This window comes from Hoplias malabaricus, chromosome 10, assembly GCF_029633855.1.
Source record: "Hoplias malabaricus isolate fHopMal1 chromosome 10, fHopMal1.hap1, whole genome shotgun sequence".
In the NCBI taxonomy this organism is placed as follows: Eukaryota; Metazoa; Chordata; class Actinopteri; order Characiformes; family Erythrinidae; genus Hoplias; species Hoplias malabaricus.
The window spans coordinates 30,895,784-30,956,731 of NC_089809.1; the positions used below are offsets into that span (position 1 = coordinate 30,895,784).

At 38.7% G+C, this 60,948-nt stretch overlaps 1 protein-coding gene across 1 annotated transcript; it reads right to left on the reverse strand.

Annotated features, from left to right (window-relative positions):
* Positions 1-24,853: 24,853 nt before the first annotated feature.
* emc2 (ER membrane protein complex subunit 2) lies at positions 24,854-59,963 on the reverse strand. Its single transcript, XM_066683394.1, has 11 exons — positions 59,819-59,963; positions 57,479-57,592; positions 52,925-52,989; positions 51,343-51,428; positions 49,345-49,402; positions 38,902-38,987; positions 38,679-38,738; positions 33,711-33,792; positions 33,469-33,579; positions 31,417-31,521; positions 24,854-25,467 (listed from the first exon to the last, which is right to left on the reverse strand). The coding sequence occupies exons 1-11, from the start codon at positions 59,856-59,858 to the stop codon at positions 25,381-25,383; spliced, it is 894 nt and encodes a 297-aa protein (XP_066539491.1). The 5' UTR covers positions 59,859-59,963; the 3' UTR covers positions 24,854-25,380.
* Between the last annotated feature and the right edge of the window lie 985 nt (positions 59,964-60,948).

The window sequence follows — 60,948 nt, forward strand, 5'->3', positions numbered from 1 at the left end:
ACAGACATTCCTTTTCTGAGGAAATGAGGGAATTATGTGCATCCATTATCCAACAGATGCTATTGGAATCTATATAATGTGTAGGAATACCTCAGTCAGATATCTGTAATTCAGCCATCGATCATTTGAGAGAACTGCTGATCAATGGCTTGCTTAATAAGGTGATTAATAAGTGAGTATTGCTGTATGGAAGTGTGTTCATGCTTTTGTTTGCCATGTAGACAGTATCAATGGATCATATGACGGTCTGAAATATGTTTCATCCTTCAAAAGATGCATTGATCGGAGCAATACGATCAGGAGTAGATATAATCTCTCAAACATGACATATCAGAGACAATTTGATCCGCACACATCCGCACAGCCCCTGATGTGCCGCTATGTAAAGTTCTATCTTTCAGTCACATGGTATTTCACATGAGTAGGCATATTTATAAAGCCTCTTCAGTTCTTCAAGAAGTCATCAAGGCCAGCTGACCCCATCCCTCCTTGGCTTCAGGCTGATGCCAGTAGCTCTGTAGGAAAAAGATTTCATGGCAAAAAAAAAAACCCTGTTGAAAATAAACAAATTAATGGTTGGCTTTTTGGTAGGACTCCTAAGGCCAGCAGCAGAGTAACCCTCTCTGTGAAAGAGACTATGTGGTATGATTTGAAGCGATATCTACTGGCTTGTAAAAAATGTTGGCTAAAGTAGCCTGAAGACAATGTGGAATCATTTGACAATCGTGGAGGTCCAGAAGGAGATGGCAAAGATGAGGCATTTTTAAATATTTCCTGCTAAACTGTGCACAAAATACTGGGAAGAGATTACTGTAACAGCCTACAGTGACTTACACTGAACAATCACTGGTTTGGGAACACCTACCTTGTATCTACACTCATTGTCCATTTTATCAGCTCCACTGACCATACACGGTCACTTTGTAGTTCTACAATTACAGACTGTAGTCCATCTGTTTCTCTACATACTTTTATATCCCCATGCTTCACTATGCTCTTCAATGGTCAGCACCACCACAGAGCAGGTATGATGTGTGGTGGATCATTGTTAGCTCTGCAGCGACACTGACGTGGTAGTGGTGTGTTAGTGTGTGTTGTGCTGGAATGAGTGGATCAGACACAGCAGGGCTTCTGGAGTTTTTAAACTCCTCAGTGTCACTGCTGGGATCCACCAACAAGAAATATCCAGGCTACAGCATCCTGTGTCCATTGATAAAGGACGGATAAAGATCAGATGAGCTACTGTCTCTGACTTTACATCTACAAGGGGGAACAACGAGGTGGGTGTGTCTAACAGAGTATACAGTGATTGGACACTGTTTAAAACAGCAGCCCTGTAATGTCTGATCCACTCATACCAGCACAACACACACTAACAATCAACACACCACAATCTCAGTGTTGCTGTCATGCTGAGAATGATCCACCAACCAAACCTGCTCTGTAGTGGCCCAGTGGAGGCCTGACCATTGAGTAGTAGAGAGAAATGGGGGTATGAAAGTATGCAGAGAAACAAATGGACTACAGTCTGTAATCGTAGACCTACAAAGTGATCCTGTGTGGTCGGTGGAGCAGATCAAATGGACAGTGAATGTAGATACAAGGTAGGTGTTACTAATCCAGTGATTGTTCCCGGTGTGTTCTGAATTAACTGTTGACCATATGACAACTCACTACTCACAAACTGGTCACCATCTGACTGCCTTCTTTAAGTAATCCTTCCCTATGGATTTCCATTTAAAACATTCTCTTACGACAAACAGTGATGAAGATCAGAAAAACAGAGAATCCCTCCAACAGAGTGAAAGCACAGAATGGTTTTGAAAAGGCAGCAAGAGTTTTTTTTTTTTTGGTGGGACAAAGACAGATGGAGAAAAAGTAACAATAAAGGAGATGGAGAGGAGGAATGAGTGTGATGGGTGTAAAGCACGCACATATATTCCCAGGCTGATAATCGCAGGCTTGTTTCCGTGCATAAGGCCATGTTTCCTGGGCTTCACGCTCATTCTACTCACTTCCCATCAGTGTGCAGACTTCAGAGCACTGCCAGCCCTAATGACCACATTCAGTAACTCTGCACCTCTCACACAGTGCCAGCAACTGCCCCTGAGACCACTGTCTGCTCTCCACATATCCCTCACCTACAGCATTTAACATCCACAGGCTACAGTCAGAGAGGCCTCAACATACAGGTCAGGCAGATTGATAAAAATATGCTTCTGTGGAAAAAACAGACACTGCTGGTTGAATGTCTGAGTCCGTATAGATGAAACCGGGTGCTCTATCTGTGTACACTACATTTGCAGTAGTTAATTATTTGCTGCATGACATCTGTTTTATAAGCAGATATTAACATGACCTAACCACAAAATTCCTACTTAAGTGAAGAGGGAGCTTTCACTTTCAGGGTGAAAAACGAGGCAAATTAACACCCCCCCCCCTCTCTCTCAGCTCTCACTGAAGCAGCAGGTGTCAGCAGATACATTTAATTACATTCAATCTTTCAACACTGTGTCATGAGGACTGACTGAGTACTAATTACACAAACTGTGTGTCTAAACTTTATGGCTTTCACAATAGCAAGACATCTGTTGACTTCTATGTTCTGTGGAAGAATGTTCTTAAGATGGGACTTGTGTGACACTCAAGTAATATTTTGGGGAGAATCAAAAACAATATCCAGGTACTTTGACTCTTCTTGCCGTTTGTGTTTCTGAATATTGGAACATTAATTTGGCAGTGGAAACTGATGTCAAGCAAGAACCAGAGAAAGAAAAAATACCCAAAAAAAGCATATTGATAAACAGCCTATGCCTTAGGCTGGCTTACCGGGCCGGCCTAGAAGAAGCATTTTCCCTTACTGACTGACTGACTCCTATTGTTGAAACGTGCATGCTCGAGTGTGAAGCTTATTTCACCTTCTGCTGTTAGTTCAACCATAACTCACAGAGAGAACTTAAGGTGGCGCTAGTACACCATATGTTGTTATATCAGCCATAATTCACATAGTGCTTTCCCACCAATGAGGAATCAGAACGGTTCGAGTACGTGAACTAAATTTGGAACGGTTCAGCACTTTTCCACCGACATAAACTGGTTTGCGAACCAGAAAAATGTATTCCCAAATGGAATCAAAAAAGCGTAGCTTGTTCAGCGAGAACCATGGCTTCATCCATGGGTGTGCTAATGTTCAGTAACTCAAGAAAGAGCTCAAATACAGCGTTATCACCCAGTGGATCTGGGCGAGTCATTTTCAAAGTTTCATATAAATAAATAATAGGAAATAAAACAGGAACACACTCCATTTGTGTGTGTTTCTGGGGATGTGTTTGGTGCGATACCATGCGAATTTTTTTTCTTGTTTAACCAGACACTGTTATCCATTTCAGTTTAAAATGGAAGGTAAATGTTTTATTAAAGAAATATGAACAAGTTCTTCAGTTTATCTAACAGTAGTTTTTTCATGCCTGAAAACACTGCAGTTCATGTATCTATATTTATGATATTTGTAGACGCTCTGATCCTGAGCTTCTTACGATTCTAATCATGTTACAGAGGTATGTCACTGTGTTAGGAGTCTTGCACAAGGATATTGGTATAGCATGGAATGATCAAGTGGACAAGGACTTCAATCCTGGTCTGATGTTGATGACAGGGGTATTACTCATCTCAGTGCACCATCTGTTACATTTGTCAGGCAGTACATTCATTAATATGAAAGTATGTACTATTGATTACATGCAATTATTTTTCCTGATTTTTTTTCATTTTGAATTCTCTGACCTGAGACTGCTACTGAGACTGCTTGCAAGAAAAACATGTGATTAAGAATTTCTGTCTATAAGCGCAAGTAAAATGATCTGATATTCACACAACGCATAGTTCATGTCTTATATTTTCACAGGACTGATGCAGTTCTGCAGGAAAGTTTGCTTTCATGTCTGTAGGGTGTTGTAAGCGGCTAACGGTGTATGTCTCTCCCCTGTTGTTCTTAGTGGCCTGGAACTCACTTACATCAAATAAGTTACTGCTGTGCTCAACAGGCCTGATGTTAACCTCCAAGTCCTACACTCAGTCATCTCGTCTCCATCACATCACTTCAAAGACATACCTTTAAATATAAAAAAACAGTATATATATAACTGGCTATTTATTTATTTATTTATTTATTCCAAAGTTATTTTAACTGAAGTTGCCATGTTGAACCAATTTATCCTTCATCTGCCTGACAACAAATGTAAAAAATTTAGTCACACAATTTGGAACCTTCACAATGCACAGAGTTCCAGTTTCTGCACCACTGTTAACACTCTTAAACATAATGTAACCAAACATGAAAAAACATATTTATAACCATTTTGTGATTTCACAATATTCCGTAAAATAAAAAAGTATGTGAGACCCCAAAAAGATCTGAACTAAACTATATAACTGTAGTGTAAAGAAAGATATAGTGGTAAACCGAATTACAGTTTTTCCAAGACGTTTAAGCACCCTAATTTTTCAAGATCATTTCTGCCATTCCAGAGATACCTCAAAGCTGCAGTGATAGGAAACACACTAAAAATACAGAGGCTAGAAATACAATGAAAGAAGCAAAAACATACAGAAAAGAATAAAAGAGGAAAATACTGAAGGCTACAAAACAAGGGCATTTCTAGACAACATGTTGTACAGGGGCACAAACAGAATTTAGGAGTGCACTGCTGCACTCCTCTGCTTGCCAATCAGTTGTCAATCAGGGACACAAATATACAGGGGTTAGACAATGAAAATGAAACACCTGTCATTTTAGGGGGGTGGGGGGGGTTAATGGCTAAATTGGCTCTCGCCCCTCGCTACCGTTGTATGCTTAGCTGAACCCATGTGTGCTTTTAGGTGCTTTACACCTTTATTTGCTACACATGGGAAAACATGGGAATTTCTTTTTTAATTCATCCGAGAACTTACATTTACGTTTCGGCATAGCTGCTCGAGATGAGGGTAGGTACATGAGCTGACCAATTAACCAACTGACCAATTAAATGTTTACAGAGAAGGTTATCGACCAATAACGGTAGCTCTACAGTCAGACCGTCCAATCAGAAGATTCTAGGCTACTTCACCACGCCCCCTTCTCACTCAAGCGAACCAATCGGAGTAGGGGAGGGCGGGACTGGTTTGTGAACGAAACGCTTCTCGCAGTTCTATGTAAGCTCAAAAAACAAAACAAAATCAGGGACGTTTCTGAAATTCCGCGCGGACATTTTTTAAGTCTAAAATATAGGACATGTCCGGGTAAAAGAGGACGTCTTGTCACCCTAGTAAAACAAACGCTGCGCGACTGTAATTAATTCGTCAGAAATCAACGGTCAGATGTCTCTGTGTAAATGTCTCGTTATAGGGACAGTCGAGATGACCCTGAGAGCAAGGAGACGGCGGACCACTGTTGACCTACTGAGGGCAAAGTGGGAGGTCCACTAGTGTTCTGTACAGCGTTTTCTGGGCGGACCAGTGGCGATTAAACAGAATTTTAGACAAAATGCCACATTTTAGCACTTTTCTATTCACAGTCCAATTTACAATTTTTTCCTTCATTAGGTCCTTTATAAGATATATTCCTATATAATATACTTTATATAGTAAATAATTTTAATCCAGCACAGTGTCATCATTTCATATCAGTCATACTGATTATTATATCTCTCATAGTTGTTGGTAATATTTGTATTAGTTTGTTTTCCAGAATAAAAGTCTCTCTGAATTTAAAATCTGTTTGAGGAGATTATAAATGAGTTATATCCTGTACAGGACAGTAATCTGAGTGGTCCGATGGTGAACCAGCAGTGGTCTACAGTCAGTGGTGTGCCAGCATTTTTATGCCAGTGGACCGATATATGCTCGCTGTCTGGAAATGTCCAGTTTTGAAAAACAGAGCAGAAAGTGAATGGCTTGTGGGTCACATAAATGCTTCCACGCATAAAAAAGAGACCAGCAAAACACAGCAAAGGTGGGGGGTGCTTGGCTGAAATTTGTGTTTAAGCCGTAATGTAAATATAAAGTACCAATTCTGCTCTCAGCTCCGACCCCTTGAACATGTGAACACTCGTGTTCCATTTGCTCATCAACAAAATCATCAATGCACTCTTCAAGGGTTTATGGCAAGGTCATATAATTAGCATGGGCGGAGGTGAAGTGTCCCCTCCAATATCAAGGGATTATTGAATTGTCCCCATCAATAATTTAATTCCCTCAAAAAATCTGTCAAATTCTCATTAACCTTGAGGTACAGAGAAGGTTAAACCACGTTCTCTACTCGAGTCCTGCCTCCTCGTTACTAGCTGTGTTCCAAACCTAGACGTGTCCTCAGTAGAACTGTCCTATGAAGACTCCTTCTTAGTTATATATCACACAAGCGGAACGTGACGTCAACGGAAATGTCTTACCTTGAAGAACTAACATGACTAAGTTAAAATTAGTTGTATTTGCTTATTAATATAATCCTGCAAGACAATACTATTTTAAAAAGAATTAAAATTTATACTTCAACCTATAAACACTCAAATTTAATCTTTAAACCTTTACATTACACGTGGGATAAATAATAACAAATACTACTACTAAACATGTGCTTTCTATGGTACTGTAGTTTGCCAGTATGCTTTTTGATATTTAATTTAATATGGTATAGAGACAAATAGTTTTCTTAATTAGTTATTTTACACTAAACAAACTCTGAAGGTCAGTTTTTTTTGCCATGTCTTGTTTATTTTCTCCAATGTGGCGTTAATGAGCAGAGAACTGTGGGTAGCTGAGGGCCACGAATGATACGTCTGTTGCGTCCTTCAAATCGCTCCAAACATAGGCTGCATTTCTCGGCTGTATACGAAGAATCCTTCACATTAGAACAGCCTTCTGTGATGTAGCGGCCGAGAAATGCAGCCGAGCTTGGTCGCAGCCAAGGCTTTTGAATGCAGTTCCTGCCAGTGTGATTGGCTGTGCCTTTCCCTACTGTCACGTGTGTCTCTGTAATTTGGTTGTTATCAGCGCCAAAAACTGGAAGGAAAACTTTCCAGTCATAAGTGAGTATTACCGTGCAAGACAATAGTGCCATCGTGGGTGGTCATGAGGGTCATGGGAGTCAAAAGTGAGTGAGGATGGCAGCAAAAAAGAAGAAGGTGTACATAAGGAGCTATTTTTCAAAGAAACGCACAGGTCATTTAAGGTCAAGTTTGCTAAATGAGTCCATCATAATAATAGCAGGCTAAAATCATCTGTAGCTATGAATAACATGGTTTGCCAATTGTCAGTTCTTACATTGTCGTTTTATCATGGAGCAAAGGAAAAAAAGAAAAAATAAGCCAATGGGATGTGGGGTAGATTCATAGGACCCCACCAATATCAAGAGCAAATTTACACCATTGCAGATAAGTAAAACTTTAGCCACGTACAAACAAGTCGTTTTTCTCCTCAAAAAATGGAAACCCTTAATTTTTTCCCCATTTGATAAAGCTAGGGTGCTATTCAAACACCAGATTTTTCCAGCATGCAAACTGACTGAGGAGCTAGCATCTTTGCATAACTGTTTAAAATGTAAACAAAATTATTCTATTAGTTCAGTATCAAAGACTATAGCATACAACATATCAGATGATATATGTAGTACTGACACTTCCTCCAGTCTTTCCATAGAACCATAAAGACTTTAGGAATGCATTATTTGTGGTTTGCAGGATTAATTTTTTCATAATTTCCAGATGTAATTTCATGGCAACATTAAAGCTTCTGGTTTCCTTAAACCCAGGGACACTCCTCAGTTGTCTTTATTAAGCTGTCACATCAGTTTGAAGCCCTGGAGGGCAAATTACAATCATGTTGATTTCACAATATGGAATGTGACTCTCATATGTTTAGGATCTGTTTGCAGAGATATGGCTTCATTTGGCAGCCATACATATTTGATGAAGCTCTTGGACTATAAATATGACCTTCACATACATTCATCATCAGAACTTGCTGGACATTTGATTGACTATTGCTCCACCTACATAGACCCAATCCTTGAGTGCAGACAGGAAAGCCTACAGCCAGCCAACATAGCATAATGTCAGAGTTTATGAAGCAGCATAGATGATGTGAAACAGACTGGCTAATAGACTGTACAGAGCTCTCGTCAGCTCCATCTGTGGACATGAATCTGTGGAATCTCATTCAACCCAGTTTCAAATAAACATGCATTTTCAACTATTTGGGCTGGATCAGAAGGTCTAGAATTGTTGTTTGTAAGGGATTTGACTGGCTGCTTCACACAGGAAATTGCACTGACCTGTGATGGGTGCTTTCAAGATATGTTATTTCCCTTCTAATTAGGCTCTCAGAAAATATGTTGTGGATTACAATATTCTGGTTAAAAGCACAGTGCCAAGTTAAGCTTAGTTTTAGCTGTTACGCTTTTCTCAAAACACAGAGCTGCTGTTTTCTGTTAAGGGCTTGTTATTAAATTACAGTGAGCTTGACTCATATTCAACTAAATGAATAAATAATATACCTGAGATAATACACCTGTCAAAACTAAAGACACTGATGTTTCATACTAGATTACAAGCCAAAACTAATCCAGCTAAATAAGGATGTTTTCTGTAGTTAATTGTACTCCAGGGGTCTTCTTTGTGATTGTCAGCAACGCGATAAAGTTACTTGCCATCAGAGGTGGAAAATTCAGGTCCAGAAAGTAAAAATCCTTTCCAGAATTATGTTTAATCTGTGCTGATACCTCTGAGGCTTGGATGATTAGAGGAGACAGTCATGTTGGAATGAAATCCAGGAGATTCCTACACTGACTTTTTCCGTTGGCCACCTCTGCTTGCCATAGTAGCACCTACTAGTAATATTAAATATTTTTAACTATTTCTGTGGAACATATACATCCTGAAACAGGACTGCACGCATTGCCACAAAGACAGTTTATGTGTAAAATGAAGCAATGTGAAAAATACAAGTGTTTGATCTATCAGAGGTGAAAAATGGCTGTCTCCAAGACGTTCTGGGTTATGGAGCCGAGCTCATTAATCTCATCTGACTGCCTCTCACACTAGCCAGGCTAAGTGGTTGATCTTACCCCAGTACACATGTAACAGGGCTGGGCTTCCTGAAAGTTGTGAGCCCCTGCTCTCTTCCCATTCCCAAAAGTCCAAAAATGCTTTGGCGACCGCATTTCTCCTGAGATCAAAACCAAAGGGTCCATATGGAGCGCACTCCACATACACAAGAGCCCAAGATTCTTTCATTCCTGGAATGTTTTTCAAAAGTACGATTAGGAAAAGTGTTGTCCCTTTTAGTTCACATATGTACATTAGCATGGAGGTAATCGTTCACTGGCTCTCCAGAGCCTCTTTGTTTTTCTTCCAGTAGATTAGGAAATGACTACATTCTGAAGATTTAAGAGGTGGTCACATCTTATCTAAGCATTGTTTCGGGCCCTGGAGTAAGAAAAATAATTTATCTGTAGGAGAAAGGTAAGCAAAGCATAGAATATGTAAGTTGTAATGGACAACATAGCAGTCAAGCAGGCGGATTTAATTTCCCTGCAGACTGAATAAATAAGGAGATATATTAAGATCCTATTGCTGTTTGTAGTCATGTTAGTGCTTAAAGACAAACCTGGATACTCAATTATGCACTCTATCATGGTTCTATAGTCTTTTTATTTCATTTTAAGAGTCAGATTGTAAACAGATTCTTAAGGGAAACAAGCACCATGGTAGTCAAACTTTTGAATATAATGCAGCCCTTTGGCAGATTACATTTATATCTATTACATGTTTTGATGCACCACATCGCATGCCATACTTCTTTTGATATACGTGATATTGCAGCAGCTCTCACTGAAATAATTCGTTTCACCAAATTTAGTCATGGCACTGCAATTTTTCTTGAGTCTGGATTTTAAGGTTCAAGCTGTATTTAAAGACACACTTGGGAATTGTGACTACGTGAGGTGAATAAACTGATCATAATAAATTCCTGAATTCCCACCTCTGGTATGGCATTGTTTGCATTGCTACATAAGCCACAGTAAGTTTCTTGCCAACAGTTACTTGTTGCTGGTATTGGATGTTTTCCCCCCCATTTCAAATCACCATCCTATTTTCTAATATCCTACTGTTGCTATTGATCAATGCAGTGCCATCAGCATCTGTCAGTATTGTTCAAATCATTTTACATAGTGCACAATCCAGAGGTTACTATGCATAAATGCTATGAGGGGAAGTAAAAATAAACTATTCCCTTTGCCAGGATAAAACCCTAACCTTAACCCAATTGTTTTACTGTAAACTTGTGATTAACTTTTTATTTTTCATAAAATGTAAGATCAGCATCTACTCATAAAAGATGTGAATACTATACCCTCTGTACTGTATGGTCAAAATATTTATAGACACCAGCTCATCCAACATTTCCTCTTAAATGAAATATAATTGGATCCTCTTTGCTGCAGTAACAGTGGGACTGCATTCAGCCACAAGAGCATTAGTGAGGTCAGGTACTTACGTTGGATGATTAATTCTTGATCGCAAAAGCCAGTCCAACTCATCCCAAAGTTATCGGATGGAACACCATTACTCAAGAGAGTACAGTAAGACACTGTTTGTGATCTTAATGACAAATCTTAATTATTTTAATGTTTGTTTTTACAGCTGTGCTAAAATACCATGTTCAGAATTATTCAGACATTTTCAGAGTAATCAGTGGCCAGAAATCAAAGCCATTACTCACCACCACAAAGAGGTTTGGTGTAATGTCTAAAAAGCTTTTTGAATGTCTCCACTGGGTTTTGGACCACTTATGTTTTGTGATGACATCCAGGTCTTCCTTGCCATCATTCTGGTCTTTTGTTCCCTCCAGAGATTCTCGAAGAGATTCAGGTTTGCACTCAGGCTGGGTCACTCCAACATGTTGATACTGTTTTCTATTAACCATTTTTTCACCACTTTCACTGAAGGTTAGATCATTGTCTTATTGGAAGCTTTAATGTTGTCCAAGGCCAGGTTTTGCCTGATGATTTCTTCCAGAATCTTAATGTAGTCCTCTTTCTGAAGATGCTCTGTAGTTTGACAAAGTTGCCTGGGCCATTGGCCGGATAACACCCCTAAAGCATTACATTCCCACCATGGTGTTCTTGGGGTTGAATGCTTCTCCTTCCTTTTGCCAAAAAAAAAAGCCACCTCCCTGTGTCCAAATGTTCAACTCATCCAAACACAGATCTGATTAGCAAAAGCTTTCTTCTTCTTCTTGGAAAAACACTCCTTCTTGGTCAGTGTCCATGGAGACTCGCATTGTGTGGTGTCCACTGAGGTGTCTTTCTTGAGACTTTGGTACCAGGATTGCTCAGATTATTCAGAGTGGTAATGGTGGTCATTCTTGGATAATATTTGGCCTCATGCACAACCACACTTGCCAATACAGGGGTCAGTTTTTGTTTCCTACCACACCATTTGAAATTTTTTTCACAGTGCGGAACTCCTTGTACTTTTTTTATTATGCTTTGCACTATGGCCAATGGCACTTGAAAACACTTGCATAAGATCTTATAGCTTTTCTTCATCTTGTGAGCAGTCACAATGGGCAACTGGATGCACTCACTAAGCCTCATGGTTTTAGACATGACTTACTATTGACTAGTCACCAACTAGAGAACTACTGCATCATTTCTTCTTATTATATAGTTGACTAGAACGTTCTAGAAAATGGGAGCGACTACTAGAACCATACAGAACTTTTCATTCATCCATTCTTCAAATTCTAGCACAATGTCTTACCAAACTGGCACTTGTTTATGTCCTTTTCAGCCAGAAAAAAAGTATTGGTCAAATAACAATTCACTATAAATTAAAATTGGTCATGGATATGATGAACTTTGGGTTTTGGGTAAAGTGAATGAGTACAGAAAAGGAATAAACATGTCATAGGCTCTTCTTGATGACTTTTAATGTTAATAATGTGTGGACAAAACTATACATTCCAAAGTATTTGTGGAAAATGTAAGAAAAAAAATAGCAAATAAAGAAATTTTTGACTTCATTTTAAATGGGTAAAGGTCAGCTAGAAATATTCATTGTCAAAGCTTTGGCACTTCCCGAGTTTATTTTTCTGTTTACCCAACATAAAACATATTCATCTGTGGCTTTTTGTCTGGCAGGATCCTTATGAAAACAATTATTGCATAGGAAAGTCCAAAAAATGCCTCAATTGCGAATGTGAAGAAGAGAGAGGGGGGCACTGGGCATGTCTGTTTGAGATGGTATTTAGTCCAGCTGAGGGGGTAATTGTGACAGTAATTTCTGCAGTTGGCCACGTGTTGCTGATGACTGTGGAGGGAGATAGAGACTCAGTGGAACCCATCACTATTACCTTGGCTTTTTGTGGTCGACCCTCTGCAGTTTCTCTCTCCCCACAAACAGATGGTAGCCTCCGCCGCCTGCCAAATATTTAGGGAGAGGAGAAGCCGCAGTGTGTTCTCTGTACCAATATTTTAGCATTAATCTGTTGAGCTCACAGCTCCACGGAAACAACGTCTGGCTCCCTTTTGTACAACCTCAATGCTCCATGCAGCCTGTGGCCAGAAAAAGAGAGAGAGAGAGGGAGAGAGAGAACAGTAAAGAAAGGTAAGTACTCGAAAGTAAAGTTAAAAGTACTGTGCCTTTAAGACCTATGTATATAATGACCTCTGCTCTCTTCTGACTCAGTACCATGGACTGATAAAACTGTTGTAGCCAAATGAACATAAATGTCAGTATGTGGGGTTCTCATAATATCACATGATCAGTGAATTCATAAAGACCATTTTGTCAGTCATTTTGTCACCAAGCTTAGAGCTGTGTGGACTAGACAGTGTTTTAAATCTCAAATAATGTTTTACACACTACATAAGCACTTTCCTAGAAGGTTTCAGATCTGGTGGCTGACATATTACATATAACCTTTATTTTCAAAAATAGGCCTAAGAGGAGACTCCAGAACTGTCCTTGTTCAGTGTTATATAACAGACATGAAATGTGCTACAGTGCAGAGGTGTTACTAATCCACAAAGTCACATCACTTCACCCTGGTGAAATTCTGCCTGAGCTTGCCCTGAAAACATGTGCGTACTACAGCACAGTGACCGGCCTGTCACCCTGAACGCTGAGTGCCCTACAGATGTGCTGGGGAATCTGCCCCAGGGAGAGAAATCATACAGAAATGAGAGGGAGAGAATGAGCTAAGTCTGTTTAGATCGTATCCATGGGGTTTCTTAAACCCTTCCATGTCTCTCAATTATCATTTCTTTAAATTAGCAGTGGCCAATTACCTCTCAGTTTTGTGGACAGACTGAACCTCTTCCACAAGGAAAACTAAACAGCCTACTGGTAAATCAAACCATGCGCATCCACAGTTATCTTCAGCACATATGGAGGCCATCAATAAGGCTGTTGTTAGTTTAAGTGCTGAAAAGAGCACGCGCACACACACAGACAAAACCTTTGGGAAATGAATTTACACCAGAAAACTTTGTTATTCTATGAATAACTTTGTTTTCAAGTGTTCACCTTTCAAAATACTTGAAATATTCTTCAAATACCAACTTGAATACACTTGCTGGTTCTGGATCTTTTTATCCCTGGCAGGAAATTACAGCTATCAGGTTATCAGTTCACTTAAGTGGAACTCCATCCACTAATTCATGTAAAAAAACATGTGAAATAAATACAAAAGAAGAAAAAAAAGGGGTTATTTGTTTTGAAACACAACTGTGGTGAAGATAGAAACCAGACATCCAAAATGTACAAATAATTATGAATACAATGATTACAAACACACTGTCTGACCCTACATGCCCACTAGAACATGAGAAGCTAAACAAATCAAGCTGGGATTTTCTCATTTTTATGCAAATAAGTTACAACAAAACAAAATTAAACGAGTCAGACTGATAATTCCTCTGACTGAACACAGGGACTCAGTTTGAAGTCCCCAGCTAACATCTTTAGCTCCAATTCTCAACAGTATGACCCGAAATAATGGACGAGAGGCTTGTAACTGCTTTAACATCTTCACCTATTCCGTATAAAGGCGTCTTCGCATGCACAGTGACAACTGAAGAAAAGAAGAGTGAAAGCTGGACACACCCACAAGTGACATCATGAGCAGATGTGACCATGCCAATAAGAGGCAAATGGAGGGCACCCTGAGTTACTGGACCCCAGTAGTGAGAATATATTTTCAGAGCTTATTTATGGTAGCTGGAGGGAAGCCATTGGCCAGAATTTATTTTTACAAGCCCCCTTCTAGTTACCAATGAACCCACTAAAACTCATCTTTGTTAATCAGAATTACATATTTAAAGGTTATCTCCAAGAGTATATGCATCTCCAAGGCTTAGATGTAACTCTACACCTTCGCCTACAATCAGTAGGTGTGGATCTATGTATATGCAATTAGTCCCAGCTTCTTTGTCCACCCAAAACTCGGCATCTTGCCTGTAGCTTGCAAGCCCTGCTCTGACTGGTCCTTTAGGCCTGAGAAGTAAAAAAGCCTGGCCTTCCAAATGTTGTCCATGTGAGACTCAGATTCAGAGATGTGTGTGTGTGTGTGTTCATTGGTATTTTTTGGGTAGTATATAACATATAGTCACCCCTGATTACTGTCTCCGCCACTGTAGAGAAATCAATGTGAGACATTGTTAAAATTCAAGGAAGCCCTTAAAAAGGAACCTTGATTAAGAGTAGTAGGATGTGAAGGAGCTGTGTGAGTTATGATGAAGGTTTGATAGGAAAGCATGATAGTATGATGGAGGTCTGATATGTGCGTCTCCTGGTAACAGCTGGATATCACAGGATATCAAACCCTATTTGCGGAAGTGTCTGTATCAAAGCAGGGAATTGTGGAGGAATTCCTGTCACCGCTCCTATAACTGCCATCAGAAACTTCTCTGGCACATGTCTAAAGACTCCTTTGTCCACGAGCTGAAAGACATCATTGTTGTGGAAGAAGGTACGAGGAGAGAAGTGAAGTGGTTAAGAGGAGTATGGGGCTAGCGTGTGAAACTCAACACAATTTCAGATCTCCTCAGCCAAGCTGAACATGCTTCAACCTGAATAAAACTCTACCGTACCCCTGTGAAAAAGAATGGCTGCTAAATTCAACGCGAGAGCCCTGGAGTGAGGAACAAAGGGCAGAAACTTGTTTTTAGCCATGTTGCGGGGTTCTGTATTTTTCCATATTTAACTTTTAGTTCTCTGTGCTTGTGTTTGATTACATTAGCTGTGTCTAAAACTGTGTCCTATCCACTATATAGGGCACTGTTTTGAAGATTCACCATTTTGTAGTAGTGTTTGAAAACATAGTGGACTCAAACAATCCCACAATGCACTGCAAAAGTAGTGTACAACCCATGTACACTAGCAGATATCAGATTACCCAGAATTCCCTGCACTATATATATATATATATATATATATATATATATATATACACACACACACACACACACACAATAATGCGAGGAGTGTCCTCTATGATTGGAGAGACACAGAAAAGGAGGTGGGGCCATTTTAAAGTCTCTGCACTCTGTCAGAACCACTCATTTTATACCTTGTTTTTTAGGCAGACCATAAAAGCCCTGACTTTGTGGGTTGGTAAGCACTCCAAATTGTGCAAATGCACTGAACCATTGATTTATCATAATATCTCCCCTTTAATATAAAAAAACATTCAAGCACAATCCAAACATTATCATATTTGTTGAAGTGCCCACTTTCTGGTTTGTAAATTCTATACATTTCCCACATAAATATATTAGTTACTGAATAGATACACATTTTAAAATCTGTGGGACATTTTATATTTAAAGGGGACATATTATATCTCTTTTTAAACAAATTAAAATAGGTCTATGGGCTGTACAAAACATGTTCATGAACTTCTTTGCACAAAATCACAAATTTGCACAAAGAGATATCACCAGCTTTATTCTCGCCAGTTTCGGTCCCTTTCAGAATGAGCCGTTTAAGGGCTCTGTCAGTTTTATGCAAATAAGCTATCCAACCCTATATGTTTGACACTGAGTCGGATCCATAGCAAGAGGAAGCCACCTGCACACAGAGCACGTCCAGACTTTCCTGGGGATCTAAGCAAAATTGTGAACTCTGAGCCAAAATGTGACCATTTTTTGACAGTTGCACCTGACCCTCCACTAGTTCTCTCCCTCCTTTTTTGGCTTAAGAATAAACAGAAAGCCATATACAGAACAAAATGGGGTGTAAACAAACAATATTTATTAAAAAACAATATATAAATAATCAGTTTTAAAAGAATTAACTTTGTGATGAGCCCTCCAGTATCCAAGTCAGCATTTGTCTGATTTTTTAACAGCTGTAGTCCTTAAGGTGGAATAGAAGAAAAAGTAGTAAACCTTAAATGATGCAGTAGTTTTGTCCAGGCGCCTGTGACTGCTTCACTGCTTAAGGTGTTTAACGAAAACTTCAAATATGCTGGCATTAGTGTGATTGTGTGAATATAGGAGCAGCATTTAAGGTGGAACTGAAACTTCGAAGAACTCAACATTGCATTTTTTAATGTGGAATTAAACAATAGGCAACTTTTAGACTGTACTTGGGTGTTTGGGGAAGTTTAAACGAGTACTATGCAGTAAAAACATCAGTATATGTTCAGCTTCAAAGTTTGGTTCATGACATTATTTTGTTCACAGACTATTATTTATTAGCGATCAACCTAAAGAAGGACAGTCACAGGTTTACTTCACTGCTATTACCACAGCTCAGTCTCGTGGAGTCTTTATTTCCTCTTTTCATTTCCTGAAGGATAGTCTCATCATCTTCTGATGATACACAAACTTTCCCTAACTTGAGACGAGGGGGCCATTGTTAATTTGCGGGGCCATACACACCATGCGTCGTGAGTGTATAGGGCAGTTCAGCTCTGCCTGCACAAACACCTTCACGAATTCCAGGGTGGTTACATGTAAATTTCCCTAGAGTGACATTACAATAAGGGAGCCACGCAAATGGCTTGTAGAAGCATATGATTCCTGACAGAAAACGGAGGGATGTTTTTTTGCACTTAGAGTGTTTATAGGTGCAGGAGAGACCCAAGCATGCAAAAAGTGAGTTTTGCATAATATACTCTTTAAAAGTGTGTACCCTAAAAGAGTACATCAGGAATTTCTTGCAACCCTGCTTTTCCTCCTTGTTCTCCTTATTCTAAACATCCTATGGTTATAAAGTGTCTCTATGTGGTTATCAACGACGTTCACCCAGGAAGTTTAATCAGTGGCAAGGCTAATTTTCCCTCCAGGTCAGGGCTGGTGGGCACTCTGCATGCCTTCAGGCCCAGAAGAGTATATATGAGGGGATTGTGGTCTTGTGGGTTTGGGCTGGAAAAAACAACTGTGTATTGAAGCCTGGAGTATGAGTCTCTCCTTTGCATTTTCCTCTGATCTGACACATGTCGTGAGCTGAGGCAGAGGAAGTGGAGGGGATACTGCACACTGACACGTTATACTGGACACTTTAACGTCAAGTATGGAAACCGGCTGAAAAACAAGTTAATGTGAGTTGTGTTTATTAAGAGTATTTATTATGCTATTTTTTTAACTTTACATTTGTGTTTACTTATGAAGGGGGTGGGGTCTCCCTCATTTCAGTTATAGAAAATATGTGCCCTGAACAGTTTGTGTTCCCAGGCAGGCTCTGGACCCACTATGACCCTGATCAATATGAAGTGGGTAGAAATGTATCAAAGGTTAAAGAATGAACAAACAAATGAATGCTACTAACACAATGCCACCAGACAGCTGTGCATGTTTGGAAGGGAATACTAACTGCTCAAGTCTGTCATGATGCCTAACAGACACACACATTTACTAGAAACTGAGTGATGGAAGAGTGGGAGGGCCATACTTACCAACCCCAAGCCAGTTGACGGTTGCTCCACTTCATTTTAAGAAGAAAAGAAAACATGACACAAAGAGCAGGAATTAGAAATCAATGATTCCTAGAAAGGTTCTCCTCCAGAAATGAGGGGGTTTAACATTATTACTGGTCTTTCTCTCTGCATGAGTCTGAGGTGAAATCCAGATCATTATACACAGACTCAGCTCTTAACCAAACTCAAAACCAAAATGTGCTGTTGAATTTTTATTTCCATTGCATTATAACAATATTACTTTACGACTGCTTTTTTGAGGTTAAACCTCAGTGGGTAATTTGTACTTTTGGCTAGTGTGTTATGTAAGTTGAGTGTTCTACTTTGGTCTAATGCATGTTTAATGACTTTAAACAATGAGATTTCAGCTGGCCATTTTATGTACATACTTTATTTAAAGGCACTGTTTGTAAATATGCTAATACTATTTAATAATACAATCACATTCACTTTGCTCGTTACAAAAAATGTACAGAAATTCATTTTTAAATATGTATTTAGACAAAAGAAAGAGTCAAATACTGAAAATAATATAAATTAAAATACAAACATGACAAATATTATTTATGTACTCAGTAACAATGCATATCTGTCTTTCACAGAGAAGAATATAGCCATCCTATGTCAGATAGGCCTGAAAATAACCATCTTACCCAGTAGTTAATGTGCTTTGGTATTGCATAAATGCTTGGACAGTTCAGTAAATGGGGGGTGAACTTACAAGACAACGTTCTGTTCAGAAACATCTGGGGTGTTTTTCGTGGCTGGCTCAGTGCTTGGAGGACCATTACTTATGAAAACACATTGTTCCAGGAAAATGTGCATTTCACTCTGAACAACAGGAGAGTAGAAAAGACAATGAGATTTTGTTGAACAAATTTAACATAAGTTTTCATGCATGAGGGACAGGAAAAGTAGCAGAACATGTGACTTACTAAGCGTTTAATAACAAACCTAAGCTCTGTAGCATGGGACCCAAGCAAAAACACATGTATTGCCTTCAAATTATGCATTAGCAAAACATTTTGGAGTACCATAAGCCAAACTGTGTGTCAGCTGTGAAAAAAAGAAGATACACAGAACATTTCACATGTCCTCTTTGGAAAAAGAGAAAAACATGAAGATAGTATACTGACCCCCTGAGAAGAATCATTGTTTTGAGACTTGTGGAGCTTCTCCTGAGAGACAGTGAAGACTCAGAGAGACAGGCAAAAAGAAACAGAGAGGCAAACCACAGAGGAGCTGCCACGGTCTTGGAACATTTTGCCTGACAAGACAATTTCATGGCTGATTGCTACACTGCCAAGGAGCTCAGTTCAGACACTGGATGTGATCCTGCTCATCCATGAAGCCACAAATAATTGCACTTTCAATGCTAACGACCAAAGTCTTACTTGTGGTTCATAACTAGAATTCTAGTGAATTTTTTATTTGGTGTAATGCATGTTTATAAAGAGAACTTAGGTCACCATGTACTCTCTTTTTTCAAACGTTTGGAATCCCTGTCTTCCAAACCCTGATAGAAAGCTGGTTTGGTTGCATAAAGCCTGTATTTACACTAAGTGTTTCAGCATTTTATGTTTAACAAAAAAAAATTGAGAATCAACTCTCGCAAGAACATTTCTCGTGGGTGTTACATGAACAAGGGGAGGGCACGGAAGTTAATACTGAAATGACTTTACTCAATGGAGGGAGCTGAGAGAGAAATGACACGAGACAGACACCCACTTCTTGTTGGACTTGCTGCTAACTTTAGCCTAGTTTGTGAACGTCATAGCACTGGACTTCTGGTAATAAGTGCTTTGTGTTGATTGAGCCCAATCTTTGTTGATGACAGTGTTATAATTAGGTTTTTAAAAAATACTGATGAACGAGGGCCAGTGGTAGCACCCATTGATTCTAGTAATTAGTGCTATTCTGTTGGTTGCTGTGTGGTTGAAATGGCTAAAGTACCATGAAACATACACTTTATGCTTGTAACAACATGGTCTAAGGTATATAGTTTGAGTGATATATTCATTTTTATTAGATTACACACATTTCCCAGAAGGGCGGTACAGTGGCGCAGCAGGTAGCGTTGCATTCACACAGCTCCAGGGACCTGGAGGTTGAGAGTCCATGATCCACTCCGGGTGACTGTCTGTGAGGCGTTTGGTGTGTTCTCCGTGTCAGTGTGGGTTTATTCCGAGTGTTCCCGTTTCCTCCCACGGTCCGTGGTAGGTGAATTGGCAACTCAAATGTGTTCATAGGTGTGAGTGAACATGTGTGTTGCCCTGTGAGGAACTGGCGTGTGTTCCTGCCTTGCATCCAGTGATTCCAGGTGGGCTCTGGACCACCGGCGACCCTGAACTGGATAAGCAGTTACAGACAAAGAATGAATGAATAAACATTGCCCCAGGCTGAAGAATGTGTGTTTATCACTAGAAGCCCAGAGAGCTGGTCATGACTGATGTGAATATTCTTTGGCTCAGAAATTGAGAGAGAGAGAGAGAGAGAGAGAGAGACTTAATTTCATAACAATACTGTAAATGTTGTTTACACTCCTTTTGTCTTGTGACAACTAACAAATGTAGCAGGTAAAAGCAAGAGAATTAAACTGTTTGAGTTAGTTTTAACATTTGTTCTCACAAGCAGGACATTTTTTGTGTTGTTGTGTCACTGTAAAGGTGAACAAAGTAATATTAAGATGGTAAGTGAGTCCTAATGAACAGTAGGGTATATGGAGTATGCCCACATTGTGCAGCCAAATGGATTGTTTTGCTATTTTTGGAGAGATGGCACTTTTGGCACCATTTCAATAGAAAGGTCTTCAAGAAGCTCATTTGAAACACTCAACTCTAAGGTTCTATTAGGAACCAAAAGTGGTTACTCTATAGCAGTTGTTCTCAATCCTGGTCCTGAAGTACTGCCATTACATTTTAATGTTCTCCCTGCTCAAATACTCTCAGTCCACCTCAGGAAGAGCTCGGTAATTAGTTCATTAGTTGCCTCAGTGGTTTTTGGAGCAGGGGAGTCACTCAAATATGCACAGCAGTGGTACTCCAGGGCCAGGATGCAGAACCACTGTTATGGCAATACGCTTTATGGCACCTATGTTTAAAAAGCATAAGAGTTAGCAAAAAAAAGGGCAATCTATCATGAGCAGTTCCTGACCTTTTCCTAAAGCAGACAGAGATGGATGCTCCAGATTTCCTCAACCACCCCATTCACCCTGTTCTCTCATTTGGAAATTATTCCACCCCAGCCTTGGAGAGACTCGTCTATTCACACTGGCTCTGTATCCTTCCCATCACAGAGTATTTGTCTATGTATTTGAAGGTGCTGCTTGGACCAAAGTTACGCTCTCTGGACCGGAGTTCACCCTCTCTATGTTAGTGTCTCGTCTTGTTTCTGTAGAAGCTGATGGAGAAGGTGATGAGATACAGACTAGCTATGATTAATGCTGCTGTTGAGTCATCACCTGGGGGAGAATCCACAGGGGCTTAAATGGGTAATATACAGCAGACATCCGATGTTTCCTACCAGCTTAGATTCACCTGTTTTCCATGAATCCACTTTGCTCTTGAGTCAAAGCCATACGCTTTGCCATCGTAGTGAAGAGACTTGGCCAAACATACAATGGTTGGAAAGCTGTGGTGTCAGACCGCGACTTAGACACTCAGCTGGGATCCTGCTACCAGCACGAGACACACATGCCACAAGATAACCCTAGAGTACCGTTTTGTTTGGCCACTAAACACTTGTGCTTATTCATTTAACACTACATCAGTTTACTCAGTCAGACAGAAAACAGCCCAGAGGAAACATAAACGTCCAGATTTATTTCATTCTGTTCTGCAAAGTGAATTATGCAAGGCTCACAAAACATCCAAATGGAGTAATGTCAGTTTTAAACAAATTACAATCAAGCGTGAAACAAGGAAAGTATCAAGAACGTACTATAAATAAGATTCACATTAACCACTTTTGGTCAAAAGTCTTCGCTAGGTCCACACCTACTCTCACTGTTCATTTCACAAGCTCCAGCTATCCTAGAGGCCAGTGGTTCCCAAAATTTTACTGCAATGACCTGTCTTGTCACTGTGCAGCCCCTTGTCCAGAGTTATAATGGGGTAAAATATTATTACATTAACATTTTTGCTTTCTGCAGTTACTCTTTGGTTTAATTGGAGCTGTAGAAATATATTAATCAAGGACACAATGTCGTCTCTTGTGAAGCATGTCCTACGGATGAGTATCTGAGTGAGGGTTATAGTGAGTTACAAGCCAGTCCCATGAAGCGCTTTGCATCTAACAGTTGTTCTAAGACTTAGTCATGGAAAGTTGACTTTTGGAGAAGTGTTCTTCGCCTGAATGAGGTCATTCAAATTATGCAGGAGATGATTGTGTCTGTACTACATGGTAATCTATTACAGAGTTTCTCAGTTAAGAGAAGATAAGAGAATCAAAAGCTGGATGTCTTATTTTGTGTAATTATTTTCAGCGCTCTCCAACACACTCTTTCCATTCACTCAGACCTTTCTTATGACCAGAGTCTTGGTTACTTTCTAGGATTCTTGAAGTATAAAGTTATATAAAACTTGATTAAACCTGCATACTTTTTCAGCACTGAATTCTCAACTGAATTGGTCTTCATTACACCCCATCTCCCTAAAACAAGAGGCAGATGGAGGCGCCTCTGACTTTAAGTAGATTTTCTGTTTAAATAATACGTTATTAATTTTTCAGTTTTTCCAATTTCTTTGCCCCTTTTTCCGTTTATAGACCAGTTCTACTATCTGTTAGTCATTCACTGGAATATTACATTACAGAGTTATCCTCAGCTATATGGGTGGGCATACAAAGCACAATAGTGCATAAAGAAACATCCCCTCCTTGTGGGACCCCTGATATCACATGTACTAAAACGTGTTTGTATTCCTGTTAATTTGCACTTTGTCTAGGTGTACAGCTACGGATAAAGTTTGGGTCAGAAGCCTTGCATAGTCGACATGGGCAAATGCAGCACTAAAGACACATCGGCTATTTACCAAAGCTTTTGTTCTCTGGAGATAAGCATTAATCCACAGTCAGTTCAGTCCTGATGAGTGATTTATGAAAACAGACCCTGTGTATTAACATCATGTCTTTGTAATGGGTCTCTGTACCGCTTCATTATTGAGAGATGGTCACACATTAGTGGACTTTCAAGACCAACTGGACCACTTGCTTTTATTAGTTTAGGTGCAAATACTAGGTGCTGATGATGTTGGATAACTTACTGTAATTTTTCTGTTATTATGAATTTCTCTACAGGGATTCTTACTTATACTTCTTTATGTAATAATGGGTAAAGATATTTCAGTCGCTTTACAACTCTAGCTTGTTCATGGAAGATTCGTCATAAAATGAATACGTGAAAAACCAGATGAAGCTAATTTTCTAGCAGATGACACACTTTGAATGGAAAATCAGGTTCATTTACCATAAACATTTTTTGTTCCAGCTACATTCTTAATTTACTTGTGTCATAATAAGTATTCAACATTTATTCAAGCCCCTGAGAAACAGAAAATTGGGGGAGTCCACCCTGCCACTTCTGGACTACAGATGGCACTATTGCGTTAAATTGGGGCAGCTTTCGATGTCTTGAAATTATCACTCACACTTCAAAGTGATTGACATGTTCTTTTACAAACCACTTACAAGCATTTAATGACCTTTACGAGAGGGGCCATTCCCTTCTTCACTGCCCAGTTGCCAGGGAGACAGAGTCCACATGTAAATGATATTCTCCTTCAAATCAAACATCCTTGATGGTTCTTCAAAAGGCGTGCTCGAGTCCAGCGGTTCCCGTAAAAACAACCGCTGTGTCAGTCTCCACTCAAAAGGTCCCTGGGCTTTCGTTGGCTCTGCTGGTTTTGGAACGCAGAATTAAATGCAGACACATCCACGGAGCAAAGTATTAAAACTGACGAGTACATGGGTTTCCACCTCTTGTGCTCCGAACCCTCGACCCCTTTACAACAACTCTGGCTCGCTGAGCGACAAAAAAAGCAAGGCCATAAAGTCAGCGCTCAACTTTTCCACCGGTCTGCATGTGAAATTATGAGACAATTGCCGCGACTTAATAAACAAAAGAGATGGAAGTAGCAGCTGACCACATGGGTGAGTGAGAAAATGAGTGGCTGGTTTAAGCCCAATGTGCTTCCACAATTACAAACCAAAGCTGCGGAGTAGGAAAACCAAAGCTCCTTCTCACAGCTAATCTCCCCCTCTGTCTGCAGAAAAGGAAAGCTCTTCCAGGTTTGTGTACTGGATGCTTCTGTGGTTTAATTACTGGCAGCGCTCTCCTCTCCTCATAGCATTTCTGTAATTGAGGAGCAGCAGTTCCAGTTGGATGGCCAGTAAGGGAGGCTGACTGTGTATGAGGCCCGGCCTTTTTTTAATGAGAGTTTGTGAGCCTCCTAAGTGTTTCAGCAGATCCCTTTCACGCTGCCTGCGGGCTCGAGCACGGCTGCAGCCCTTTCGCCTTTCCAGAAAGAGTCAGCCGAGGGTGAATTATATGAGCATGGCAACGGTGATTATTATTCTCTTTATTACCATTATCATCGCACAGACACACTCACAGCGTTGTGAGGGTGGTCTGATATGAAGAGTTGGTTGGAGCTGAGAACCCTGTGCCCAGACTCTCTAACCACTGATCTCCTCATTGTGTGGAAAGGAGATGATCTGCCAGACATGGGGAGCAGCTGGTCAATTGGAAATGACTTGCCAAACATCTCTTAAAAAAGGGGGGAAAAAATGGGAGGGAAGGGAGGGGGGGGGTTTTGGTTGTTGGACACATCTCAGATGTCTTACATGGAACCGATTACTGGGGAAATGTGGACACACTTGAAACTCGGGTGTGTTGGTCAAACAGAAATTCTTTAATTAGACGGACATGTGAAAAGAATGGACACTGGTCATATTAAAATCTACACTGTGCACACAGAGCAGTTTCAGGCTAAGACAAATCTGACCCACCTATAAATATCGTTAATATCATTTACAATCTATTCACATTTGTGTCCTTGAGTTTGAATGAGTTTTCTGTTTCTATAAGGCAACCCCAGCATTCCTTATATCTACTTTCAAAACAAGCTCACCTGTGTACGTTGTTTCTATTGTACCGACAGTTCAGCCCTTGTTACCTGAAGTCAGAAGTGCTGAAATCTGGAATAAAGTCAATATGTGGAATGACTAGGGGTCCTTGAAGGCTGTACTGCTAGACTAGAAAAGTCTAGAAAAAAAAAACGTAAAAAACTAAGGAGATAGAGAAGGAGAGTATGGTGGGGGCGGTCGGGGTGGTCCTCTCTGTGGGTGGTGGTGTGCTGCAGTGTGCAGGGAGAGCTGCCATGCTGTTGTGGTGACGGAGGCTAAAGAGGAGAGAGTTGAAGCTTAGGACATGGTGATCTGCATGGACTCCAACATCTCCTCTACCGCCTTCAACGAACATTTGTTCTCCTTCTTCCCACGACCAGCAAGCTGTGAGACACAGAAGAGGGGAGGAGGGGGAGGGGTGGAGATACAGAATAAAAAGGGTTGAGGCAAGGACATTGCCTAATTCATAATGGTTCTCTACAGATCATGGTTTAACACAAACCTTGTGGTTCATTTGATTCAACAGGAAAGGGAGATCTCCTTACAAATAGATTATGTTAAATGACAAGTATTTAAAAACATTCCATATTTCACTGCATATATTGGATCCTAGCTTGAAAGGATGAATAATGTGCAATGAATGCAGTTAACTGGGGCCATAAACTTGCTGTTAAAGAGTTGAATAGTTCCTCAGGTTTAACGCCAGCTATCTGACCCCTGTGGATCCTATTCTGGCGTGGCGTAATTGAGCAGTTGTCTCAGAGGTCATTACGTCTCTCTTCTTTTGCCCCTATGTAGTGGATGGTGAGGAAGAAAGAGCACATCTTAATGAGTCACACACTCATTAGCTTACAGTCTCTTGCCCAAACACGCCACCTCAGTCTCACATACATAATTTCTCCATCCGGTCTGACTCATCCTGAAGACCCCTGAGCACTCCTTTGCTCTATTAGATGACGACAAATATGACCATTTATGCAACGCTACAATGCTTTATATTCCTTCACCCACTGGCAATGTTCTCTGACACCAAAAGGACACCATTAGGGCTGGACCCTAGTTTTCATGTATATCAGAGATTCGATCATTGGATAGGTATAAACAAAGTTTTTACACTGTGATTAAAAACAATGCTGATGCAGTCAGTGTGATAATGAAGAGGAAGAACACCACCATAAAAATAAAGCACAATAAAAAAAGATATGGAGCAGTCCAGTCTGGCCCACTCGCATGGTGGAAGTAAAGCAGCGACTGCTTACCAAAACTTGCATTTGCAGCCAAACATTTCCTTTAAATTCTGGCCATCTGAGAAAAACAACTTACAGCCTAATTGAGTCTGAATGCCATTTAATTTCACTTAAATTTGTGCTATGCTGCTATTATAACAACACTAATTGCGCTTCCTCGCTCAATTCCATTCATGTAGATTTTATTTGTTTCATTCAATTTTCATTTAGTCACCTTTAGTTTCTCCATAATTTGAATGATTTGTATTAGGTATACATTTTTATAAATGTAAGTTAAAGCATTTTATAAAAGTAAGTTGTAATTGTAATTCAAAATACATACATTCTCCCAATCTTATGTCATTTCATGGCAACTGTTGCAGTACATTTAAAAAAACTACATTTAAGTTCATTTTAATTTTTAAAACTTGACATTTTGAAACATTATTAATTAATTAAAAGTTAGGTTATTACATATTAATTGTTAGGTTATTTCATGTAGACTAATACTACAAAATGTTTGGGCAATGTTTGAATTTGGAATTATAATCTCTACAAAAAAATAAACTTATTTATACATCTAATAATTTATTTTAAAACTAGTTTGGTGTTAACAGAATTGTGAGTGTTTTGTATCTTTTAAACATTTTATTTATTCATTCATTTTTATTTCTATTAAATAACCTCTGTAACCCCTAACTTCAAATGTTTGCTTCTGATCAGTTTTGGCCTAAAGAAAAAAAAAATTATTCGGGCCAGACATACACTCCAACATTAGCCTTGTCTGAAAACCAATCAGTTCAATCCCATGTAATGCTACTCCCATGCAGAGAGACAGAGGACTCAGTTCAGTGCTCAGCTCTCTGCAGTTGAGGTGTGTGTGTGTGTGTGTATGTGTCTAAGATAACAGCTGTGAGTACATAGGCACTAGTTGCAGAGGAGCAGAGTCAGGGTGAACTCACTGGATAAACAGCGAGAGAAGCAGACGGAGCATGGCCAAGCACACTGCAGTGCTGTTTCTGGACTGCAGAACACATTTCTCTATGTCCTCACTGATAACTCATTAGCCCCAAAGGAATAGTACTCCTCCCTCCTGCCCCTTAGCGTACACCATGAAAAATGGTAGAGCTTTACTGGGAAACCATGCTGGATAAATAGGACTGATCTGAGGATGTGTGATAAAAAGAACAAATTTCAGCTTTCTCTTGCAAGGTTCTAAAGTAATGCTCAGAAACAAACCCTTTCTCTCTTTCTAATTCAAGTATTTCAACATGCTAGGCATTAAAACTCATTTCACAAAAGCAGAGGCTTCTATCTGTGCTAAGGGATATTTGTAAATACACAGACCTCTGAAGTGGTGTCGTCATTCTGTAATCACTGACATGCATAAAAAAGGAGCTCCAGATCAAAGCAGACTTTTCTATTAGGAAATATAAATGTCTTTGTGTAATTGCATCCTGTGTTAAAAATAAACAGATACATACTGCTTGTACATAGGTTCTTCTTCAGTCTCCTGCAAACCTGAATTGCGGGGTCACTGAGTCACATTTTGGTATCATGTTCAATGGGTGCAATGGGTTTGGATAAATATCTGTACCACACCATACAATCGAGACAATTTCATTAATAAATATTATTTATATGGCAAGTTCCAGTTCTTGAAAACACTGAACATTATTTGTGTTCATATGTAACAATAGCATAGATCTCTTAAATACAGAAGGAAAATATATTTTACATCTAGAGCTGTTGATTGGCTGTAAGTGTGAGTGTGGCCTTTTTTTTTTCCACTAGCATCAGTGTTTTTGTTTTTTCTAGTGTTTCTGTAGTTAATATTTTAAAGAGGTCTTGGCCAGAATCCAGCAGGATAACTTTACTATGACTCATATATGACATTAAGAAATGGGAGCTTTACGTAGTGTGTGACCCAGAAACTACAAAAAAAAAAAAAAAAATTAATAAATGTGGGGACACCAGTAGCTGATATTTTGTGTCACATTCATTACAAAGTAGCCACATATAAGCAGATACTACATTATTCCTTTTCATATACTATACATTTTTTGATTGTCATATAAAGGGTTTATTTTATTACCTATTATAATTATTAATGTTACTGCTGAGATTTTTAAAAATGTCAGTTGCTTTACTTCTAAAACATCATGCAATAACCTTTAGACAGAGTATTGGCATGTAGTTTGGCAATGTTGGCCATATATTACAGAAAAGATGAGACATAATATAATTATTTGCAAGTCAGAGGATTTTCAATAAACTCTTAATTACTGCAGTACCTCTGAGTGAAATGTGTGACCTCTATGAAGGTGGGTAACTTACTGATCTGTCTCTCCTGTCATATAAAAGCATGCTAAGTACCAGTTTGACAGCCTTATAAAAGTAACTCTTGACACTAGCACACCTTTAACACCTCCATCAATCAAACAAATGTCGCTTAATGGTAAGAAATGATTCAACTTGCTTTTTCTTCAAAGTGCACTGAAAACATCAAAGCATAACTGATAACTCTGTGGCCTAGAGCTCTTCAAAGAAGAAAATGGACAATTCACATCTCTTCCCACAAAATTACATGGCAAATACACCTGAGATGCTGTAAGTCCTAGTATGCAATGCATATAGCATAGTATGCCTATGCAAAGTCCTAGTGTTACTTTCAAACTGAAATTGAGCAGCACTTATTTTTTACTGTAGCAAACTAATACATCATTTTAAATCATAAAATCTGCAAACAAAATTCTAAGAATCAAAAACAAATATTGTTGCGGTACCACTTTATAATATGAATAGACATATAAACGTTTATAAATCTGTTTATTAATAACATTGTAAATGCATTAAAATTACTTAATAATCACTTATAACACAGAGATAGAAAGTATTAGTGACATGTTAATTGCCAGATATTGAACCTACATCCACCTACACTGTTAAACCTCAGATTCTGCCAGATACTGGTCTGTTTTCTCCATAGTTCGACTTTAAACCTGTCAACTTTAGCACACACTTGTTAATAAGTTAAACAATTTAACCACAAAGTTTAATCAATTAACCACAGACAGAATGCCTTTTTATACATTAACGATAATGTGGTGACGTATTTCACACTCTCAGGTCTTAGCTTATTCTTTACCTTGATATTTTCTGTATTAAACAAAGAAGTCATCACTGTTGCCCTTTTATATCTGTGTTAGAAATGATTAATAATGATATTTAAGATCTTTACCACCTAATTAATAACCCTGTAGTGAACAGATTTTTAAACCATTTATAAAGATTTGTGTGTGTAGTTATTTTAAAATGAAACTTCTGTTGCTAAAAAATTCAATTCATTATTAAAAATAATAACAATAATAATAATAATAAATAAACCCCCTGAAACCTAGCCATGTCCTCTCTACCACTATGGAGGCGTTTTTGTACATTATTAAATCCATAGGAATGCAGTACATTCACAAAAATCAAGTGGTACTAAAGTAGACTGCTGGTTGCTCTTCGGATATTACATCAGTTACATCAGTAACACTCATTTCCTTCACTTTACATTATAAGAACCTGATTCAAATGACCTTTTAAAATATTCTGCCTAAACAGACCTGTGTCCTCAGTCTGGTCACTGAGAAATTTTGGTTTTTATTAGCCAACGTTTGCATTGGCTAAGAGAGCATTTAAATACCTCTTAGAGCAAATACAATTACAAAAGAAATCCCCCCTAACCACTGGGAAAGCACTGTGAACTAGTACTGACATCCTAAACCAATGCCCTTCTCTTTTAGTGAAGGCTCTTCTCGTTTCCCATCAGATTCAAGAAGAAAGGTCCAAACTGACAATGCCCTGATACAGAGAGTGATTGTGCAAAGCAAGGGTGTAGAACTGAACAAGCAAAATTGATATCTGTTATGTTTAGTGGCGAAATTCTATATGCCAACTGCTGAAACAACTGTGTCCATAGGTCAAGAGCAGATCGTAGGACTGAAAGTTTACATTTGAATGGCGGAAAAGAGAATATGTACATATATTTAAAACAATAACAAAACAATGCTTGACAATGGAGTAAATGGCTACGATTTTATGGCCACACACACACACACACATCACTGCCTGCCTGTAACCAATGTAATTAGTTTTTCATTTACAGAGCAACTAGGCGGTCTCTCTCTTAGCAAAGTGGTAGTGGCGTACTCAGACACCTCAGGAGGCAACCCCAACAACTTGAAATTTCCACCGACTGCAAAAACAAGGGGTTTCTACTCCATGAGAGTGACAGGACTCCTCCAACCACACATATGAACCTAACTGCAAGTGCATGGGCTGAATCAGTGCTTGGCCACATTTGCTGAGCCAGGACCCCTTTATTACAGATTTAACTGTCAATGCTTAAATAAGCAATGTATATTGCCCTGATGGCAGTTAAGATTTCTATTAAATGTACATTTATGCTCTATGTGCTATGGTAACAGCATAAACCATTTTAGTGATACCATCTGAGCAGCACTTCAGTTTTTCCTCTCCTGGTCTCCCCAATCTTCCTCTGCTATTTAACCCCTCTCTCGGCAGCTATGCAGCCATGGTGTGAGTACTGCATTTTTTCCCCTTACTGGGCCCTGACGCCCGTATTTGGCACAAGTTGGTGTGATTCATGCGGAGGAGAATCGATAGTAGTGCTTTAACATGCAAACATAGAAAACAGCTGTGTAACACAACGCTGGGCCCTGTGGGCTTAAGTCAACACATTAGCTGAGCTGGGCCTGGGCAGGCATGCTGCAAGTAGATCCAGCTTGTAGGCAGAGCATGCGCTCACTCGCCTGTCTTCCTCCTGCGCTCGCTCACTCTTTGATTCTGAATCAATCGCGTTATAAACCTAAGGGCTATAACAGTTTATCAATCCCCCCGAGGTGTTTATTTATTTATTTTTTGATTGATCGTTTTCAGATTTCATCATTGAATTTCATGATACAGTAAGAGGGCATTAATAGCTCAAGCTTTTTCATTTTATTACTAACCAGCAGGTGACATTACAAATCTATTTTGTCTCCTGATGAATTTTATTATTATAGCATTGCTATAAGTAAGAGAGCTTTATTGTACTCACCTGGTAAGCTCTGTTGATTTGAGAAGCAGCCCAGGCAGCATACTTCACATTGTCCTTTTTTACCTTGGCACTGACTTTAGGGCTGCTAGCTATGTGACTTGCAGACTACAAAGTGACAAAGAGAAAAGAACACAAGTGAGAAAGAGAAGAAGAGTCTGTTTTGACAGATTAATGTGACACTCGGTTACTTCTGTGAAAGAATGGAAAGTTGGATACATCCCAATCAGTGGAAATATGTTGCTATGCCAAAAAAAGACTACAAAATACAAAGACTATACAAAATAACTGCTGTGTAGTGTGCAGAGTACATTGTGTATGCTATTTTTGAAGATGTGCCATATCCATGGCCTAAGAGAGATTGGAAGGTCTGATGAATAGATGGAAGATGTGATGCATGGTTGGAAGGTCTGATGGATAGAGAGGCACAGAGAGAGAGAGAGAGAGAGAGAGAGAGAGAGATTCCCAAAACCTCCACAAGCTGCTGAGAAAAACGAGAGGACGACAGTGAATTTGAGATGGCACTACACTGTAGTCTTTAAAAGAAGGAAAAAGTGAGCTTTTCTCTATGGGTTGGTTGGGTAAAAGCCCTGGTGCTGCATGTCCCTTAATTTCTTCAACAGTACAGATAAACGGTGATGACAGGGGTGCGAGTGTTTGGGAAGCAGTGTGTGGCTAGTGTGATGTGAATCATGCGCTCCATGCCGCCCAAAGCTCTCTTCTCTATAACCACAAAGCCCATGTCTTTCCCATGTTACTGCCATCAAGCTTGAACAGGAAAGCTCAGAGGAGCCCATTGGGCAGGATATAAAAGCCCTTTTGGTGGACATGCTGAAATTTTAACTACACACAAATCAGCCTCTCCTAGAGTTCTGGAACAAACTTCATTGTATTCTGGATTATTGGTATGATTTTTTATATTTGGTGATATAAATTTCAAAGTGTGACTCCCAAAACAATTTAAATTTGAGATTATTCTTGTAAATAACAGATTGGTGTAATATTCTTGTGTTTTTGGCTGTTGCAATTACAAACAATAGGCTCGACCATGCTACTCTGACAACAATAGTAATGTAAACAAAAATTCCCTATATGGATATCTGAAATGTATTTATATTTAATTAACAAAAAAATTAAAACTAAATAAAATAAATTGCACAGAGCCTCAATAAAATTACATCCAAAATTATAAAAAAATATTTTAAATTCAGCTTTTGAAATACTGCAATGTGAAACAGTTCCATCTTATTAGGAGCTATCAATTTTAATTTTAAAGAAACATGCAAGTGGTCAGTGGTGCATGTTCTGAAACTCTTATCATGAAAATTCATTACAGTAACATCACAGGAGAAAAATGCTGAGCTTTTCTAAGACAAGGCAAAAGAATACTGTGTGGAAGTCAAACGCTAGAGTGGAGGACACCAATCTTCAGCTCCTTCAGGAGATTTGGTGGTAGCTTTTTGTCGGAGGTCTGTTCCTGCTTCTGCTCTTACCATGCCTGTCGCACATGCTAATAGCACATCAAAGCAGTGGGACTGCCAGGGACTGTGTTTGAACTACTGAAACATGCATGTGCGTACATGTGTGTGTAAGAGAACAGAGTGTGTCTGTGTGCGGCTCTCTGTGCACCCTCTGCCTTCCTTCTGCTTCCAGCTGGCTGTTTGTGTTCCTATGTCAGGAGTCACTTACAAATGATGCATTGGTGTTAATGGACAACTTCCTGTTTAAATAAATACGCAGATGAAAGGCTTATTCAACACAGATACGACCCAAAGCTTGGCAGCTGACCCACATGGGACGGTGCAGCAGCCAGTCTTCTCCCATTCTTTTATTGCCAGTGTTTTATTTATCTTTGCAATAAACAAAACGCGCTACAAAAACTGGAGGGTGACATTTCAGAAAAAATGTGGGCTAATGCTTTCTTTGAGATAGTCAGCACTGACCGGCCCCATCTGAAAAAATCATCCTGTTCAGTCCATGCAGAAACATGTAGCTAAAGGAGAATGGGCTAAAAGAAAATTGTTGTTTTTAGCCTTGGGGTGACTATTGACTCACCATGTACAAGCCAAACAAGGCCCTCATGTTTCTGTTGTTCAGCTTCAGGGCCTGTGCAAAATATTTCCTGGCCAGCTCCAGGTTCTCCAGACCCCCTTGAGTGTACTTCACCTGGGGGAAAGTAAGAAAGAGGGGAGTGGCACTCTGAGTAGGCTAATATTATTTGACAGAGACCCGAATGTTAAAAGCCAGGTAAGTACACGTTGAGGGAAGCAGGCAGGAATATAGTGTCACTATGATACCTCTGCATACTGCTCACAGTACAGGTGATTGTGAGGGTTGGTCATCATCAGCTCCTCCAGGCAGAAAGCTGCTTTGGCGTAACTAGAAGAGCAGAACAGAGGGATAAACCTTAACCAAACAAACAAATCACATATAAATATATAAATAAATAAATATTCTACTTCTGTATACTGGTGTAGCATAGTAATTGTTGATTTAAAGTAAATCTTAGTCTTGCTGACAGCAAGAAAATAGCCCGCCTAAGGATTTTCCTTTTATCAGCCTTTATAAGGGCTGATGGAAATGTGTGTGTGAACATCCATATGGTAAAATGATGGATGTAGCTTTGCATCAACAGCGGCAATTCTGGCCTATTTCCTACTCATCTCTTACGCTCTTGGAAGCTGATGATGAGAAAGAGGGGAGAGTGAGATCTGCACCACATTTCTAGACACATAGCATCAATCTGTCTGCCTTTCCCCCCCAGGCTTAATATGTAGTTATAAAGGCAGTCTTGAGGTCATTGTCAAGCGGCAGCATGCTGTGTCACTCAGATGAGATCACTTTGCTCGGTGGGATGCTTAACTGTGGACCTCAGTCTAATCTGCAACCATTCATGGGCTCAATCAGAGAGGACGATGCACATAAAGTAGCCGACATATCTGCAGACATATCATATATGCAGACTTTCCGACAGCTGCCTCCCACCAAATGATCAAAAAATTTTACAAATTAATGCCCTACAAGGGTTATTATGACAAAGCCACAGCACACAAAAATGGTCAGTGAGTGTCCAAAACCTGCAGCCGAGTTTAAGGGTCTGATTACCGCCTGTGGGGCCACAGAGTCCCAAACCACAGTGTTTTCCGCTACTGTTGGAGAGGTCCCCTTCTCACGTCTTCAGCTTCGTTCACACAGTAAGCACTGTACGTGCCTCTGCACAAATCACTTTATTAAGACATGTCACATTCAAAAACGAATGCTGGAAAACTTCCAAATTGGTTGTGGATCATGCTAATCTAAGGCAATCTTACTGTTGGCCTGCTGAGGGGGGAAAAAAGTTCTCTGACGCAAACAAGGTTCTTTTGGCGGGAGCACAGCACTGGCATTACTCCCTCTCACGAGATGAAGAACCTATCAAACCATGTAGAGTATGTTTAAGTGACTTCAAAGATTGGTTTTGGGAAGCAGACAGTGAAGGAGGGGAGAGAGACAGAGACACAGAGGAGAGAGAGTGAGTGAGGGAGAACAAGACAGCGAGAGAGAGAGAGAGAGACAAAGAGAGAGAGAAGGGTAACAGGCCATTCGGAAGGTTGCAGGCTGCTTGCAATTACCACTTCCTTTCCATAAAGGCTTTCAGATGTGCTCCTGCCATGGCCAGGCTACAGCAGAGTAGAAAGAGGGAGAGAGGAATGAAGGAAAGCGGAGAGAATGAGGAGGGGGCAGGGATTCAGCCCATACTATTATGCAGCTTACTATACCCCACCTGATCTAACATTGATGCCAAATACGTACTACAAAAGAAATTAGACTGTAAAGCAATATTGGAGAGACAAGGCCAGGAGGGCAGTCACCAATGCACTTGTAATTCTGAAGAAAACTGGTACTGCTCCTTTTTTTTTTTTACTTAAAATACCCATGCTTGGTTTTATCGCCACTTACTCAGTAATGTTTATGTTATGTAATATGTTTGGAATTCTTATTCACTGGCGCATAGTGGATTTAACTTAACTGAAACATACTGGATCAAACCTGAATAGAAATATATCTATGTTGAACAGAATCATATCAGGTCAGCACTTAAATCAAAAGCCTCTGTCACACATGCATGCGAACCTAGTAATGTTCTGGGTATGTACCAGGAGGAGCTGAATTTGTGAACGCGAACACCCATATCGGTTGTCCCAGACTTTACCCTGACTTTGTCTCAGAGCATTTACTAGAGGACTAGTGAGATAAAGTCTGAGTCAGCAAGTTAAAATGGAGCCACTAATGCTCCGGTGTTTCTCCTGCACGTGCTGCACAGGAGCTGCCCCATGCCTAAAACACGCAGCACACTTCCCACTGAGAGAACATGTCTGAGACAGAAAACCTCCCATGGTGCGTGTGCGAAAGTACTGCTCAAAGGCATCTTCAGACATGATATTCTGGAGATTCTCTAGAGGTTCTCTGGAGTTCATATGTGAAAGGAGCTATTGTGTATATGACGATACATGTTTAACTGTACCATTTCTGGTAAATAAACTGTATGGTAGGGGTGGGCGATATGGCAAAAATACATTATCACATTTTTTTTTTTTTTGCAGGATCATGATCCTGATATTATCAAGATTCTTGTTCATAACAAGAATAAAATGGTATTTATTCCATTTTCCGCCTGAAATTTCATACTCAAATCTTGAGGCAGTGAATAAACTCAAGACAATTTTATTAAGTAATGTTACTGAAAAACCTTCAGAATTCTCAGTAATATTTAAATTAACCTTTAGTTGCCTAAATATTGTCAAAACAACAAAACACTTTTGGCACTTTTCTAAATTTAATTTGGAATCTTCAAAGACCCCAACCTCTCCATAAGGAAAACGATCAATTTTACTGCAGAAAGCTTAATGGCAACATTTGACTTTCCTTGACTAATCTCATGCACCTCTCCAAATGGCTTTTTACCGTCACTAAACAGGAAAAAATTTCTGACTCACCTAGACTTATTTTGACATTTTGTCTTTGTCTTGTTCTAACCCAGTACCCTTCCCCTTTAAGGCCAGACGTGTTGGAAGGAGGGAGCTTTCCCTGATTGGCTGTAGAGTGAGGATGCTTTCCTCAGTCCCCCTCCTGTGTTTGAATGGTCCCAGTAGGGAAAAGGCAGACAGTGAAAGGGATCTAAGTTTTGAAAACTTATTTATTGTTTTGATTGTTATTTTAATTGCTAATGCCATATAAAACTGTCTGTGTCGTCTCTCGCGGTGCATGTTTATAAGGCGCCGAAGCATGGTTGCTTCCCCACCTCCTTGGTTGAGCATCGCCCCTGATCGGTCTACAGACTCGATGGACGTGTTGTTAAAGCTGAGAGCCCAAGCTACACAGCCATAGCAAAGATCCACATATTTATTTGTTGTACTTTAATTTGTTGTTTTTTTCCCTTTTAGCAAGTCATCTTTACACAAAAATGAGGATTATTAAAGAGTGGACTGATGGAAAAACACAAATTTGGTCTTGTTTTGAAGGAGACAACCTAGCGCTGTGTGTGTGTTTGTGGGCTCTTCAGGCTTCGTGGCGCCATGGTTTTGTTTTGTTGTTTGTTTTTTGTGAGGAAGAGATCTCATGTATAGAATAACCAATTCTTTTGGTTTTAATTCAGTAGTCGTACATTTTAGAATAGCGACTTACATTATTGGTGTCCCGAGAGTCTACAAACTTCGACTGATGTGTAATATGTACCCAGTACGTAAACGACTTATAAGAACTGAATCTCCCTGTGATGGTGTATCATGGACAAATTCTTATCATTCACGATCTGATATCGTCATATTGCACACCCCTACTGTATGGATCTATGTATTGTATTACCAGAAATTGTGAGAATCACACCCTTAATCCACACTGGAGCTGTAAAATAATGCCTAAAGTATCAATTTAATTTATAGTAAAATGTGATGGTAAACAATGTTCAGAATAAAATCCTAAAAAACTAAATTGTGCAAACTACAACACATTTCAACCTTCTTACATTAATAAAATATTATTTTCTTCAGGCAGCACAAAATAAAACTGAGGAAGATGTGGACAATGCTACAATGCGTGCACTTACAAATAAACTGAAATATCTGGCAGGCTGAATTCTAGGAAATAAATCTATAAAAGTTACACATACTCACAAATAAACTGCCAAAAGAGGATACAAATTATACTATATATTTAGCTATGAGACTGGCAGAGATTAGTTCTCTTCTTTTCCGCCCCATGGGGTCCTGTTTTTACTTGCTGGGAGAACAAGTGCCACCACCTTCTCCTGGGAATCTTTTTTACTGCTCTCTCTCTCATAGTGTGGAAAAGAGAGGTGATAATTCACAGCTTGCAGGAAGAGGAGGGGAAGGGAAAAAGGGAGTCTGTGACTTAAAATAAAGCATAGAAAGAAAAAAGGAGGTGAAAAAAAAACAAATTGACACGCCTATAGATAGGGGGTTGTCAAAGTGAATGGTGTGATATTAGAAATGTTCGACTAAGCGGCACGATAATCCTCTCACCCCTGATTTCCTCTGGCCACTACAGCAATAAAGCCCTCACACAAAAACATGAGCAAGCCAATATACAGGCCCCTCACAGAGCTCCTGCATTCCTACAGCCAGCGCCCTCCAACCAGGGTGACCATCTCTCTCACATGTGTATATACATACACACACACACAATAAGCCCAAAAACAATTAAAGAGGGATGGAGAAGAAGTGACACAAACAAAATGATTTTCCTACAATGTTTATGTCTGGCAGACACAAACCCCTGGCAACAGAGATATCAGCAGAGAGGGGGGCCTTATCCTGAGAGTATGAGAGGGGGCTTAAGGAGCAAATCCTATTAAAGCCCTACTTCATGTGACAAACAGATCCTGAGCTCAATACAGGCCCCTGGCTGAGATTGGCATTTCTCTGGATTTCCCTGGGGCTGTCCCACAACCCCTCATGAACCAGCACTAACCCACTTCAGGATGACCCCTCTGAAAGTGACTCTTTTTTAACTTCATACCCAGGACTTTCTGACTAACATTCTGACTGGGTCAAGAAAAAGACAATAATATAAAATCAATGATGACTGCAGAGAAGATCTCATTTTTAAAGGAGTGAAGGGATCAATCACGTAAACTTTTTGAATTGGCCTAAATCGCATTAAGGACTTCTATTAAATGATAGATGACAACTTTTTTTTTTTTTTTTAAAAAACATCACTATAGTTACCAAGAACAATGACTATGAATTAATATCAATTGTCATTACTCGTGCTCGTTGATGTAGAGTTCTGACAGCTCATGCCATGCTTCCTGGTCTCCCACAAACCTGCAAGACAAAGTGGCAGTTAGGTTATTCCACAGACAAAAGAGGGGTTAAGAAAGGGCTCAGGGGGCAGCTCAATCAAATGCAAAGCCCTTTTTAATTAAAAAAAAAGTAGAGGGGAAGGGGAGGAGAAAATAGGCCTCAAATCCTCTTGTAAAACACTCACTGCTCCAGATATTCATTGAGCTCACGTATGGCCTCGCTGCTCTTGCCTTGTGCACGCAGAATGGAGATCTTACGCTTCCTCGCTGCCTGTGGATCAACATCAGCAGAAAATTAGGGCATTGAAGCCTCCAGTGACTGATTAAGATTGAAACAGATATAGAAATAAAGAAAGAAAAAGAGAGAAGGATGTGTAAATTATCCAGTTACAGACAACTCTGCTGGAATTCAAACCTCGCCTAGTATTAATGGTACAAATAATTGCATTTCAAAATCTTCTCATTTAACCAGAACAATCTAAGATTAATTCCCTCACATCCATAGTTCACTACACAGTCATTTGTTGAGTGATTACAATAGTTTTTCAAATAACATTCCAAAATTCTAAGAACTAAATAAATGTATTTATAATGTTTCCTTTCTAGAAATCAAGAAGCTCTTGGTCAAAGCATAAGAAAAGTATGTCCAATGTAGGTTTGAAAATATACCATGCGACAACTCAAGAAGCACTTGAACTCAGTACAAACTACTGATAAAGTGATACCGTGAAATGTTTGGAAAATATTGGAGTATTAAAACCACCCAGCAGTTTAGTTAGAGAATTGTGGTGTGAACAACTGAAGTATTTCTTTGTATTAAACAGATAAAATGAAAGCATAGGGTGGTAGCACTCAGGAAGCACTTGTTGAACTCTGATAGAGATACCGTCATATATTTGGAAAATATTAAAATTGTGTCACCCAGCACTATATTTAATAAGACAATAGTTGGCATTAAAAGGAAGAATTGAGTTATTACTTTATATTAAACAGATTTAGTGTTGCATAACCCTTTCTACCGTTTCATTAACACTGCTGCACCCAAGTCTATAGCACCACACTAGATCATGAAAGGCAATGGCTTCATGAGAAGAGAACATTTATAGTCTGTAACACCAATCATTAGTGTACTACTAAAGAGTGGACACAGGCCTTGCGCACTTAGCAGGAGCAGATATGTGGTGACTCATCCTGTTTAAGTGGAGAAAATAGCACATTAACCAAAGCCCAGGGCTGCATGCATTCATATAGGCTTCTGAGGCCCATCTTACATCAGCCCCAAATACCATGAGCTATGTTTTTGATTTTTTTTTTTTTTTTTTTTTAATGTTGACGTGACCTTCAGGCGGATTAGAGTCTCATCAATCTGAATCACAAGGCATTACTCTTGCTTCAACGACTTTTCCAGGAGCCAAATTTTTCTTTCCTTCTCACAAGTGCAGAGGAGAAATTTTACCCATAGAAGTGTGCACTCTTGCCACAGAGATTATTTATGGACTGGCATTTGACAGAGCGAGTCTTCCTCTCCCACACTGCAGACCAAACCTTGTTGAGCTGGGCATGAGTCATAGCTGAGCAGCCATAAATCTGGAACCATTCCGAGACCACTGCCACCCTAAATCCACTTATCCATCACCCATGCAGGCACAGCCATCAGCTTTCCAGCCTGCACCAGGAGGAGATGTAGTGCTGACACATACAAGCACCTTCAGACACTTTCAGAGCTCCATTTGAACCACAAACCCCTGCTGCCCATTCACACCAAGCATTAATAAAGATCTTGGGTGATGTGATCAGAAGTGGATAGCACTATGCACAAACGTGAACAGGGTCTTAAGTGTCACTGATATTAGGGCTGAAACTCATTCACTATTATTGATTAAGTTGACTGTAAAATTGCTTGGGAAAAACAACCCCAATTCCAGTGAAATTGGGATGTTGTGTAAATCAAAAACAGAATACAATTATTTGCAAATCCTTTTCAACCTATATTCAATTGAATACACTACAAAGACAAGATAGTTAATGTTCAAATGGATAAACTTTTTTTTTTTTTTTGCAAATATTCACTCATTTTGAATTTGAGGCCTGTAACACGTTCCAAAAAAGTTGGGACAGGGGCATGTTTACCACTGTGTTCCATCACATTTCCTTTAAACACTCAATAAGTGTTTGGGAGCTAAGGACACTAATTGTTGAAGCTTTGTAGGTGGAATTCTTTCCCATTCATGCTAGATGTACAACTCCAGTTACTCAACAATCTCCATTGTCGTATTTTGTGCTTCATAATGCACCACAAATTTTCAATGGGAGACAGGTCTGGACTGCAGGCAGGCCAGTCTTGTACCTGCACTAGCATTGGCATTGTCTTGCTGACATAAGCAGGGACATCCCTTAAAAAGACATTGCTTGGATGGCAGCATATGTTGCTCCAAAACCTGTATGTATCTTTCAGCATTAATGGTGCCTTCACAGATGTCCATCAGAGATGCTGGCTTTTGAACGATAACAATCTGGACAGTTCTCTTCCTCTTTGGCCCAGAGGACACAACGTCCATGATTTCCAATAATAATTTGAAATGTGGACTCGTCAGACCACAGGACACTTTTCCACCTTGCGTCAGTCCATCTCAGATGAGCTCCGGCCCAGAGAAGTAAGCTGCGTTTCTGGGTGTTGTTGATATATGGCTTTTGCTTTGCACGGTTGAGTTTTAACTTGCACTTGCACTTGAAGGAGCGACAAACTGTGTTCACTGACAATGGTTTTCTGAAGTGTTCCTGAGACCATGTGGTAATATCCGTTACAGTATGATGTCAGTTTTTAATGCAGTGCCTCCTGAGGGATCGAAAGTCACAGGCTTTTTAAGGTTGGTTTTCGACCTTGTTGCTTACTTGCAGAGATTCCTCCAAATTCTCTGAATCTTTTGATGATATTATGGACTTTAGATGATGAAATCCCTAAATTCCTTGCAACTGTATGTTGAGAAACGTTGTTCTTAAACTGTTAGACAATTTGCTCACAAAGTGGCAAACCTCGCCCCATCCTTGCTTGTGAACAACCAAGCCCTTCAGGGATGCTCCCTTTATACCCAATCATGATACTCACCTGTTTCCAATTAACCTGTTCACCTGTGAAATGTTACAAACAGGTGTTTTTGAGCCTTCCGCACCTTTCCTAGTTTTTTGTTGCCTCTTTTGGAACATGTTGCAGGCCTCAAACTCAAAATGAGTGAATATTGCAAAAAACCATCAAGTTTATCCATTTGAACATTAAATATCTTGTCTTTGTAGTGTATCCAATTGAATATAGGTGGAAAAGTATTTGTAAATCATCGTATTCTTTTTTTGTTTGTTTTTCACAACATCCCAACTTCATTGGAATTAAGGTTGTATTTCCATTGGCATTTTTTTTAATTGTAAATCAATTTAACAAGGCAGCAGTCCTATGATTGCAGATAATATTCTAGCTGAACATTTTCTTAAAAGAAATGATGAAGTAGTCAGATGCAGCTTATTCAACTCCAACTACAAGTCCAAACTTTGCCTTTCAGACTTTGCCTTCTGAAGCAGAAGAACTAAGCGAATTAAAAATTAGGCTGCTTATTAACATTTTTTACTAACTTAAATCGCGTAGGAGATTTATTCCAGCTCCCTGTGTGTTAGAACATTACCAACATTTTATCATAGTAGCTCTTAAGTATTAGCCATGTTTAAAGCAATTAAGTTCTGCTCAACTGAATATTTATCAAATCACATGATAAATAATTGAATATTTTTGCAGCCCTAAATGTGGTCCAATGACCAAAAACGTCTTTGCAGAATCAAATATGCATATGACCACCTGACACTGAGGTAAACACTCAAATTTAATGATGTGACAATAGCAACAAAGAACCACCTACCTAATCAAGTGCATAAACATAGTGGAAATAGTAGCACCTTCACAATTTTTAAATTTTTTAAAATTTAAATTAAAATTTTTAAAGCATTAATTTGACAACAAACGTAGAGAGCACATGAAGTATTAAATATTGTTGGTGTCCAAAGAAAGCATTCTTTTATTCAGAATCACTGGGTGCATGGCAGGTAAAGACCCTGGACAGGGCACCAATCCATCACAGGGCACCATTCACACACACATCTAGGATCACTTTTGAGTAGCCAATCCACCTACCAACGTGTGTTTTGGACTGGGAAAAACCAGAGCACCTGGAAGAAACCCACACAGACAGAAGGAGAACCAAAGAAAACATATCTTTGCAATATTAACATTGTTTGAGAAGGAAAAACCATCTTAAGTTTCAATGGAAGTACTTCTCCTTGTCCATTCATCATTAAATATTCACATAATTAAAGGACAGCTGCTATGTTCAAATGATGTAGTAAAGTAAACATTGACAAAAATTACATTTCAAAAACTAAAAAACCACAAATCTTAAACATAAATATTTAGAACTGGAAGCAAAGTATCAATGTCTGACAGTGGTACTGCGATTTAGAGAATAATCCACCAACCAAATAAAACCTCTAGGAGACCTGATCATTAAAGAACAGTGTGAACGTGGGCTAACAAAGTATACAGAGCCACAGATGGATTACAGTCTGTAATTATAGAACTAAAAACAGCTATATAAGAGAAGCTGATAAAACTGGTGTATATATTACCAAAAATGAATTAGCCTGTGCACCATGAAATCCTATCACTAGGATTTTTGCGTATACCATATACATTTGCAGGATGATACTTATCAAGCCCATTGTCAAATCTAAAGCTCAATTTGAATTGAATTACTATTTTTTCTTCACTATAAAACAACTAAAACAGAAATGAATCACAGCCTTTACATTCAAATCTACTGGGATGGAAAAACACATCATGCCAAAACTTTAAATGAAACGTAAAAGCACGTTGAACAGTAAGTCTCGTCCTCTTGGCTTCTCTGGCTGAAGGAGATATTTGAGAGAGATCAACCTGCCCTTGTTGTGATTCTTTTGGAATTAGTGCTTAAGTACCACTCACACTGAGTGTGTACAGCAGCTCTGTTTCTAAAGGCCCACAGGCAGTAGAGATTACTCCCTACACCCACAGTCTACTCTCAGATCATTACAGCACAGAAATGACGTACATCACTTGAGTGAATGATAATCTCAAGCAAATAACTACAGATGTTTCTAGTGATTATCAAATAGGAGTCATTGGTGTTTCCGGAAAACATGAACTGATAATAAATAATAATTTGTGTGATCTTTGGAGAGTCAACGCTTCAAAAAAAGCTAAATTTATTAAAACTTTGAAAAGGTGAACTATTCATATAAATAAACAAATCTTAAGCTGTGTTACTGGAATGCATAACTTTTTAGTAAGTATGTGGCCGAGAAGCAATTAGATGATTAATTGGAGTTTTAGTTAAAAATCTTTCCTCTATGCTTGTAAATGTCAGGTTCTACACAGTAATTGTGTCTAATATCATGAAAATTCTCACTGACCGCAATTGCTTTCACAAGCAAACTTTTTTTTTTTTCTTTTCAGTGCAATTACAGACTGAATGGGCTGGAATTCAATAAAGCATCTGGGCCATCTGGGTAATTCAGCTTTAAAATAAACGACAAATTAAGCGACCTTTTAATGTATAGATGTAAACAAGACACATTATGCCGTGTGAGCAAACTGATACCACCTCATCGACATCCCTGGGAAGGTGGGCAATAGAATACATAAAGCCAATGTGTGTTTATATAAGGCAACATGTGAACAAAGGAGAATTTTTCCAAATCATTGCTGTAGGTACTGGAGCACAATAAACGGTGGAAGGGCTAGGAGTTCTAACATTTTTTGGACACCGCTATGGCACAGAAACCTTGAACAATTTTTGTTGATTCAACAATTTTGGTTAATGGGTACCACATCTATTCTACAGCCTATAATTACAACAGCTCAGTTTCCAAACTCAGCTCCACATGCTGGGATGCCTCACAAGTCCTCAAAGTAGCCGCCAATTTTCCGCCATTTTCTTGGCGCATCCCCTCCCTCTCCCCCAGTTCCACTGAACACGTTGAGAAAATAGTGTCTAGATAAGCCATTCACAGACAGGTAACCTAGATGATGTCATTCCCTCCCATACCACAACCTCCACCATCCCGTCTGCAACCCTGCCAGAGTGTGGGATGACAGGGAAAAAAATATGGTCTGGTTGACATCACACCAGAGCTTCATTCTGTTCCATTCCCACCCCCAGGTTTGAGGAGCACACAGGATCTGATGGGAGGAGACGGGTGTTTGGACGTCAGGAAATAGGTTGATCCCATCAGAAAGATCTGGGCTGGACCTCAATTTGTCAGAAGTTCACAGAGCACCTGCCTATTAACATGATGTTCCCACAAGTGGGTGAATTCAACTACAAAGGCAAAGATGATGAACAATTTCATTGCCAAAATTTTTTCTCTACTGGTGCACAAAAAGTGCCTGGAGTCAAAAGCGACAACAGTGGAGGTCCAGATAATAACAATAATAATAATTTAAAAAAAAAAGAAAAGAAAAGAAGTAAATAAAAATAAGTTTGCTTTTGAAGAGTGAGCTCAAGGTGTAACACAATTTAAAACACACAACACTTGTGTAATTTACATCATTACGAACTGTAAATACACAATAAATATTAGTTGAGTTGAGAATAAGCAGATTATCATAAATGGAATCAGCCAATTTAGTATTGCTATTGAGGTCAAAACTGCTAGTTTGGATTAATCCATTCTACACGAGAGAGATAAAACATATATATAATTTTAATTTCGGCCATTACAAAGCATTGGAATTGCGCAAATGATTTCCTGTGTTTGTTTTGCATAAAATGCACATTTCATGTTTTAAAAAAACCCAAAACATTAAACGATGTGGCTGTGAAATATTAACGGTGGATGCATTGTTTATGCTAATACCATAATCTCTCCAAGCCATGTGTTCAGGTTAGCGGATAAAGGGCAATAGCACTTTCACTATAACTCAGAAGTTGGTAATTTAAAACTTTAAGTACCACAAATTCCCTTACATCATGATTTCCAAGTATCATTAAGTAATTATGTTACCATTAGGGTTAAACTCCTTGTAAAGTTTCTAAATGCAATGTCATTCTGGTGAACCCTGAAACCTCTAGACCAAATGATGTCTGGAAATTTATGCAAACAATATCCATTACAGAGGTGGAGAAGGCAGAAGCCAGGTAAAGGGAAAAAAAAACTGGGAAGTGTGCAAATCATATGTTTGGGAAGTTGGGAATGCTAAAGAGGCTCCTTGAATGTGGCACTTAGAAATATACACAATTACATACACTATGGTAAAGAAAAAGAATAGGGGTTTAAATCTGGTTTAGTCAGCTACACAGCGTTTGTTGTACAGGTGTCTCTGGTATTTTAACAAAGGGAAGGTAGGCCCAACCTACATACCCTTCTTAAGAGGGGTCCCTGAGAAGTTTTGGTGCTTCATATCAATGTCTTTGTATTTTGTGCATTTCCATTAAGAGATATTCTGGTACTGGGAAATGTAAGGCTGTGATTGCACTTGATTATAATGACGGTGTGGTTTAGCATTTGTAAAATAGGAAAGACAGCTTGATCTGGACATATGCATAACACCTGAAATATCAGCATTTTCTTGTACATTTTATTTATAATTTTATTCTAGCTGACTCTAAGGCCTAGAAAACCAAGGTTTGGTTGATTTAAAGAATTATTAAATAAACAATTATTTATTTAATGAACGCAATAGATTGCTTTAATATAACATTTAATTAATAACAATATAAAACTTGCATATAACAGTCATTCAAAAAAACTGACTTTCACAACATCCAAAAAAATATTGCATTTAAGAAATGTGTATGAAACAATCAAAATGTATTTAAAATGCTCCAATATGGTGTGCATCTCCAAAAGTATATAATTATATAAGACAAACCACCAGGTAATGTTCTGTTTATTCTTAAATGTTAATTTCATATGGATGCAGTGCCAGCTATCTAATAATAGAACTTTTTTTTGTAATATCATTCTACTCTGAAAAAGCTGAATATATTAAGAGTTAATGAGATATTTCACTCACAGAGAACAAAAATGGCAACCTATTAGTAAAATTATTCAGTCTATTTGTAATATAAATGAAGGTAGTTTGTTTGGTTAATGCAGTATATTTGATTGGTATTGGGCATGTACACCACACTGGGGCCTAAATCTTGAGAGTCAAAGTTTACTTTAATGGTGTGCAAGCTCAATTACTGCAGGGCCATTTAAAACGGAACAGCTTCTGCTACCAAAAAGCTTTCAGGTTAACCCTCTTTTCCACTGGGGCCATCAGATTAATTAAGTGAAGTCTGAATAAGTTTGCAAACTGGGGTAATAATGTTAGCATCCACCTAAAGTATGTACCTTCAGCAGAGTCTGACCAGGCTGTAAATATAAACCAGGGTTTAAAAAAAAAAAAAAAAAAAAAAAAAAAAAAAAAAAGAGCAAAGAGATAATAACGTTTACTTTTCTCAGATGTTAAATACAGTTGTGACTAGACAGCGGACATATGCATTCATACCACTATTAAAACAGAATGGCACAAGAAATTACACGATTTAAACCAAACCTTTTGTATGGTTTGGTGGTATAATGATAACTGCACAGTGCAAACACTCCGAAACTCCTTCACTTGACTTTGTGCTCACAGCTATGTGGCTCATGCAGCCCGACAATCCCCCCCAACCGCACGGTAACACCGTTTAACATGTTAATATTTTGAGACAGTATGATGGAATGAAAAATGTGGATACCGCCCTTCCCTAACTTATTCTTTCTGCAGCTTTTTGGCAGGAACCAGCCCTAGCACATGGGTGTTTCAACACCGTTTGACAGTCAATAAATCAGTCAGTAAGCAAAAACATCTAATAATAAAAAACACTGAAATATGAAATAACATTAAATTTCATAATTTAATAACAGCAAGCCTATATCAGATTAAATTGAAGAAAATTTTAAATAATGTTTTAAATACCTGTCATGATTAATCACAAATTAAATTCTTTTTTAGAAAAAATATTTTACAAATAAATGTGTAGCAAGGTAAGCACCAAACACCGCTTAGAGGAAACTTAACACGTTGCCCAGCTCCACTTAACTGTACCATGGATATTCTTGACAACCCCTATATGCAAAAGACCAATTTAAAAGAGCCACAGTTCTTCTAAATAATGCATGAAGGGTTTACAGAAAATGCCAGAACGTCACAGACTTCCAGTTTATTTTTTATTACAACTTTCACTGGTCTTGTTCCACCAGCGCGGATGGAGAAACAGGTTTCTTTGGAAAGGAATACTGTTTTTATACCCTCTGAATGTTAACAGAGGGGCAAAAATGATTACCAGATTGTGAAAAATAATTTGACCACATTGGTTTGATATCAGTTTTGCACAAACTCCCGTTTACACCCTCTTCAATGTGCTTGCAATTTAACTGTGATCATGGGAATAGGGAGGGTGAAAAGCCTGAAAAACAAACAGAGGATCTCTCTTTTTCAAATGAAGAAAGACTGATGGGGCCCATTTGGTCCAACAGAAACAGACAGCAAAATAAATACCAATGGTAATGATATAATGAATGTTAGAGGCAATGGAGGACATGCAGTGAATCTTTTTTCAGTCAGATAAGAATGACCATGGCTGCAGCAAGAAAGTGGGGGAAAAATAAGAAAAAGAGAAAGAGAAAATAACACGAGAGAGAGGGGTAGAGAGATGAATGCATGAATGAGCGTGAAGGTTTATTGACTTTGTCAGCAAAGGCCTCTGTGTGTTTGAAACAGACAGTTAGGTGTGGAATCCAAAGAAGAAATGTCTATGCTTCATTTTGCGCACTTTGCCAGTGCAGAGAAAATGTTTAACATATCTAAGCAAGTCCATATGTGAGAGCTACACAGTAAACGTGGTGAGTGTCTTCAGGAGAGTGCCAAAACAAATAAGGTCTTAGTTTCTTTTGAATACACATCAAAACATGTATTTTCTTGTACAGCCACATGTCTGTATGGAACCAATTAACAGCAGGTACAATGTGTTTTGGAGTGATGGCAGAAGCGAATAGCAGCAAAACATTGAGCAGACTTGGGTGTTGTAAACGACTCAACTGAAACTCAATATAAATCATTTAACTGAAAACAAAAAACGTTAGAAAGAATTACTCCAGGCATCCACTCAGCAATAACCCTGACCCTGTTAACTGATGTATAACCTGATTATGAGGAAACAGCAAACAAGACCTGACTGACTTTAACACAGTTGAAACACAGTCTAATTCAGTTGAAGTATATTAAAGGAAGGCTGATAAAGACTTCAAAGGCAAAACATTTGTTTTTGATTACGTTGTTGACCCTCAATTAAATACCGAGACAAATAAACAAAGGCATTTTGTTTCCTCACACAATGAACTTGTTTGATGCTGAGGAAGAGAAGTGGACAGAAAACAAGAACGAACGAATGAGACGAGGAAAGCGAGAGATCAGCACTGTCGTTGACACGAGAGAATATAAACAAATCCATAAATCTGAATTTTCATCACAATATATTTTAACCATAATATTATGAAGTTACGTTTATTTCTTTACTCACCGTATTAGTGGGATCATCTTGTAGTATAGAATCATACAACTTGTTGGCATCTTCATACCTTTGAAAGGGAACAAAGATGGTTTCAAAGGTTACCACCACTCATACCATTCACACATTATTAGGCAGTGGTGAAATCAGGCACAGCTCAAGGCAATCAACTTATTGTATACTGAACAGCTTATCTCTATGGTTACAGGAGAACACTCCACAAATTAGTTGTGTATGTAAGGGAGGAAATAAACATTCATTACTGTAGCGGCTTCAGCAGTAAGTAGTGAGAGCCTTTGTAAAGTTTAACAATGAACCGAGTTCACAAACGAATATAAACAACCAAGGCAATCCTGCTGATCTGCATTTGCAATGATTGCATGTGTTTTGTTTTACCCCTAAACAAATCATTCTCACCAATTAGACATGGTTTGAGAATTTTTCTCTTGAAAGTAGAACAAGACCAAAGTACAGCAAGCCATCACAAACCATGACATCCTCTTGTAGTGTCAACAGGAAATCACCACTGACCAATTTTATTTTATTTGTTTATTTTAGCACCTGGTCATATTAAACAAAATCTTACAAAAAAGAGAGAAGAGTTGAAACACACACCCACAAAACAAATCTGGATTTTATTTTATTTTATTTTAAAGAAAGCAGTTAAGCAAGTTAATCTGAGTGGCAGTATTTACCAAAGAAAATGGTTATTTTAAAACAGATTTACGTTAAAGTCATTAATGATATTTTATTTTAAATACATTTTAAAAGACTGATTAATACTATTAGCACGTATACAGGCATAATAGGATGCATCAACAGACATGTTTCCACATCATAACGAGAAACTGCTGTACTTTAGACCTTGAGCAAGTGGTACATTAAGTCAAGAGTCTTAATCTTATTACTGTGCGAAATACATCCTACAAATCGGAGGAAATACATCATAGGTTTTGGAAAATTAATGTGGCCCTGGCTAACTTTTAGTAGCATCAGCCACTTAAAATTTATAACTACTGTGGTTGCCACAACAGCCACTATGAATCATTCACTACTGCAATTTTAGACACCAGCTAAATAATTACATTTTATTATGGCACATAATCACTGACCCATGCTCTGAATCAAAAGCCTATAATATTTGTACTGTATTTTATTTGCTCTCTATTAATTCAGTGTGCCAGGATGAGGACAAACTAATGTTTCTTGTATGGGGTTATTTTTCCCCTTTTTTCACTTAAGCAGGCCTTGTGATCAAAACCTGTTTTTGCCCACAGCCGGCAACAGAAGTGTTTCTGGTTCCTATTATCACTGAACGGCTCCACTTCCACTGCCACTCCTACCCTCACTTCCACTTTATTACTCAATGGCTCTCTGGCACATCTGACATGGCATTAGGCAACCACGCCGCCACCACTTTGCCTTATTTATGTACGAATCAGGCATGTTTTTTGTGTGTGCGCATGTGTGTTTAGGGCTTGATTTAGGCAGCACGTCTGATGGCAATTAGTCCCAAATTTGCAGTTTATTTAATCTCACAGCACAGGAGCAATCACTCTCAATTATGGCATAAGTGATAAACAAGTTCATAGTGTACCAGACTGAAACTGACAACAACAAACCATATTAGCATTCATTTTTATTTCTTATTCTGTTTGCTTAAATAAAAAAAGGCTCAAGAGAAATAAAACACAAACATGTGGAAGAGACAAAAAGAGCCCACACAGGAGAAAGAAAGAGGGGGAAAAAACAGGGACCTCCAGAATAATAGTGGGAGCCACCACTTCCTTCCTGGGAATTCCTCACTCAGGCAAAAGAGCCACAGGACGACTGAGCACTTAAACTATCTTTCTCTCTCCCACTTAGCCAGTGTAATCGTGGCTTACTAAATAAACAGCACCACATCCCACTCATCCTGCCACTTATGATCTGCTTACAGATCTCAGCACCCCCACCTCCACCACACACCCAAGCCCAGGTTGCTAAAGTTAGTGCTGGTGCGATTCTTACCTCTCCAGAGCCTCTAGCCGCATGCCCGCTAATCGCTTCACTCTGTGACTATCTGGAAACTGCCTCTTCAGCTCCTGTAGGCAAAGCTAAACAAAATATACAGACATGTTTCATATGAATAGATGCATTTTTTTTTTAAAAACATTGCCACACTTTCACTCTATTCCTGCCACAGCCAATAAGTGGTGATTGTCCTGAGATAAATCACTCTGAATGTTGTTTTACATCACTCAAGGGCAATAAAATTACTTTGGCTAAAAGAATTTATATTCAAAGAACTTAGAACTTCACAAGAGCCACACTTGAATGTATGAACCAAGCGGTTTGACACAGCAATATTACACTTAAGGGTTCTGCTGACCATAAAGTGAAACAGAGTAACTTTTCAGCTTGTGGGTTCCATGATAAACAGGTCAATGATACAGCTGTGAGAGACAATATGAAAAATTGCAATTGACGTGGGTGAGAACTTAAAATGCTGGGCTGCGGGCACCCACAATTCCGTACGGTCAACTATAAAAACGTAGAAACAGGATGCTACTTTTACCAGGTTTTTCCTCCAGTTTCTTAAACACACGACTTGGATGAAGAATGGTTATCGTCAACTGTAATGTTTCCCTGGATAAAATTAAGTGGCTCTGTGCAGATACCCCACCCCTTTAGGGCAAGCATTTGGTATAACACACAACATTTAAAGCCAGTGCAGATTCTTGAAAGACCAGATATCTCGCACTTCCTGACTGACTAATTTGAAGATTGAAACATGGAAGTACAACAGCTTTCTGCTGTCATTTGTGCCAATATTAGTGCTGACCCAAAATGAAAGAATGCTTTTTGTTGAGACTCTGGCTGGGAATAGAGTGCAGGGGGATTTAGAGGTAGGTAGCATAACACATATTGAAGACTACTTTACATACATATCTTTCATTACACCTTAAACGGTGCAGAAGTTTTGGACATGTGCATAAGTATCAAAGGCCAGAACGTGGCTGCTACATCATTTAATTTGACATATTTTACAGGAAGTCAAATTCTAATTTTAAAAACTCGATCGGGAGGCAATAATCTGGGTCTGTGCCCCTGGCATACTACATGACTTTCCCGGCATGAATTCCGAATATCTGCATACTAGAGCCACCAAGCACAAACTTGGCTTGACTGAGATTTGGAGCTAAAATCAGGCTAAATATGGCACGATATAACCTCAGATTAAGCGTTTTAGAACAGTATTCTTTTATGTGCTTCTACACATATAAAAGTCTCCAAGAGTCAGAACTAAAGGAAAGATAAATCTAAATGTCAAAGAGACTGTGAAAAGAATGACTGCATTTATGTGTATAATCCCATAAAGCTGACAGCAAGGCAGCTCAAAGTAACTCTTGTGCTTCAGGAGTTATTTTTCACAGTCCTGGGATTAATCTTCAGCAAATTGTTTTTCCAAAGTACAGACAGAGTGATGTTTTCTGGCTGAATAAAAATCATTTTACATTTGGCAAGCAGAGTGACAAAGCAACTTTGTGTGTGTGTGAGATGAGGCTTGAGCTGAGTGGATAAGGGAGGGAAAGTGACTGTAAAAACTCACCCAGGCCAAATCATCTCGACTACAGTCCAACGCTGCGATCATCACCTGCTCATAAATTATCCAAACTGGCCACAGGAGAGAAACACAAAATGACACCATTCAATAAATGTATTTTTAGATGTATACAACAAATGAAAATGTTCCCTTTTTGGCATCATATCCAGAAAAGATTAATGTAGTATTTAATGTGCATCATTAACATTACTGCTAAAAGGTTTTCTTTTTAATAAGGTGTTATTAAGAGACTAAGAAGGATACAGACATTTCAGAGTAAACACATACTTAGAGTACTTGGGCAAACTCTAACACGAGGTCTACAGGCCTTAAGGCATACTTTATTTAAGACGAATTAAGGCAGATTATGAATAGTCAACACCAATCTGCAGCTAGCTACATAACTAAATAGTTTTCTAATCAATACTATACATTTATATATAAGACATAATCACATCCAAGTCTTTACTTACTTTCACATTTCACATAAATACACCTTTTTATAGAAAATGTCCATACAAAATCATAAAAGTACATTTATTCAAAGTACCAATGATGTGCTAATAAAAGTCAAATGCTTTTAGCAATGCGTTTGCAAAACCACTCAACGTTCATAATAAAAGCATAGTGATGAACTGTTTTGGCTAATGTACCCAATTAATGAAATTAATGTGCCATATCAAGTAAGAGTGTTTTGATAGACAGAACATGCTTCAGTGGTTGAAACTTGTAAGCTGTGGAGGAAAAACTGTTAAAAAAAAATCCTACTGAACAAGTAAAAACCGATATGCCAAAGCAAACAAATGCCTGCAGCCCTTTCTAGCTGCTTTTATGATTCCAAGTCTTGCTTTGATAATTACCATCTTGTTTCACAGCCAATTTAAGAGCTGGTTTCAATAAAACCAGGCAGTGTTAAGAGTTCACCCTTCTCCTTAAAGACTATATGAATCATAACGTCAGCAGCAGTGTAAAAAGCTAAATCAACACATTCAGCCAAAATACAACACATCACACATCATTTACTCTTTCTAAGTATTATTGTGTATTTTATGATCCAGACTACCACATGGATTCTTAGTAAGATGTTCTCTACCCATTCATTAAGACACATTTTCATCATGTAGATGCTTCCTAACACTTATAATACTTTTTAAAACCACAAAACCATTATCAATTTTAGGTTGAGTTTTAAATGCAATTTTAGTAACAAATCTGTCACAGGCAGTAATCAAAAAGACTCCTTATCCAAGTTAAAAATTGGGTCGTTTTTGAATGTGAACTCTGATATGGCAGTGGATTTGTTGCCTTTCTGATCAAAAAATCAGTTTAGAATAAATTTCACACTGTGAACAGCATTAAGGCACATTCATCATTCATTGTCTGAAACCGCTTATCCAATTCAGGGTCGTGGTGGGTCCAGAGCCCACCTGGAATCATTGGGCGCACACACCCTGGAGGGGGCGCCAGTCCTTCACAGGGCGACACACACACTCACATCTATGGAAACTTTTTGAGTCGCCAATCCACTTAACAATGTGTGTTTTTGGACTATGGGAGGAAACCGGAGCACCTGGAGGAAACCCACGCCAACATGGGGAAAACACACTAAACTCCTCACAGACAGTCACCCGGAGCGGGATTCGAACCCACAACCTCCAGGTCCCTGGAGCTGCGTGACTGCGATATTACCTTTGGATTTCAGCTGCAGTATCTTGAGTGTTACAAATATAAATTGTAAAAGACTACCATTATTGCACAGTTATCATAAAGCAGGCTTTAAACTGACATAACAAATGGTGGGAGAGAGGACCAATTACTATCATAAAGCATGGTATATATGTTGAGATTTCTGCTACAAATGCTAATTTCTTAGAAAACAAACATTTGTTAATGGGTTGGTATTGATTTTTGATTAAGGAACTGGAGGTGGATTTAGGCATTAGAATTCAATACAGGAAAAGGGATTGCTAAACATACTGCTGTTTACAAAGATACGCAGATTTATTTCTGAAAATTGGGACTGCATGATTGCGTACCGGATTTGTTTACATGTACATATCTGCCAATGTCTATTTATTAACATTTATAAACTGAACAAACTGGCAAAATATTCACCTGGATTAAGATTCACCTTAATATTATTGACAAATAAAATATTTATAGGGCTACAAATGCACAATTATCTATATCATTCAAGAAGCGTGCTAGCTGTGCCATGTTTTTACTCTTTCTAGACACCACATTAACAGAAATAAAATTTTACTTGGCAGTGCAGAAAAACTACACTTCGACAGAACCTCTTAGTTCAGTGGTTCTAAAACTTTTTAGACCAAGTACTACCTATTATCAAATCAAAGCCTCCAAGTACCAACTATCAATCCTATGTTTTGGTTGAATATTTGTAATTTGTATGCATTTCACAAAGTTCTAAAATAATTTCTAAACATTATAGAGCTAATATAAATAATTAGGCTTAAACTGAATGTTTTAAACACAATTATGCATTTATGAGAACATACAGACATTTGGGGAAATAAGCATTTTGGGAAAAAAAAAAAAAAGCAAGATCAATTTAATATGTGCTATAGGTGAAAACAGCACGGCACTTGAGGCAGGTGCTCCCAGAAGCCCCCAGCACTTGTATCAGTGGATGAAGTGGGCGTGACGTTGTGTTTTAGGACTCTAAAGATGCGAAGATTGGCCATGTCGTATTCCTTAAGTGTTTTCTCTATTTATGCCACTAGATTTAGGCTCTTTTGGGCTTAGGAGTATTTCGCTGGGTTGGACTCTATTTTGTTTTTCTCGTTTGCAATAAAATCCAAATTGTTCTCGTCTGTCTCTGCTTACATTTAGTAAGAAGCTGAAACTGGGCTTGCTTTACATGGATTTAGCAAAAATACTGGGAGATCGCGTTCCCTCCCTGGAAAAAAGAAGCGCGGGAATGCTGCACCAGCCCTTCCCTTACAGACTACTGAATACCGTTTCTTCGTAGCTTATGTTGTATTTTTTTTTTAAAAAACAAACTATAATTACACAAATTAAGCATAATTATGAAAACCATGAAACATTATGTAGTTTACACATGAACATTATTCAGTTTCCGATTTTAATGTATTAATCAATTTTTTAATAGTAATTTTTACGAGGTCACTTGGCGTACCACGACTTGCTGCTTCACGTACCAGTTTGAGAACCACTGTCCTAGTTCTTTGTATTGAAAGTCACCAAAGAAGGTGATGTTTGAACAACAGCAAACAGCCTTATTTAAATAATTACACAGAAAATGCTAGCCGCTTAATATAAAACGTATCCCCTGAAACAATTTGAATCTATGAGCGTAAATGCTAGGTTACTAAAGTATATCAATCAGAACACTTAACAGTAGTGATTTTATCAGTAGTACAATGGAAGCCTTTGGATAGCAAATCTTAACAAACTCCAACTAATCCTAACATATCTACAGATTTATGCAGCCAGGGCAGCTTCTGAATATAGCATTAAGGCTTGACTCACTTTGTCCATTCAGGAAAACGGACAACATATATATATATATATATATATATATATATATATATATAGAGAGAGAGAGAGAGAGAGAGAGAGAGAGAGAGAGAAGTTACCATAAAGAATAGAGCCTCTTACAGCTCTTCTTCCAGGCTTGGCTACGTATTATATACTTTTAAATAAGCAGTGATCAAAACTATGTATACCTTTGTTCTGTTGCCCTTCTGCAATTTTCTGGCACTCCATTTTAAATTCACTGTTCTAATTAGGACTGCTACAATTACAGGTCACACACTACTTCATAAGGAATGCGGTCACATGTAAACAAATATCAGGATTACTCAATTTATATATGTTTCTCTGTCGAGCTAAACAACTGCCCATCCAGTCTGACCTGATGCTGATGAAGACTGTCCAGATTGGGGTATACCTACCTGCCTGCTTGATGCCCAGCCAGTTTGGCTATTGGCATTACCTACAGGTCCCTCCCATCCTCCAGAATAAACCTCTAGATGGGTTCCTGCTTACTCCCCATGGAGCCGTATGTCTACAAAGGCACTGACTGATTTATGACAATGGGGCTAGAAACGCTCAGTGTTCACCCTCCTCACACTATTCTTTTTAAAGTAGCACCTAACATACTCATAACCTGAGATTATAGACTACTGAATACTGACAAGTCTAAAAATGCAAACTAGTCTGCAAATAAAATGCAAACATTACAAACCTTAAGAAGCAGCTGGAAATGGCTAATTGAAGGAAAGCATGTCCTAAAAAGAGGATATTTAACTTCTATATAACAGAATAAGACCTGTATCAGAGATAAATAATCACTGTGTTTTGTAGAAGACATGACTGAACGAGAGGCTGGCACAAAAACAGACATATGACAAAGGAATTAGAAAAGCAATAGTTTACTTGTTTAATGTGTGTACACTTGGACTATTTTAAAACCAAATACCTATGTAATTCAGATGCACATATGTGATTAGAGCAACATCAGCCAATTATTTTAAAAAGGTATCATACAGTCTGAGCTTCCCAATTTGGACTTACTGTCATCTCCAAGCTTTGAAGCATGTTCATTGATCAGTTCCTCGCCAACATCCACAATCTGTTCACTATTTCTGTAGTTCTCCTCTCTCCACTTTCGGAGTTTGTCACGCATTTCTGGAAGATAATCCAGACAAAAAATACTGGTTCATTCATTTATCAATCTTTAGTAAACACTTCATCCTGATAAAGATCATGGTTGTTCCGGAAACAGCGATGAATAATTTAGTGCAAGGTAGGAAATCATGCAAATGAAGATGCCATCAGATCAAATTAATCAATTTACTATTCATAATAGAAGTAATGTTATTGGTACAGGAACAATGTCTGCCCATAATATTCATCATATGCAAAAACAGGAATTGGCTGTAAGAGCTGAATCACTCCATGTGAGCACGTTTTGACATTTTGAAATTGTTGATATTTTAAACAAACAGTCCTGCCTTCCATGCTCCTTCAAAAGTTTTGTACTGTGTTGCTCACCATTTTGTTTGTTTCCCATTTACACAGCACATTTATGAACACTGGATGGACAGGAGAGCTAGCAAAATATGAGGACATATTCATTGAATATTATAAAAATGTACTGGAATGAAATTGTATACAAGGCCTTTAATACACAAAGCTAAAGTAAAGGAAAGGTTCTCAAAGTAACTAACAAAGATACGTAAGACAATTAAGAGTAGTTCATTATATAAATCACATCTGACACTGACTGGCTATTAAGAAGTTAAGGAATTTTCCTGGTGGGAAAACCTTGTGAGGACTAGTCTTTCTTCCCCCACAAACACATATTAAATAAGTCACATTAGGTTCTGTGACACAACTGGTACAATAATAGCAATAGCTGGCAGTTGCTATCAACACTAAAATATCAGCACTCAAAATATCTTGCTTACAGTGCTGAAACATTGATAGAAATAGAAACCAGATAGCAGAAAATGTGAGACATATTTTAAAAGCAGAATAAAATGCTTTGCTGCATGACGTTGCAAAGTGGGATAAGATTTAAGCAGTCTGCAGACGATAAAGCAAGTGGTGAATATCAATATATGATTGTTAATCTTGGGGGTTTAATGCATGAACATATTCAACGTTCGACAAGTCAGACGCAGTGCACAAATATTGAGTTTAAAATTAATGCTAAATTTCACTGGTTTTTTTTTTAATCACCAATTTTGATTATTTAACTGTATCAACTTATGTCTTTAATGGGTAAAATTAACATGTAAAGTTGGTTATTTTCCTCTAAACTACTCATCAGATCTTTTTCTATTTAAAGACTATACAATAGATATTTGACATACAGCCCAGCAATAAAAATTTGAAATATTTGTTTTACTTTGTATCTGTTAAGTAAATTATCTGGAGCACAGTACATGATTTACACAATCAGAAAACATAGTATTGAATGGCAAGCGTTGTATAATTCACAACATTTGCATTTGCTTAAATGAAGGTCGAAATTCAACACAAATATAATGGATGTAACAAATTTAAATGCTCATATCAAAATGTCTAATTGTTGTCTCTTTAATGTCTGTGTTTTTAACAAACATATGAAGATGAGTATCTGGGAATGGTTGGATAAATCCTTCTGGACACAAACATAGGGATGAAAACCTTTATAATGAAGGTTTCACATATTTGCCCAAATCTCAATTAATCAATCCACCAATAAACGAATAAAATATAGATCATTTGAACGAAAAACATGTTGTGTCAGGTCGAATTTTGTGTATTTTGGAGCTGAATGACAGCAAACTCCGGAACAATACAATTACTCAATATTCCCCAGTTCACTGATGTGTGTTTAAACGCCACAAACAGAAATCCACCCGTTTCCTGCAGTAGAGTTTTTTGTGTTTAAGATAAATTCTTGGTAGAAGGACATTGTATTTTAGGAGACAGCTCATTTTAATGTGGAATTTTAATTATTCTCCTGATGTGTGTTCGAAGCTGAGGCTAAAGCTAAAGCTGGTGGTTGGCCGCGTCTGTGCCTCTGCAGCTCTCGAGTGTTAACGGTTTTTGTACCAACGTCATCAACACGTTGTAAGGTCCACAAGCACTGGGTTAACTATACCCCCACGTCGATGTTCTACCTTAGCGTTACTGTGTCGAGCGTGTCTTTAACAACCGTTTAGCAACGGGTTCTCCTCCGTTGTCCACCGCTAGCTCTGAGCCGAGCTAACAACTCCTGCATTCTCCATTAACCTTCAGTGTGTACACTAATAAAGTGCGGAGACTAGCTGTATCGTGTTACGAGCCTGTTTAGATACAGTAAACAGGTGTAAAGTGTTAAAGGTGGAGAACCTCAACAGTCTCAGAAACACTTATATTTACCTTCCCAACTGACATCGTACAGCTCTGAGACCGACGCCATTTCTCCTGCGAACTCTGTACACGTCACTGATCTGCTGAGATCTGATTGGCTGAGACCCGCTGTTCCAGGATCGCGTCACCGACCAGAGAAGAGCAACACAATACATCACTGACCACCCGCAGATATCATAGTCCGGTAGATATATATATAGATAGATAGACAGGCAGAGTATATGGGAAATGTATTGGGGCACGTACAAATTACATTATTTTTTTAAATTACATTATTACATCCATCGACATTAACACAGCGTCGGTCACCCATTGCAGCTACAACAGCTTCCAGTCTTCTGGGAATTCCGTGGGAATTTTTGCCTATTCAACAAGAGCATTTTTGCCCATTCATCAAGAGCATTTTTGAGGTCTGATATTGATGTTGAACGAAATGGCCTGGCTAGCAATACCTGTTCTACTTTATCCCAAACGTTCAGTGAGGTTGAAGTCAGAGCTCTGTGTAATCAATTTCTTCCACACCAAACTCACCCAGCCATACATTTATGGACCTTGCTTTGAGCACTGGGGCACAGTCATGCTGGAAAATAATAGGACCTTTCCTAAGTATTCCAACTAATTAGGAAGTGTACATTTGTCCAAAATATCTTGGTATACTGAAGAATTAAGACTTCCTTTCACTGGAACTAAGGGACCAAACCAACTTCAGCTCCTCCACCAAACATTACTGATGGCACAGTGCAGTCAGGCAGGTAACTTTCACCTGACATTCACCAAACCTAGACTTACCCATCGGACTACCAGTAAGAGAAGCATGATTTGTTGTGCTACAAACACATTTCCACTGCTCCAGAGTTCAATCGTGGTGTGCTTTATACCACTCCATCTGGTATTGATGCTTGGTATTGTGTCTGGTGAAATAAAGCTTGTGTGCCACTAGTATAAGTGCACTTCTCTGATTAATGTTAAGTACATTACAATGCTGCAAAGATCAGCTGGAAAATAGGAATATAACAAATTGACTGATCGCTGGTTGTATGTTTTAAGCAAAATCCACCAATTCTGATACAGACTGACCCCAGAAGTGCACTTACAGTATGCAACATTCATGTTCATTTTAAAGTGTTTGTGCTCTGTCA

What these genes read in the sequence shown, in the direction of transcription:
- emc2 (XM_066683394.1), bottom strand. Translation starts at nt 59,858, where the DNA reads ATGGCGTCGGTCTCAGAGCTGTACGATGTCAGTTGGGAAG. An exon ending in TTCAAAGCTTGGAGATGACA is followed by an intron (nt 52,990 to 57,478) that starts GTAAGTCCAAAT and finishes TCCTGTGGCCAG; the next exon opens with TTTGGATAATTTATGAGCAG. An exon ending in GTCGAGATGATTTGGCCTGG is followed by an intron (nt 51,429 to 52,924) that starts GTGAGTTTTTAC and finishes TATTTTGTTTAG; the next exon opens with CTTTGCCTACAGGAGCTGAA.